General features: G+C 37.0%; 1 protein-coding gene across 1 annotated transcript; it reads left to right on the top strand.

The window, feature by feature from the left end:
- The first annotated feature begins 24401 nt into the window (after positions 1–24401).
- LOC306876226 (nucleoporin NUP35-like) lies at positions 24402–27883 on the top strand. Its single transcript, XM_079427236.1, has 9 exons — positions 24402–24561; positions 24831–24980; positions 25068–25195; positions 25638–25692; positions 25775–25910; positions 26013–26082; positions 26166–26294; positions 26380–26535; positions 27134–27883. The coding sequence occupies exons 1-9, from the start codon at positions 24549–24551 to the stop codon at positions 27209–27211; spliced, it is 915 nt and encodes a 304-aa protein (XP_079283362.1). The 5' UTR covers positions 24402–24548; the 3' UTR covers positions 27212–27883.
- Positions 27884–72089: the final 44206 nt, after the last annotated feature.

The following is a 72089-nucleotide window of genomic DNA, read 5'->3' as shown; positions in this document are numbered from 1 at the left end:
CATTTGACAGATGCTTTTATCCAGTGACTTACATTGCATTGAAGGAATACATTTGATCAGTTTATGCAGAATTAAACCCATGCCCTACACATAAGTAAATGGGTTAATATTACACCATAACATCAGTGTTTCACATAGACTCTACATCTTCTTTTGTGTTATGCAGAAGAATGAGAGTAATACAGGTTTGGAATGACAGGGTTTGTAAATGATGACAGAATGTTCATTTTTACATCATTTTTACATCATCTTTACATTAGAACTACTGAAAGTAAATTCAGTCACAAAGTTACATTTCACTCGCTGTTCGCTCTGCCTGCTGCTACTTCTGAAACAACTTGAACATTTTTTGAATTTTTGTTGCCTTGCATCAGTTTTTTGACAAAATAACAATAATGAAAAGGAAGTAGTAGTTCACTTGTTTCTTTCCAAAACGAGGGGAGCGTTTTTATTCTTTGGTCACATTTGGGCAAGGGCAGGGTGTGTGATGACAGGCAATTACTGCTGTTTTTCATCTAATAGGACGTCAAGGGCAGCGGGTAATGTGGCTTGAGGCAGATCTGCTCTGAATAAGAGGAAAGGAGGAAAAAGATAGGCAGCACAGAGAGACCCCGTAAAACCCTGCCCTGCTGTGACTGAATGCTTTACTCTCATATCAATCAGTCAAGCATGGCACCATGTTGTGTCCCCATAATGACTTTTCAGCAGTAACCATGGCAAATGCACAACAGTGACAGCGAAGTTCTTACAGGTCTGAAACAGGTGTAATAAAACAGTTAAAAGCACTCATTCATCTTTGTTTGTCACCTGCTGAATGGCGATGGAACTTGTAGCTCTGTTGGTTTTTTGTTCAGTTGTATCTCTGCAGTGTGCAGCCCATGCCTTATGCCAGTTATTTGACTAAATGCCATAAAATGATCTATTAATGCAATTTATACATACAGTTAATCAAACACTCCTTTTTTTGATGAGCATGGTTTTAAATTCAGAAATAAAATAGGTAGCATAAAGAAAATTTGAATAGGTAGCATAAAGAAAAAAAAATGTCAAGGTGGCAGAACTGTCCTGATATGTGACCCTGGACCACAAAACCAGTCTTAAGTCGCTGGGGTACACTCTGAAAAAAATGGTGCTATGCACTAAAAGTGGTTCTTTGGTTCGTAATTACCACTTTTGGTGCTGTATATGTAACCGGTTCTACTTCGCCTCGCTCCGAGCGGGATTCGAACCGCGGTCTCCACCGTGGGAGGCGGGCGCTCTAACAAAGAGGCTAAAGGCCACGGCCTCTAGCATCAGTCGCTAGAGCGCCACTTGAGGTCGGGGAGTGAGGTTTAACCTGCACAGCACTTACCCGCTGGCCTCTGCTACATATAGCACCAACTCTTGGTTCTTCACCGGTTCTTTGGCATGACTGAGGTGCTATATAGCACCGCTACCATACACAGAACCTGTTAAGCTCCTGTATGGTTCTTCAGTGGTTCTTTGGGGTGATTAAGGTGCTATATAGCACCACTGCCGTAAGAACCTTTTAAGCCCCTTTAAAGGTTCTTTACGAGCCAAAGAACCACTGTTGGTGCTGTTTAGCACCATTTTTTTTTTGAAGAAATACAATGCAATATGGCACCTCTTATGGTTCTACATAGCACCATTTGACAAAGGTGCTATATAGCAACAAAAGTGGTTCCCCAATGATTACGAGCCAAGAACCACTTTTAGTGCTATATAGCACCATTTTTTTTAGAGTGATATATTTGTAGCAATAGCGAAAAATACACTGTATGGGTCAAAATTATAGATTTTTCTTTTAAGCCAAAAATCTTTAGGACATTAAGTAAAGATTATGTTCCATGAAGATATTTAGTCAATTTCCTAGCATAAATATATCAAAACTTAATTTTTGATTTGTAATATGCATTGCTAAGAACTTCATTTGGACAACGATTTTCTCAATATTTAATTTTTTTGCACCCTCAGATTCGAGATTTTCAAACAGTTGTATCTCAGACAAATATTTGTCCTATCATAACAAACCATACATCAATGGAAAGCGTATTTATCCAGCTTTCAGATGATATATAAATCTCAATTTCTAAAAATGGACCCTTATGACTGATTTTGTGGTCCAGGGTCACATATCATAATGAAAAAATAGTTGGCTACTTTAATATCATAGGGGTCACCAGACACGGTCCTAGAGGGCCAGTGTCCTGCAGAGTTTAGCATCAACCCTAATCAAACACACCTGAAGCAGCAAATCAATGTCTTACTAGGTATACTTGAAACTTCCAGGGAGGTGTGTTGAGGCAGGACACCGGCCCTCCAGGATCAAGTTTGGTGACCCCTGTCATACACCAAACTGTCTGCACAGCACTGCTTCAAGTCGGACACACCTATTCACAAATCCTCTCCTGTGGCCTCATGGGATAGTAAAGTTTCAGATGTGCACTTCAGAATCTTGCAGGAAGTAGTAGGTCATTTGTGCCGTTTTGCCTGTTGTTTTTCAAATACTGAATTCAAATAATGAATTCGGACATAGTACTCTTTTTAAACATAGTTTTTTTTTCACCTACTATATAATGTGGAAGTATAAGCGTTTGTATCAAGGTGTACGGAAAACGTGTTATTCCTCTTTTACTTTGCGGTTACACCATATGACAGTGGTCATTAATTTAAAACTTTTCTTACATTTACATTTAGTCATTTAGTAGACGCTTTTATCCAAAGCGGCTTGCAATACATTTTTTTCCCCCCCAAGACCATATGAAGCTAACATGAATACAGAACTTCTAAGAATCATAAACACTCTTCTTTGTCATTGAACCTTAACATCTGAGTCCATGAGTGGCAGGGCTTATGTAAACATAGGGGTTAGTGATGTCACAGACCCGGGAAGAAGCTTGTTGTAGTCCTTACTGAAATCATAATCAACCACCCTTTTAATAGAGTTCCATCCCTGGTCTTAGCTGGTTTAAGCTGGTCACCTCTAAAGCCAGCCTGCAAACCTGCTATGACCAGGCTGGAAGACCAGCTTTATTTTGGCAAATCTAGCAGTAGTTTCTTCTTAGAAAGTACTTTACAGTGATTTCCTGAAATGTGCATCACATACAAAAAAAATCTAGATTTCAGAAGTGCGTGCTCATGTTCTCTTCATTCACAGATATGATAATTTCAGTTATCTTTTATTCTGCATGAAGGGCCAGGCAGAGCTAAATGCTTTTTGACCTACAGCGCTGATGGTTGCAGAGAGCGGAAGGGTCATTTGAGCCACTAAAAGCTTCTCGAGTCCCAGTTGAAAGGCGAAGAAAACTGCAGTTGCCACAGCGGACAGCTGAAGACAGGGAACAAGCAGTCTCTGAACTGTATATTTAGAGTCTTGCGTAATATGCTTTTAACAACAACAAAAAAAACAAAAACAGACTGGATGAATTTTTAATGCCGATAGGCAAGGGAAAAAATGAATAGAGTTAAGTATTTAATCTTCAGCGCTGCTTCTGGATGCTGTTTTGTGTATCGGAGACACGCACAATTACCATGAGCTTCAATGTATGGCAATAAAAACAGGGGCTAGAAATAGAGAAATTAAATTGCAAATGCTTTTTTTTAGGGTTATGGTACAATGCTCACAAGGAAAGGAAGAGGAGTTGTTGGGATATTGTGAAGGAAAGTGAAAGGGAAAGCAAAACCGACAGAAACTTCACCCATGTTATCAAATTCCACATAGTCCATTTTGTTCTTAATGTTATTGACATTGTAAATGAATCACATCTGTTTTAAATTAATCTGATGGCATGCTATAATTGTGAGCCAAACTGATGTTGACTTCAAAGTCAAATGTCTCTTGAGCTGACAGCAGTGCAAGGAGCTTATAAGCGTCCCTGCTTGGGTACATAACAGAAATATACTTATGCAAAACTGACTACGGATTTGCTTGGGCTTATCAGCGAGATACTGTTAAATGTCCTGGGAGATGAGGGCCATGTGGAGAAAATTAAATGATGCTTTTAGAGGCAGTTTTAGTGCTGATGCACATGATTAGCCTTGGCCGTCACCCTGGCAACGTTTTATTTTAGTTATTTTTTTATGTGGGAAACATTACAGCGACAGACAACAAAATCAGAGACTTTTTCCCCTTTTCACTTGCATATATATTCCTTTAGGACTTTTTGGATAGTAAAAGCTTAATTGAAATGATTAACAAGTGTGTTTTTGTTCAGGTATGCAGATGCCTTTGAATTCAAATCTTTTTAAAGCATGATGTCTGAATGAAGCAACCTTGCTTTGTTTGTGTTGCCAAGCTTGGCACAGCAATATATAATGTTGCAAGAATTGCATTAATCAAGTACTAATAATTAAAGTCACGCACCAGGCAGGGTTATTATAGTTAACTAAAAGCATAATAAAATATGTCCGTTACCTTGAATAAGATAAACATTAACTGAAATAATAATGGAAAATACTAAGATAATATTATATTATTATAATTCATCCAACAATATGCAACATACAAGTCCAACAATATTCAAACTTATTACCACAGGGTGAATAGAAGACAAAGTTTTTTAATGCCTAAACTACAGCACATGTGATAAGTCAACTTAACGTCAGCAAACAAACTAAGGTAAGCATTTTCTTTGTCAACTGTTAATACAACTTTTAAATATGTATTAAAATATGTTATTATTTGCATTTAGCATTGTTCTTTCCCTTACAGTCAGAATAGAACAAACCCCTTCAACCAAGGGTCTGTGTTTCACCTCTACAGACACGTTTTGATGATGAGCCTCAGGTCTTATTTGGTCATGAGGAGAATCCAGCTGGTACGAATGTACATTTTGTGAATAACATTTACTGTGTGAATGCTCATGATCTTTGGCTGTGGAAGTTCCAGTCAAGGTTGTCTGGGTCATGCTGTGCATCTGCTTGTAGCCGTTATGTTAAGTGATTGTATTGCTGGTGGAGGCATGCTGAACCTGTTAGCTCTCTGCTTGGTTTCCTTCACTTTGAGTACAGTCTGTAGTGATTTGTGAATAACGGCAGGATGTAATATGTCAAGTTAGAATGGCTCCTGATGAGACATAGAGATGTCTATAACTAACCAACTGTCTTAAAACTGCAAGGAGTAAAGATAACATTGGCTGTCATAAATGTTGTTTGCTTATGTAATTTCAAAAGAAGGACATTGGTTTACTCAAGTGTTTTGTCTCAGGGATACTGATGTTGTAACAAGAAGATCGACCCTCACAGAAAAATATTGATTGCAAATGTTAATTTTATTACTTATTTAACATGAAAATTAATGTGCACTTTAAAGTGGGGAACAAATTATTTTCCCTCAATTATTCAAACAGTAAGAGCTGACAGACTATTGAGAAACAACACACTATATAAAAAAAGCAAAGTTAAATGTAACATTTATTATAATGGATTTGTGAATATTGTGTCACATTGTTCATAATATAACACTATAATTATAAATAATTAAATGCCTGGCTTTTATCCAGATTTTATCTGTAGAAATCTAAAAAAAAGAGAGATAGAGAGAGAGACATCATCATCAGTATTGGTATCTGTGATATTGGTCTTCATTCATTATACTTAGAAAAAAAGATGCCATTAAAGAAGTGCTTAAAAAAATTAATATGAACAGAAAAGAGAGTTTCTATATATAAAAATAAAGTGATTAGAAATATAATGATTACAAAATGTAATGTTGGGTGCAAAGTCATTTACAGAAATCTGTATGATTTTTTGATTGATTGACAGCCCTAATATATTATAAGTGTACTTATATTTTCATATTTTGAAGAAAGAAATGTGTAAATACTACCATAGTTCAATGCAAGTAGCAAGTGCTCATTTCACCTCTCTTAAACTGTATAGGATTGTATTACTGAATAATCTCAATGGATGTAGAAATTCTAGAGCCATTCATCATGCAGTGACAAGGAAATAACCTTGCACTGACTAACTTGATCTATTGTTGAGATCAGAGGTTATTAAAAATACTGAAAAAGAACCTTCTCACGTCCCGGTTTTGAATACAAATCCTGCATCAGAACCTTGTGAAAGCACAGCACTCAGTATGAGTGAAGATTCAAATTTCATCCATATGGCTGTAAGTTTTTTCTTTTCTTTTAGTTTTTAAAAGAAGTTTCTCAGTGTTCTCATTTCATTGCATATTTGCAATTACATCCATTGAGGAATATGTGAAATCTACACCCAGACACCTGCATCTGTATGTTTTCCATCTGCTCTCCACTCTTCATCACACCAGGACCAAACTGCTAATGGCATCTTTGACAGCAGGCGACGTGAAACGTTTTTGTGAAAGTATCAGGAATGCAGCTGTTTCAAGCACATCAAATCGAACTGAACTGGAATAATGATGATGAATTAATAACCACAGGGCCTGATCATCACGCTGATGTTGTGTTTTGGTTTGTTTTCAGCTTAGCCCTGCGCCATCAGTCTCTTGGACCCATGCAGTGCTGTAAATGCGGTGGGTACTAAGATCAGAGTGGTTGTCATGTCAATGCGCACCATCCCATTGAGAGTCATCATCCCATCCTTCAGGCATCTTTGAAGTGGTTTAGATCACTGGCTCAAAATCCCACATTAACCTGCTCAGACCACTGCTATCTTGATACGTCCACACTGCTTATGTTTTACAGACACAGTGGGAGGCATTTCAACAATTTAGACACTGAATATGACATTAGCATAACTGCTTTGCTTCATCTGTTGGTTACATAATTTAGGTAGTGCTGATTTCCAAATGCAGGGGGAAAAACAGTTTGAGTTAAAAAATCATTGGACAAAAGAGGTGCTAAGGTTAAAGCTTGAAAATGTGTTTTACTATTTCATATTCTCATTAGAGAAGAAGGAATAGAATCAGTTGCAGTCATTTCTGTCAATGGAAATAACAGATCCATATGTTTTGATTGTCTTTGTTATCTCAGAATGATATAATCAAGGACTTTGTTTCCTTGGTGATGGATAATGCCTGGGAGTGAATAAGTGTGTGTGTAATCATTGATTGCTGTCATTAGCCCACTCACAGCAGCCTGTTGGGATTCCCTGGCAAACATGGAGATCATTCAAACAGTCTTTAGTTCAGAAATCATCAAATTCAGGGATGTCCTCTAACACTTTGGTTTTGTTTTAGGACACAGAATTTACATTTGTCCTCAGTGGTGACCCAACAAATGTAAATTTATTGATTAAAATGCTGTGCACAATAGAAAATATAATGAAGAATGTTGGTAACCAAAAACAGTTGACGGTAACCATAGAATGGGGGAAAAAAAATGCTTTTGGTTACCAATATGTTTCAAAGTATCTTCTTTTGTGCTCAACAGAAGAAAGAAACTCATATAGGTTCGGAATAAACAGCACAAAAGTGGTTCATTGGCTTGTAATCATATGGGAACCACTTTAAGTGCTATATAGCTCCTATCGTTAAAGGTGCTATATAGCACCTTTGTCAAATTTTGCTATGTAGATCCAGAGGAACACCATTCTCCTCCTTAGATTGCTATGAATGGGAATTTATTACAATGGCAAAAGCTGTTCTGAATCACATTTATGCTTTTTTGAGGTCAAAAGGTCTTGTGTAGGGGGTCCTTGTGTGGACCAAAATCCAATGTTAAGTCAATGTCAAATTGGCGTCAAATACTCATATCAACCCAATTTTCATTCTCAACCAAAATGCTACGCCTATCTGATGTCATGTCCAACGTCATGCTGTCATTTTGATGTCCTGTCCCTGCTGGGTTTTGTGTGTCTTGAGGGTGAGTAAATGCTTACAGAACTGTCATTTCTGGGTGAACTGTCTTTAATTCAAAAACATTTTTTTCAGGGACATTTTTAAAATAACTTACTTTTGAAATCCACTTTTTACAAGAGCTTCTCACAAAAAGCACTCTGAGATGCAGATTTTGTCTTTTCATTAACAGCGGCTTTATTAACAGCTTGAAAGATGCTGGCTGCATTGTTTCAGTTTGTTGAAAAAAAGTTTTGCACAGAGATCACACTGAACTGGAGAGTTGGCTTAAGTGCAATTACTCAACTGAGAAGTTTTTAGCCACTCTTGTACTGAAGAGGATAATGAGCAAAGATGGTAGCAGAGGCTCACTGAGTAATGAGAGCTATGGGTTGGGATGCAGTCACTGGGTTAGAGAGCACCAATCAGGGTCACAAAGTTTACCTCTCCTATTAGCAAGCTCCATTATCACTACATAGGCACAAGTGCCAAATGATAATGACTGATCTGCAAAGCTCAGAAAACCGAAGTGCTTTCAGAGAGGTGAGGCGATCTGGTTATGTTGCACAGTACTTCAGAGTAAGGTCTTTATAAGAAATGCTATCAAACTAGTCTTGCTGTCTTCATTTTTATGTTACACGTGAACAAAAATGAATTATAAGATTAACTAGCTGTTATTTGCCCTTTCATTTTGAATGAGTTCAGTATTCCCCACTGAGAGGGACTACATTGTGTTCTTATCTGTCAAGTGCACCTCCACACCAGCTCTAATCCGGCTTGAAGATTCTGTGCATTAAGAGCAGCTTTTACCCACATCATGCCCTGGGACAAGATTTTGTTTGTTTAATCTGCTTCTAGTGCCTTAGAATTTCAGGTCAGTGAATAATAATGGTTTGTGGACAAAGTAAATAACTGTATACTGAAATGGAAAAAAATCTTTGATTTGTTGTAAAATAACAGTATGCTGTTGATATATAACGTGTGTCATCACATAGACTGCTGTGTGTGTGTGTGGGGGGGGGGGGGGATGAAAGCTTTCACTCTTAAATAGGGTGCAAAATGTATAATTATTATGATTAGTAGTAGTAGAATTAGCAGTAGTGGTATTTCCTGCATTTTAGCCTTTAAAACTCATATTTGATAATCAAATTGACATTTTTTTCACGTGAAAATAATTTCTTAATGACTTAAAATGGCTTGAATATAACTCAAGTGTTCTTCATGAGTGAGTAACTGAATCATTCACTCAGCCATTTCTTTCAAGAACAGTGATACAGTCAGGAATGAAAACCAATGCTGTTTTGTTCAGAGATGCAGTGGCTAATTATTTGTTGGCTTTGTTTGGCAGAGCACAAAATAAGAACTGGCAATATTGTGTCTACATATACTGTAAGTAATGCAATTTTTACTTCCAGTTGTATAAAACCTTGTGAAAATATGTTTATTTTAGAAGGTTGTTTAGATCTGGTAGTTTTAGCAGAGCAGTGGCTCTCATGAGGGGGCTGATTAGTGGTCCAGTGAATCCTCTGGGAGGATCTGCTGCCAGAGAAGCACTTCAGTTCCTTCCACCTCTTACACCAGAGAGTTCAGTGCACTCTCCATGTAGCTTTTACAACTGTATGATTTCTAAGTGTTTTTTTTTTTTAAATGTATGTCAACCATAAGTTATTTCAAATGAGAGCTTGACACCAGATGTCATGATGAGCTTGCCTTACAGATAACAATGAGGTTTATCAGTTCTATAGCATATTGTGCAATCTCTTGACCCACAGCTACCATAAGTGTGAACTGAAAACATGAGAGCGTGTGGCCTTTTAAACAAATCCCTCTGTAGTCCTCGAGGTTGAAATTGGAGCCACAGTGGTTTGATATCACTGGACTGTGAAATAGGATACGGGAGAGCAGCAAACTGTAGCAAAGAGGGTGATTAGACCTTTTTTTGAGTTTTAGTCCATAGGCACAGCACACCTGGAGCACAGGTTCAGAAGCTGTTCCTAGAAGCATATTTCATAGGATGAGGACAGAGGACTTATGGTGAGAAGCGAACAGCTCTCAGTCATGTCCATTCAGATATGTGCCCTTAATATCCGTATTATAGTCAATCTAGCAGTTCTTTGCTTTAGAGAGGCTGTAGGGAGGCTAGACATTGCTCTCTAGTGAACTGGACATTTTTTAGTTTGGTCTATGCGATGTGTTAAACGTGCTGGTAAAAGGACTTGATTTTAGGAAAGAAGTAAGCCTACCCGATGGTAAAACCATTAACAAGAACAAAAGGCTAAAATAAGTTTCCAAATATATGATACAGATGAGAGTGAAAGTATTAGTGGATGTTAAATCTGCATGTCAAATGAGCACAGTGTAAAACACTGGGGATGTGATATATATGTTTACTAATGAATAATGTTCGTAGGCATCTTAGTAACAGCAACAGATGCAATGCATTTAATGTGAACTTTAACTACAGAGCTCAAAATGTATTTATGAGTATCACATGAATTACATGACTAATCAGCTCTGTTCTAAAAGCAAAATGACATTCAGCAAGATGCAGTCATGACTCACTTTACAGCAATTTTAGAATATGACCGGTTCAGAAATTGATTTTCACAGAAAAAAAGATACATTTGATAGATTTAAACCTTCTTGATAGGGAATCTACGGTGGCTGAAGATATTGTGAAAATCAATGAGATTTGAGAATTTAATGGAATGTTGTCTGGAACTCAAAATTGTATTACTTTCAGCACAAGATGTTTCTTGTATATGTTTAGTATATTGCTCAGTCTGTTATATCAAACTGCTTCACATTATCCCATAAAACCTTGGCATAGAGACATCCCGTTATATCTTTTACTCGTGAAGATAAATATTCCATGAAACATCTAAAAAACGTCCATGAAATATTCCACAATACTCAAAATATTATTTTTAAACAATTATTTATTATATTAACACATAATATTAAACAAAAACAGTAATGAAATTACTATTACAAAAATAGAAGATGAAATTCACATACAGCCTGGACGTTTTTTTAACTGAAGATTCTGAAGTTGTTTGTTCAGGATCTTTTAAATCTCTGTAGGACGTGGGAGAGCAGCTGGGATCATGCTTTGGCAGTGTCCAGAATCTGTAACCTTTGGAAGAAAAAAAAAAGGACATAATGCAAAAGTTGTTGCAAAGACTCAGTAAAGTAAGCACTGCAGATGGAGACGTCAGAGAGGATATTTCAGTCTTCAGTTCCATAATTAATCTGTTCTTGGATGCCGTCATGTCCAGTCTGCCAGCAGCTGAGAAAACTCTAACACACCGGTACAAAGATAAACAGCAATTCAATTCAAGCAGTCAGAAATATTTTTTTGCTCAAGATCCTCAAGATCTCAGTTGACAAAACATTTTCAAGCTTACAAACAACACTGCTTCTCAAAGGTGCTAGCAACAGCTGTACTCCTACTGTTACTCTGTTGTCCCTACAAGTCATAAATATGTATTAAATGATGTTTGTTTAATTTATGTATTTGGGCAGTACTGTAAATACATTGCATGAATTCATTGTGTTTAATAAGAAATCGGGTACTCCCTCAATATCTGGTCTCAATATATCAGTTAAGCAATACTATAAGTACACCTAAACTACATTTATTTAAATTATGTATATAATTGTTTACAATAGTGCATAATTTTTTTATTACTTTATTAAAACACATAAATGCATTGGGTAGGCCCTTCTGGAAATGAACATTAGGCTAGAGTGTTAACCCATTTGCCGTAAATCTTAGTAATTGAATTATTATTAGCAGTAGGATTACTAACAGAAGGATTTCTCAGAATAATTGATGTCCAAAATATTAACCCTTTGTGTAGATGGTTGAAGGATATACCAAATAATATTGCAATGTAATATGTAAGACTTCTCAAAAAATAGCAGATTATAAGGGAAAATATATCCTGTTTAGATGCAATCCTTATTAAATGAATCCGGAAAAAAATATATGGATTTATGTTCTGATAACATATATTGATTGTTTCAAATTATAGGAGAAAAACTATGTTTCCTCAAGAGCTTGAAAGTTTAAAAGCTTAATAGGGAACCTCGTGCACTTAAAGATGATTAAATTAATAAAATATGATTAATAATTAATAATGATAATTAAAAGCATAATAATTAAAAATAGATTCAAATGACTTGTCTGCTGTTGTTCAATTCAGTCTCTACCAGGGAGATGTTTGGAAATGTTAACGGATAGCTTTCTCCAGAAATCTCTTTAGCACCATTGGGCTTGACAGCTTCCAAAGCTTTGCTTTCTTCAGTAAATTTAACTTTAGTAGCTATGTGGGCAGAGAGGTGACTTTGCCCTGAAGTGTTTAGACAGGGACTGATCACCGGGCAGTCATGTGAGTGAATGCCATCTGCTGTTAATGGGCCATACACATAAAAATTTACCTTAGTTCATTCAAGAATAGAGTGTTATTAACACAGAAAGTGATTCTAGGCAATGGCAATTTTTCCAATATTACCTTCGACTCTCAGTGAATGCCTTTTTCTGATTTTACAAATATGGAAGTGCATTATTTTCTGTTTTACCCTTTCATTGTTAGCGCTTTAAAATTAATCTGAATGAAAGCTAGAAATGGATGACTCTAGATTGAAACCCTATGGCCTGCCATTTACTGCTTAAACTAATATTAGCTTCAATCAGCAGATGAAACAAAGGGTCATCTGAACCACTGATTGCATAAAATGGCTAAGGATGGACATGAATGAATGATTGTATCTGTACTTGTGCTTCTAATGTTGGTCAACTGTAGGTTAAATAAAACCATCTGACAGCCTCTAGCACCTAAAGCAAAATGTTGTCATAAAACTCCAATAAGTCCTATATCTTAAAGAAATAGACAGTTTTCTCAGTGGGAATACTGGCATATCACTATTGAATAGAGTGCTGAAGGAATGACGTGTTTTTGTCGGAATTTCAGCCCGTTTGTTCATACTTTCACAGCCTCATTATGTTTATAATCACAATCTTACAAACTATTCAAGGAAAATATTTTACTTTCAGGGAAAATGTTTTAAAATAAATACTAAATGAGTTGTCTGAAGCTTAATTCTGGTGACATTGAAGTTATGCGATGCACTGTATGTATAGCCTTTTACCTCTGGTGATTGATTGTAGTTAGGCTTCAAGATTCATAAAAGTTATATTTATTTGTGAAGATTAGCATGATGAACGAAATGTTAAAGAATCATAAACTTTTGTTGGTCACTGATCTTATTTTCTGCAATAATCCAAAATCAAAAATCCTACTGGGGGGACCAGTGTGATGCTAACTTCTGGGCTGCCCTACAAAAATATATCATATACAGCACTCTGTATCGGCAATTGTAGAGCATGGTTCAGTCACTCTGGGTTTAGATGCTGAATCCTGTATTATTCTATTCTAGTGCCAGAGCTACTGGCCCTTTAGAGCTTCACGGGTGTCAGTTCTGTCTTCCATGCAGAATGAAGGTAGGGGAATATAATGGGGTCACATTGTCTGATTTGTCGTAGTTGGTGGTATAATGTGAGCTCAGTGCACATGGGGATTTGGATGTCTGCTTTTACACTGCTGCAGGAGCCTCTGTTGGTGCACACTGAGAAGCCTTTCATGGAGTGTTTTTGGTCTTTGAGCGTTTGAGGGTGATGTTTGTGTTGTGAAATGTTTCATGAAAGGAAATTCAGAAAACTCCTCTGCTGCAGCTCTCAAATCTTTAAGTTAACATCTTGTTAAACATCTTGAGGAGTGGTCAAATGGGGTTAAAACAACAACAAAGAACTGTTGCCCTCAATGCCTACTATTACAAGTGAAGTGAGGTATTAAAAGCTTGCCAAATTGATGAATTCATTGCATGCCATCAGGCTGTTTGCCAGTAAAAGATTCAAACAGCTTCATATTACATAAATAAAGGCATAATGACAGACATCTTATCTTGGCAGCGTAACATCGCTGGGAATCTGTATTCCCATCACTAGAGTGGTCACCACAGGAGCCAGTCTGAAAATCAGCCCACTCACCCAGCATGCCAATTCTAGTCTCGTTAACAGACATATTACAGGAGGAGGTCTCATTATCGCACCTCTGACTGTGCAGCTGAGCTGATCTTTGAAATCTGGGCTTGCAGCCGAAGGAAACCCCTGTGGCATTTCCAGCATCTACACATTACTCATAACTTAATCAGCGTAAAGACACCTGTATGAGGTCTCTAGAGAAATGACAAAGAAAAACATTCCTCTGTCAAAATCACTGACCTCTATAAATAATGAATAGATGGTAAATCCAAGATTAGAAAGGTGTTTACCTCCTAAGGGAAAATAGTCACATATTCTATTTGCTCTGCTATGACGAGTCGGTAAGTCAGGAAACATTTTGATGTTAAGTAACTTGAGTTATGCTTTTATAGTCAGCCTAAATCCAGTGTATGAATGTGGTAATATTTCAAAACGAAGGGGAGACTGCATGTGTATCATGAATAAACCAAAAGTTTCTTTTTATTTATATCCAAGAATAGTGTCTCATTCAGGGCAGTTAAAACCTTAGCAGTAACAGTGAGGTAAATATTTTTGGATTATTTGTCTAAAAGTCTAGATGGAATTACATTTCCCATAAGCATGCTTTTACAGCAACGCAGGTTTGGAACAACATGAAGGTGAGTAAATTATTACTTTTCATTTTTCAACTTTCCCTTTAAGGTTAGATTTTAACATCTTATTTTAATTTATGTATGTTAATTTTAAAAGTAACCATCAATTATGCAACACCGACTGTAGTTCTGGTCTCTGTGTTTCCAACATTGCCTTTAAAAGAATGGAATTTGTGAGAGAGGAAGTGCATTATAATGTTGTGTTTCATATCAGAGAAAGCCATCATGGGATGCACAATACATATTGCAAAAAAAAGCAATTGCATGATGCAACATAATCTACCAGAACAAATAAACAAATTCAGGGACAGTGACCCATCTGAGCTATTGATATTAAATTAATAACTGAGCCAGACAATGTTTATGATGTATGAAATTACCTAACAGAATTCAGAATATGCAGAGCTGCATATTGATTCTGCTCTGGTGGAATGTTCTGGAATATAGTATGTTAAGGATAAGACAATACAATTGGCATCATCTGTCATCAGGTCAGACGAAAAACAATAATCTAATATAATCATGATATTAGATTTAGATTTAGTTTCTAATAAAACACATGAATATTCACTAGACTAATGAAATTGGAGCATATTTGAGCTGAGCTGTAAAAGCTCAGGTTCAATTATATCAAAAAACCAGGGTCTATCACATATTTTCCACTCACTGATGCAAGGTAGTTAAGTCCCTCTAGACAGGTTCTTTATGCAAGTTTTATTATTATTATAAACAATGATATGATAAATTTGATTTCAATGCACTGATCTGTGCTAAATCAAACCATAATGAAGCTATATAGCACCATTGCTAGTGTGATTATACAACAATTAAAATAGAATACATTTCTGAACACACTATTTCCAATTACCTTGTCTGTATTTGATAGGCAGACGAAAATAGTTCCAAATAAGATCAAGGCAGAATGAACCTTTAAGTGATTAAGTGCAAACACAGATAATAGGTACTTTGTTCCTGAAGGTTGTAGGCTCATTTGACAAGTGACAAATACCTCATCTTGAAAGAAGACAACGATAGGCAGTTAAACAAATGCAGGCAAATTGAAAAATAGTGTAGTGTAGGGTTTCCTAAAAAAAAAAATATTCCCATGTAGGCATACCTCTTTCTCAAATGCCTGATGTTACATCAGAAATCAAGAACTGGCATTTCAAAGATTACCCTTGTATGAAATGTCATAGCATTGACCTTCTTTGGTGAAGTACACTCATCTCTAGGGCCGGTCTGCCCTTCTTCATAATCTGGAACATTTGAGAAAGAAGCTCCACTGATTTGGTTTCTTTTGAGTGGAGCCTCTTGACTCCTCAAGCTCATCAATGCATTAAAGTGCAGAATTAAATCCCCACAATTACCATGAAATATTTGACTATATAGGTTGTTTTTGAGAAACAGTGGCTAATGAAAGATGATTGCTGCACTTGAACCAGATGGGCCCTTTTGTCCGGGGTCCAGGAAGGTGGGGGTGAAGTGTAACCAGGAAAGCAGGAGAGAGCACCTCTAGAGTGACAGAATGCTCTTCTGTCCACTTACAAAATGCCAGAGCTAAAGACAATCAAAAATGTCTGGTTTGCTGCCTTCATATTTGTTTTTAGTGCAACTTGTGATTGGGGCAAGTGGTTGCTATTCAGTGCTTGCAGCTCGGTTGATATGATTAAGTCATGTTCTTATGTTCTTTTAGTTTCATTGTCATAGACTTTTAGTTTGTTTCTCATCGATTTCCTGTTTCCTTTGTTCTAGTTTTCCCACCAGCCATCAGTTACCATGGACATTCATTAATCAGCACACCTGTTCTCCCTTTAGTTCATCATCACTGTGTAAGTTTATCTTTGTTCACCTTTCATTTGTCCGGTATTGTTTGTGTATAGCACATTTGGATTACTAATATCTTTGTTGTTAGGCCTAAACTACTAGGAACAGTACTTTACTAGGGACAGTCATGGCCTAACGGTTAGAGAGTCGGATTTGTAACCCAAAGGGTTCAAGTCTTGGTATCAGCAGGGATTGTAGGTGGGGGGAGTGAATGACCAGCGCTCTCTTCCACCCTCAAAACCACGACTGAGGTGAGGTCCTCGAGCAAGGCACCAGACCCCCAACTGTACCCCGGGTGCCGCAGCAAAAAATGGCTGCCCACTGCTTCGGGTGTGTGTTCACAGTGTGTGTGTGTGTGTTTGTTCACTACTTTGCTTTGTGTGTGCACTTGGATGGTGAAATGCAGAGCACACATTCCGAGTATGGGTCTCCATACTTGGCCACATGTCACGTCCTTTCCTTTTCCTTTCCTTTGTTGTTGGAATTTAATCTGCAAGTCTGTTGGGATGAGTATAGGTTGAAGATACATTTTTGGAGCGGGTCTGATGATGAACTGCTGCAAATAATGTTGGTGAGGAATGACAACTGCTCATTATTTGAAAACATTGAGTACGCTCTATGTCTGGCGGGTTCCCCACTGATTGTGGAGGAGGAAGGCCACTCTGAACCAGATGCACTCGTATCAACCCTGCCTGTCAGAAAGTCCTCCATTGGACCACATGGAGCAGTCCCCAGAGCCAGGCCCAGTGCCCACACCAATCACGGATGGGGAGCCTGAGCCCACTGCAGACCAGGAGTCCCAGCTTCTGCCCACCAGGGTCTTTATGCTAGAGCCCATGCCTGCATTGGAGCCAGTGTCCATCCTTAGAGTCTTCGTTGCCACCAGTCCTGTCCATCACTGATTATTCTTTGTCATCACCTGTCCTGTCTTTCACCACGTCAAGTGAAATCATTTTCACCAAGTCAAGAACAAGTCTTCCTCACCTGCACCTTCTGTTAAAAATAACAGTGGTTTGTGAATGCTGATGCTTAGCCTAAATAACAAATATTTTATCGGGAGCGTTTATGCTGGGATTTTGTGGAGTTTAGGAGATGTTACAAAACCATTTCATGTAAATTTATTCTATGTACTGAAAAAAAATTATATAGATGCGAGCTTTTGCGGGCAAGAGCAGGACAAAACATGAATGTCGCTGACGGCAGCAGGACCAGATAAGCTATATTTCTGCAGGAGCGGGTATGTGGTATTTTCACATGCTTTCAGATATAGCAGGATTTACTACACAGAGCCATAGTTCACTGAGAAGCTACACAAACAGCTGTCATTATCGCAAACAATTTCTTTGATTTCATAATCGCACAATAATATCGTCTGGTGATTGTTTGTGTAACGTGTCAGTAAACTACAACCCTGTGTAGTTAATACTGCTCCATCTGAAAGCATGTGATGGAGATTTACTGCTGATTACAGAACCTGCTTTACTGACAAAATACGCATGATAATCGCATTCGATTAATCGTGCAGCCCTACTCCTGAAACCTGTCGATGACGGAACGGGGCGTCCAGAAGGAAGACCCTGTTATCCTTAATATTGGACAGGGTCAACCATAAATGAGTCTCTGGTGCCACCAAACGTGCTTTTAAGCTTCCTGGTCTCTATGTCACATCTGTGACGTCTTGCCCCTCCATTGGACTGATTACACACGTAATGCATTCCCATTGCGTTTTGACGCAGCTCGAGTTCCTGAAGGGGAACTACTAGTTATATACTGTACTTCTAGCTGACATTTTAGTTTATGGAAGAAAGCATATTTTCTCTTTTAATTTTTTTTTTTGCCGTTTTTGCATTTTCCTTGACAGGACAGTAGAGATATGACAGGAAGTGAGTGGGAGAGAGAGAGATGGGGTGTGGGAACGGGAAAGGATTTGATCTCGGGACACCCGAAGTGCATCTGCGCCATATGTCGGCGCGTTGCCCACAAGGCTATCGAAGTATACACGTGAGGTTTCTTTAAAGGGGACCTATTATGCCCTTTTTTACAAGCATTGTTAAAATTGCCACTTTTAGAGAATGAGCCAAAACGCTCTGATTTTGAGTATGTTGCTTTAATGCAAATGAGCTGTTGCTCCCGGAGAAGAGGGCGGAGCTTCAAGAGCTCAAGCTCCAGCATTAGCAGTGCTAACCTTTGCAAATAAACATTCCCCTATTAGTACAAGCCTCTTATCTGTACAGAAAACATACTCTGTTTCAAAGTCAGTTATCTGATTATACTATGCATAATAAATTCACGTTTATGAATAACACAGACGGGGAGCACGCGGGATAAAAAGAACAACATGAACAGTCCCATGAATCAGAACAGTCCCACTTCTGATTATGAGCTCCACAACTTCAAGCGATCGACTCACATTGCTTTCATTTGCAACTTTTAACTACCACATTCCTATTCACGATCATTCTGATAGCATGTGAAGGCAGCATCAGTGAAAACAGGCAGAGACAATGATAGCTTTAGCAATTAGCCTTACTGCAGCTTCTCACTCAGGGCTGTGTTTAAGCTAATAGGGCAGAGAGCGTCACAAATGGGCGGAACGTGAACAGAGGGAGAATCTGAAACGGCTCGTTTGGAGAGACTGTTCATGATTTATTGGTTTTATTGAAAAAAATGAGTGGGTGGATTTTTAACATCATAAGCTGGTTGCTTTCACACACTGCAGCCACAACTGACCAAGTATACCTAAGAATAATTTTGTTTAAAATGTAGATTGAAAGTATTCTTATTTTTAAATTAAAATAAGTATACTAATGCCACACTTGAATAAACATCTTTTTTTATAAGGGTAGATGTGGTAAATGTAAGTCTCAGAGATTGCATCATCCACCAGGTGAAAATCATATTTAATATTTATTTTGTCTGGCTGTTTTTAAACAGTTAAACCATTCATCGAACACATATGATATTAGAAACTATAATGTTTTCGAAGAAATTTTAAAACTTACTCCAATACCCTGGCAGCTAAAATCTCAGCTTCTTCTTGAAGCTCCCTCTTAAATACTTAATTTCAAAGAACTGAAAAAGCTTGTCAGTGGAAATAACTTCATATCTCCATCACGGTCCAGTGCACTGTTTCAGACTTCACATAAGAAATGCAAACAGTCATTATATTCTTACTGCATCAGACACCAGCTATTATTGACCATGCAGAATATATTTATATATTTAACCTGCATGTATTGAGCAGCAATCAATATATGTCTCCTCTCAATGTTAAATGCATTTTTTCCTGCAGTATATAAGGGGGTTGTGAAAGGTAAAGCAGTGCAGCTCAGCTCTGACAGGGTCCTGGAAATGTTCTGTGCCAGGCTGCTGAATAATACATGTTTAAATGCTTCATGCAGAAGGATGACCCTGGGTGTCCCTTCATCACAAGTCTCCTACAACCATATAATTACAAAGTGCCTATCACAACAGCTGGGTCCAGCATAATGAAAAAGTCTTTCCTGAGGAAAAAGGAGAAGAGTTTGATTTTGCTTACTGTTTTCAATAACGAAAACCAGGCAGTATGTGGTGTGACCACCATTTTCCTCACGCAGTGCAACACATCTCCTTCGCATAGAGTTGATCAGGTTGTTGATTGTGGCCTGTGGAATGTTGGTCCACTCCTCTTCAATGGCTGTGCGAAGTTGCTGGATATTGGCAGGAACCGGAACACGCTGTCGTATACGCTGATCCAGAGCATCCCAAACATGCTCAATGGGTGACATATCCGGTGAGTATGCTGGCCATGCAAGAACTGGGATGTTTTCAGCTTCCAGGAATTGTGTACAGATCCTGGCAACATAGGGCCGTGCATTATCATGCTGCAACATGAGGTGATGGTCGTGGATGAATGGCACAACAATGGGCCTCGGGATCTCGTCACGGTATCATTAAAAATGCCATCGATAAAATGCACCTGTGTTCGTTGTCCATAACATATGCCTGCCCATACCATAACCCCACCGCCACCATGACCATAACCGATCCACAACGTTGACATCAGCAAACCACTCACCCACACAACGCCATACACGCTGTCTGCCATCTGCCCTGTACAGGGAAAACCGGGATTCATCCATGAAGAGAACACCTCTCTAGAGTGCCAGATGTCATCGAATGTGAGCATTTGCCCACTCAAGTAGGTTACGACAACGAACTGCAGTTAGGTCGAGACCCCGATGAGGACGACGAGCATGCAGGTGAGCTTCCCTGAGACGGTTTCTGACGGTTTGTGCAGAAATTCTTTGGTTATGCGAACCGATTGTTGCAGCAGCTGTCCGGGTGGCTGGTCTCAGACGATCTTGGAGGTGAAGATGCTGGATGTGGAGGTCCTGGGGTGGTGTGGTTACACGTGGTCTGCGGTTGTGAGGCCGGTTGGATGTACTAACAAATTCTCTGAAACGCCTTTGGAGACAGCTTATGGTAGAGAATTTCATTCAACATTCAGTTCAGGGGCAACAGCTCTGGTGGACATTCCTGCAGTCAGCATGCCAATTGCACGCTCCCTCAAAACTTGCCACACCTGTGAGGTGGATGGATTATCTCAGCAAAGGAGAAGTGCTCACTAACACCGATTTAGACAGATTTGTGAACAAAATTTGAGAGAAATAGGCCTTTTGTGTACATAGAAAAAGTCTTAGATCTTTGAGTTCAGCTCATGAAAAATGGGGGAAAAAACAAAAGTGTTGCGTTTATAATTTTGTTCAGTGTATATAGTTGACAGATCACTAAAAGTCCCACAGTAAAAACTCTCATTTATACTGAGAAAACAGTTTGCCTTGAATTTAACAATACAGGGAATATCGTCTGTATTTGCTGATAGTTATAGTCGTCTAAAGCAGCTCATAATATTCCACAAGCATAACCTTCATTTTATTAGTCATTTTGAGTTCTTCACTCTTTTTCATCTCTGCGAAGGTGTAGCACACAGTAAGCAGCCAGTTTCACCGAGGTCAAAAAGTGCTCATTATTGTGTGACAGTCCAAGAGCGTGACATGGGATATGGCAGAGTAATAAAGGCAAGGCTGCCATGGGCTGGTACAAGTCACAGAGAGCAAGCTGTTTGCATTCTTATTATCAGACAGCTTCATCTACACCTCAGCTTTATCTCACTCCTTGATAATAAACTCTTTCACAGAGAAGAATCAGTGTGGCATGCAATTCAGAACTACTGAAGATGATATACCTTGTGAAAATAAATGAAAGTCACTGAACAGATGTGAAGTAAATGATTTGAGCAAAATGAAGTTCCACAGCAACATACATGTTTTATTACACGAGTTAACCTTTAAATGGGCTTCAGAAAATGCATGTGCTCGACTCTACAAATATAATGCTATTCTAAAACATCACCCAACATCTTATAAAAGAAAGGAGCCCTCTGGGTGTCAATTTGTTTAAATAAATCAAAATAAAGAGACAAATGCATCTTTCAAATATGTCAATTTGCTTAATGGGTTTAGACGGAGCTGGCATTTCTCTCTTTATTTGGATGCAGATGACTGGCATCATATATTCAGTGTTGCTCCAGGGGATATGAGCTCAGTCATTTTACAGAAAACTATTGCTCCCTCTGTCTCTCTGTTCTGGAGAGACATAGTTACTGTTGATATAAATCACTGAGCACTAATGAATACTTAGCATTGCTCTCAAAACCTTTTTATTTTGTACCACGCACCCTTCCTTGGGCAGGATATAGTCCAGTCATGTGCACTGATCAGAATCCAGCCGCTCTGTCTTTGGTGAAAAACAGGATCAAGATTATTAACAAAAATAATCGAAAGCAAACTAATCATCTACAGCATATTCAATTTAATTTACTTTGTGATGCAACTAATAAGCTGCAGGCGAAGTCAGAAATGAACTGACTCCCAGATTTTCTTAAGCATTTTTTTATTATTATTATTATTTAGCCTACCCTTTATGAGGATATAATTTTCATGCAAAATGACTGTTATGTCAGAAACTTGAAGTTGCATAACATTAATTTGCTAACATATAGGCTACTATCATGAATTTATTAGGCCTCAGAAAAATTATCAACATAAAAAAATCTATTGAAATATTATAATAAATAATATGCATGTATATAGCCCTAAAATGCATATTAACGTAGGACAAATAATGGTATAAAAACATAAATTTAACGTTTCTTAATTTTTGGAGACGAATGGAGGACGATTCCAGTGTCCCTTTACTCTGGGAGGTCCTGGACGTGAATGAAGCCACCTTGTGAAACAACAGTGCCACCTTCAGGCCAGTTAGTGTAAGAACAGTTAACCTGCAAACTGTGAATACAGCAATACAGCATTTCACAGGTCTGTTACAAGTTACAACACAGCATATGCAAGCATAAAAAATAAGAGAATATTAGTGAAAAAATGTATACAGTTACTAAATATAGAGTTTTAATGTATTAACATGTCTTCAGGTTGCTTTTAACCTCTTAAGTTTTAGGAATTTCAATGTCTTTACATTGTTTGGAGCATTAAAAATAATGTAAAAAAAAAAAAAGATATTTCATTCATAAGTTATGCTATGTCCTCGGTAGAGGACATCGGGACTCAAATTCTTTAAAAAAATAAAAATACATGAATGAACATGCATAGGCAAATTTACAATAGATTTTTTTAAATCACCATTACATTTTTAGTTTTCAAGATTTTTTATTTTTTTTTACCAAACTTTGTATAAAGATGATTCTCAGCTATGCTGTAACAGAATGATTCGATATACCATTTTTCTTTCTGCAAAATATGTGTAAAATGGCCATAAGCGGGTTTTCTCATTATATACAATGTATCTATGACCTAAATCTAATTTGCATATTAATGTGTTTAAGGGGGCAACATGTAATGAAAAAAGAAGTGTAATAACAGGAATAATAATTGACAAGATTTTCATAATAATATATAATATTTCATAGAATATTGAAATATAATTTATTTCCCTATTCATTTGTTATGTCTCCCAAATGCATAATAAACATGCTTTTAGTCTCGTTGTCCTCTAATGAGGACATGTATGAAATCAACTTCCTATTTTCGTAACAGAAAGTCAAATTTAGATTTGAAACCCCATAGCATTTTCATGAGATGTTGATTTATGACACACAATTAAAAAATTAGACAGATGTAAACGATAATTACAAAATATATGACCCTGGAGCACATAAGCAGTCATAAGTCGCTGGGGTATATTTGTAGCAATAGCCAACAATACATTGTATGGGTCAAATTATTAAATTTTCTTTTATGCCAAAAATCATTAGGATATTAAGTAAAGATCATGTTCCATTAAGATATTTTGTAAATCTCCTACCGTAAATATATAAAAACTTCATTTTTGATTAGTAATATGCATTGCTAAGAACTTCATTTGAACAACTTTAAAGGAGATTTTCTCAATATTTAGATTTTTTTGCACCCTCAGATTCCAGATTTTCAAATAGATGCATCTCAGCCAAATATTGTCCTATCCTAACAAACCATACATAAATGGAAATATTATTTCTTCAGCTCTCAGATGATGTATAAATCTCAATTTCTAAAATTCGACCCTTATGACTGGTTTTGTGGTCCAGGGTCACATAATATCATATTTCCATAAGAGTGTCACTAAATTAATTTCAGACATTTCTGAAGACCAAGGAGAGGGAGTGTTCACGGTGAAACATGCACTCATTTGTCATCTCTGAAAAGCCCTGGATGTGTATAAGACTTCCAGACATAACTCTGTGGCATGCATCGTCTCAGAGAAATGCACTAAATAATATAATGTCCTCATATGAGGCCGCATGGTCTTAAGAGGTTAAAGGCCAATTCAGAACTTATTTGGCAGTATTCTGAAATGTATGGTGTTCTGTCATTCGGTGCTTGAAAACAGCTTTAATTAATCCTGTACTAAATGAACACAGTGTGTCTCCTCCTGGATCTAAAACAATCAGCATTTCACACCTCTAGAAGTTTATCAATACGCGTCTTACTAAAAACAGTATAAAGGCGATTACAAAAACCGAGGTGAGAGAAAAGCATGAATTTGGTTACAATACTAAAAATCAGTTTCATGTGTTTTCCTGCAGGGGCGCTACACAGGCGAGGCGCGAGCTGGACTCGTGAAAGCGGAAGTGTCTTTAGAGCACGCGCAACTTCCACCCGGTTCAACATTTTTTTGCAGTGTTTTTTTTTGATTTGGTGAATTAGGGCTGATCTTCTCTCAGTGGCTGCTGTGATAGTGACCCAGTATGGACATCCAGAGTAAGTCGTGTTTTACACCAGTCCTGTGTTTGTATATTCATATGCTGGATGATTGTGAAAGACATGCGTTTAATCGGCTTCATAACAACTTATACATTATCAGTATATGCGGCTGTTTTATATTTAGGGTAAAATAAAAAAACTTTATTATTTGTATATATGTTGCTAGCTGTCCGTGTATACGTTAGCTGTTAAAAGCAAGTATAGGTTTTAGACTGTAATGAGCAAGAAGTATTAAATATATAACCCTTGTTGATGTGTAATAACAGACATTGAACCAATGACCCTCGGCTCTCCAGCCTCCCCCAAGCCTGGGGCTCAGTTTCTACCTGGGTTTCTGATGGGAGACCTGCCTGCTCCTGTCACACCTCAGCCCAGGTGTTTTGGGTTGACAGAAACAAGGTCTCCTCTTCAGTCTGGTAAATGCGTTTTAATGCGTTTTTCTTACTGCATGTTGGCTTTTATACACAGCACAGAAGTTAACATTTGATGCTTTCCTCCTTCAGGTGGGTCTCCTCCACAGCCGGTGGTCCCAACGCCTAAAGACAAGAGCGGAGCCCCTCCGGTCAGAAGCATCTATGATGATCTCAACGGCTCCGGTGTGGGAATGTCTCCTCTTGCTGCTCGCAAACAAGTGAGAAAGTTAAAGACCTTCATTTGAGTTTGAAGCACGTCCTGACTGCTGTGTTCACATGAGATGCATTAAACCAATCACGTGTTTAAGCTTTGTTTCTATAACACTCATCTATTTATTTATTTAATATACAAAATTAAATTACTTGACTTGCAAAGTTAATATGCATTAACTTTAACCGCTTTATTGGATTCAAGTTACACCATGTCAGTACAACCAATGATGTTTTTAACCTTGTCCTAATTTGAAGTATTTTATATGAGTAACCGCATAAGTTTTAGTACAAAATCTATCAGTGAATCATGATTTGTTTGTCAAAATGTTTCATTTGTGTGCAAGGCCGGTTAGTGAAGTACACAGCTGTTATAACTAATGTAAGAAAATCATTTAAAAATATTTTTAATGAGATTTTGTCCTCCGCTTATGAATTTATTTTTCACAGCAATTTGCTGGAGTACACACACCATTGTCTGGTCTACCAGGGACGCCAGGAACAGGTATAAATTACTTTTTTAATTGCTTGTTAAATGAGGTGTTCTACCAAAACATAGATGCTTAGTTTCTGTTTTTGTCCTATAGTGTCTAATTTGTTTAGCCCCGCGGGACAACAGAGGAAAACACTACTTTCCCCAGCTCAAGTAGATCCGTTCTTCACACAAGGAGATGCTCTGTCCTCAGAAGACCAGCTAGATGACACCTGGGTCACAGTTTTTGGGTGTGTTTAGATCATTCAGTCATTTATTTGTTCCATGACGTGTCAGGCTTTATGGTGTCGACGTCTACATATGACATGGGTTTTATATTTGTTTGCACACAGATTCCCTCCAGCATCTGCGTCGTACATCCTCTTACAGTTTGCACAGTATGGAAACATATTAAAACACGTGGTAAGTACAGGCAAAGTTTCAGCACTGCAGACTGTTTTATATATGATTTGTATTCTATAAAAGTTTGTTTCTTTCATTTACAGATGTCTAATTCGGGCAACTGGATGCACGTTCAGTATCAGTCTAAACTGCAGGCACGAAAAGCTCTCAGTAAAGATGGAAAGATATTTGGAGAAGCCATAATGATTGGCGTCAAACCTTGTATCGATAAGGTAAGAAGCACAAAAGCGATAATTCTATTGGTCGTAATTGTAACAGTGGGAATGTTACATTGTCAGCATTTATTTATTTTTGCAGAGTGTAATGGAGAGTTCAGACAAGAGCAGCACTTCCAGTTCTGTGTTCACGCCCCCGGTGAAGGCTCCCGGCACCCCCAGTCACGCTCTATCAACTCCCCGATCTGTCATGAGACCCCTCAGTGCTGCTTGCAAAGCATCCAGCAGTGACTACCAGGTATAGTTGACCTTTCCACTCACTCACCCACTGCTCTTAAAACCACACGAATAGCACTGAACACATTAATTGAAATAAAACTGACAAAGGCAGCTTTAAAAATAAATAAAATAAACGAATGTATTTGATAATGCTGAGGCTTTGTGGAAAGAGTAGCATATGGTAAAACTACACATGGAGACTTTAATTTGTGCATAAGTATTAATAAAACTGATAATTCATTATTATTATTATTACATCAAAAATTTACAAAATAAGTTTAAATAACTTTTTTGACAGCAGAACCTAGCCAAAACCATTTTTTAACTGGTTTGTAGTTTTCCCAAACCTGACTGAACATGAGCTGAAATATTTGAGATTTTTTTATTTTTCCCTCCTCCTTGTCATTTTGATATCCAGGCAGTAGCAAAAGTTTCATATTTCAAATTGCAATATTTGTAATTTTTTTTCTGTATTTTGAAAAAAGGAGAATATTACCAATAAACATAATAGAATCTAGATAAATGTTTACAAATGTTATTTATAATGCTGTAAGGAACAACCATTTAAAAGCATAATTTTTTGAAGTGCTTGCTTTCTGTTTTGTTCTGATTCATAGGTTGTATCAGATCAACAGACACCAAAAAAGGATGACAGTTTTGTATCAAAAGCAATGGAGTATATGTTTGGATGGTAATCTTTGACTCAAAGGGTCCTGATGAAAACGCTCGGAGACCATCAACAGCCTCTGATGTGTTGACGTTGCTCTAAAAACTGACATTGGGTTTTCTGAGCACAAGCACTGAGTGAATACAAAAGCACTTTCTCTACGTTTGCGGACTAATTAACTTTGCGTGCTGTTTTATGGAAGATGGACTCTTGAGTGTTTCACACGGACTGATTTCAGCTGCTGGGTTTGGAGTTATTCCCTCCTGTCTGTCCTTAAAATCATTCAGATTTAACAACTTAATCGTAAGCATTAAGTGTTTCAGGTCTTAACAAACATGCCAAAAGAAAGTTCTGATGGAAATTTAAGAATCCAAATCATGACACGCTCCCTCGTGGCACCCTTTTGTACAAAATCTGAAATGCTTGCTTGACATAATTCATGGTTATGATCAGCTTTCTGGGTTTATGTTTAAGAATGGATCTCATTGGAATATCATTGACACCTACAGCTTTTTGAGATCAAGGCCTTAATATAGGATTGAACTTCTTTGCGTTTGGGTTATATACTGTGTTTTTAGGCTTTTGTGGGTTTTCACGAACTTTATCAGTTATTTTAATAGGACAGAATCCATTTTTTTAGTAATGTCTGAATTTGAAAATGCCTTTTCTCTTTAATAAACGCTGTCTGATGAGAAACTGTAGTTTGTTTACTGTAGTTATGTATTGAGTACTAAGTTATTAACTGGGCATGATGAGGCTGTGACAAAAATTACACAAAACATCCACATTTTTGCCTTTAGAAGGATACAGTTATTGTGAACATTTTATTTGTTAAATTCACAGTAGGTAATTTTGTCATCTAAAAAAAAAAAAATTGTGCAATTTGATTTTATGACCATAATGTGGAAATCTGGAAGAAACGTCATCCTTCATTTTAAAACAAATGGGCAAATTTCTGGCTGAAGATTTGGACTTGGTTGTATTTGATGAGTAAGAGGTCGATTGTTGCATGTCATCATAAATTAATGAGCATCTGCTGATTGGGTTTTTTCCCCTCAAATGCAGCTTGTTTCCAGAACTGTCATACAAATATTATGAATAAGTGTTTGATCAGTTTATTCTTATCTTTGACACAATTTTGAGGACTTGAGACTCCACTTCGAAAGACTTGACTTTGACCTTCACACAGTCTTCATGTGGGTGGATTCAGTGGGTTTGGAACGAAGCCTTTAAAGTGAAGATGTTTTGTATTCAGGTTGTTACATCTATCCTTACTGAATTGCAGGGTGGGCAAAATTACAAGTTTGCTCCATGTCATATTATAATTTGATCTGGCTTGCGTTTCCCACCAATGGTGCAATCAATCAACTTAACTCACAATGCAGCACTGAATTGCAATTCACAGAATTTTCAACGGGTGATGCATATATATGTGTATATATATATATATATTAGTGTTGTCAATCGATTAAAGTTCATTTTAATTTAATTGTGATTAATCCCACCTAACATTAAGGTTTTTAAATATACTTTTACATTGCAATAATTTCACACTCAATCTTAAAATTAATGTAGAAACAACATAAAGACAGTATATTTTTAATTTTTGCTTAGTGGTGTCTTTTTTTATTTTTTTTTTGACTGAAGGACTGTATCACTGATACAAATACCACTGATGTCTCTTGAAATTTTTTTTATTTTTCCCCACTAATATTTAATCATCGACTATAGCCATACAACAGTACAGTATAATTGAGAGAAATAAATGAACATTTATGAGACTTTAAAAGTGTCTTTAAAATAAGTGAACTTAAACAATCTTCTCATAAACCCTTTATAAGCTATGTCGTATTTACCTGTCTTTCAGCAAGTAGGAAATTGAATAAAGTTATCAAGCACTAAATTAAATATAGATGAATACTTAAAGCTACACATTTATTGATCTCTTCTGATTTTTCAAACTGCAATATAAAAACAAAAAAAACATGTATATGGTATACATCAGTTAAAGAAAAACATGTTGCTGTTAAATAGATCTCTGGACAAAATCTCTCTGGCAATGTGAGAGCAAGACTTTCAACAAGCCTTCTAAAAGATAGTATAAAGCTATTTGTGTGTTGTGCACATGTAGAAGGCTTGTAAGTTTGGTAACGACACTCTTGCTTGGGGCTTTTGGGGCCTTAGGGCTTGTCCAAAAAAACCTATAAAGCTGCAGCATTTACTTCAACAAAAGAAATTGAAATTAATTGAATATGGGGTGAGATGTGCAAATGAGAACAAATTGGCGTGCATTGCTTTCACAACCCTTTCACAGCTCAGCATATTGAATTATTGATTTTGTGTGTACTTACCTTATTTGTACTAGATTCTGTTTTCAAATGTGTCACGTATAATATAATCCAATATGTAATGTTTGGTTGCAAGTAATTTGTAACTTGACCCTGGCTTCATGTAAACTTTAGTCTTTGTTTCTTGAGCTTTGATTTGAGACTCAAAGGTTAAGACTTGTAGACGGAGTATTTTTCTGCGCCGGACTCTTTCTTTGACCTTCCAAATGACCCTGAGACTTGTTTCAGGTGTCTGAACCTCGCTCTGATCAGGCAGGGTAGCCAGCTGGATCCCAGATCAGACACGAGGCCGAGTGCTTGCTGAAGGTGACACTGAGCGGGTCTCTGGAGGTGAGGCTGACCCTTGCTGTCAGAGGCTGCCAGTGCACAGCTCAGGTGATATACTCAGAGATGCACGCTACCCCTGGGCCTGCTTCAGATATAATCCATCCTGATTACTGCTGTTTTTCCACCGGAGGCATGATTTCACTAACCTTGAAACAGGTTTATTTTTGTGGCATGTTTGTGGCTTGTTTTTATTTTTCATGCATAAATGAAAGTGTAGTGAAGCTGTTAGGGTTTCATTGCCCTCGCAGGACATCAGAGGCCACTCGGAACACAATATTAAACTTCACTTTTTCATTGTAAATGCTTCGTGAATGAAGAACACATAAAAATGCTGCAATTGGATAGTCTCTTTTACAAATATGTGTATGTGTGGGTCCCATCAAACTTTAATGTTCACCTAAAATTCACATTTTAGCAACAAATGAACACATTGTTTTCCTGAAAAACATTTGCGCTTGTTTTGGATGTGCTGCAATGCAAGAAAGCAGCCACACTTTCATACATTTTCCAGCTGAAACCTATAGTGAGTTCAGCTAGGACGGGATGCTGGTCACTAGATGGCAGCGTGTTCATTTACTACTATTGTATTGATTTGTTTTAAAAAGTTGCAAGTTGAAGTAGCACCTTTTTTGGGTTTGATTTTGATCCTTATGGGACGCATTTATCTTTCTGATAACTTCTGATAATAAAGTGTTTTATTATGTTATGTGAATAAAGATAAGCAAACATACCAGTGTTGCTGCAATTAGTTATAACAACTTAAAATTGGTTGAGATAAACATCCAACTTAACTAAACTAAAGTTACCAGAACTTCAGTCAAGCACAAACATTACTTTTTTTTTTTTTTTAAGCTGAAACAATGCATTACTCATTTAAATGTTGAATAACTAATCACAGCACTTGTTTTTACAGTGTATAATTAGGCTATTAAATACAGTGGCCGAGAGAGCTGAACGCGCTGCAAATAGAAAAAACACCTGCAAATTAAGAAAACGTTTTTCAACACGTGCTGCAAATGCTCATGCTATATCATCATATATATATATATATATAAGAAAAGTTGGAATGTTTTGTGAAATGCCATAATGCCAACTGTCCCAACTTTTGTGTTGCAGCCATCAAAATTTTAAATGATTTATATTTACAAATACATTTAAGTTGGTCAAACATTGGAAATCTTTTAACTGTACCTGTGCAGATTCCTGCATTTTACAAACGACCCAACTTTTCTGGAATTTTGTTTTTATAAGAATTTGATTACCAGCGGATCTGAAGACTCTTTTTAACAATTTATTCTTTATCCATTTTATATGGGATTGTTAAATGTCTGGAGATTTTGTTAAAGAGTTGAGCAATTTTTTGATGAAAATATGAAAGTGCTTGTGCATTGCTAAGATTTTTTTATGTACAGCTGACATTATTAATTGAGTACCTAGTGCAATAGTGCCATTTTAAAGCTCATCGGTTGACTGGCTTCCTGGCCCTGATGCAGCATCAGACGTAAACATCCCGCTTTGATAGGTACATGCAGCCTAATTCAAAACACATCAGGATGCAGGCCTCTTAGTCACTGTGTAATCTTATATTAAAGAGATCAGGAAGGAATTAAAGGAAACCTTGGCTGTGCAATAGGATTTATGCAGGTCCTATTAGACTTACTAATTTATCATTTTAATTAAATTCTGGAAATGCAGCACTGCAGAAAAGTAACCTGTTATTGGATAATCTGGGTGTGTAGACTCGCAGGGCAGGGTGCATATCAATAGCGCCTCCAGTGAAAAGGCCACAGCAGTATGGACTGTTTAATGAGAGGATGTGAATTAACTCGGAGTGGGATAGGGGAAGAGGAGAGCCACCGTGCAATGAAATGCTTCTTTATTTGGCACACAATGGAATAAAGGCTGGAAAAATCAATGATGATATCTCCCGATTACAATCATCAAGGTTTACTTCTCTTTTAAAATTTTTCTTATCAATTCCCTTAAGAGCAACAGCCTATGTGAAGGATCAATACCGCGCTGGTGCTGTGGTTTTACTTAATGCGTTCAGCTCTGAGCGTTTGGTGCGGATGTGTGAGTGAACGCAAGGCTTTCCTGCCGCATTAGAGTAGTACCGCTTTCATTTGACTCTAAGGAGATCAGAATAAGCACAGAGGTTCTTCATGTGAAGCGTTCTCGTTCCAGATCACATTCAGACATGATCTAATTATTCTTCAAGAGGTTCTCCGTGATTGTTGATGGCGGCGATGAGGACTCCTCAAGTCCCCAGTGTGGAGAGGGAATGAGGGATAAGAACACAAACCAATTTTTTAAAACACTCGTTTTCAAAAGTCTTTAAAGTATTATAATAATAATAATAATAATGCTATTACTACTACTAATAATAATGATTATTATTATTATTTAATGTTCCCAGTGTGGATGAGGGATAATAACTTTACTTGTTTTTAAAGGATGATTTCCATTGTGTTTCTGTTGTCTCAATAATAATAATAATAATGATGATATTTTTTTTTATTATTAATATAAATTAGTAGTAGTAGTAGTAGTAGCAGTTGTATTGATTGTTAATTAACTGTTATTTTGATTATTATTGTAACAACTATACAAATATCACTATTTTTAATGATAATTATGTTATAGTCATAGTTTATTATTATTATTAGATATATTTAATCATATTAAAAAAAAAAAAAAATATATATATATATATACCAATAATGATTATTATTTAGTATTGAGGTTTAAAATACATATGAATTATTGTGAATAGGGAACACTTATTCACTATTAACTATGACTTTTCCCTCAATAAATTCCTAATTTGCTGCTTATTAATAGTTAATAAGGTAGTTGTTAAGTTTAGGTGTTGGGTAGGATTAGGGATGTAGAGTAAGTGCTTAATTACTACTAATAACTGGCTAATATTCTAGTAATATGCATGCTAATAAGCAACTAGTTAAGAGACCCTAAAATAAAGTGTTACCGAGTTATGCTTAAAAAACATTTGTCAATGTGTAAGAAATGCATAAGGGGTTGTGGGGGTTTATGGGCTGACATGAACAGACAGAAGTGAGGTGGGCATCACACAGGAGGTGAGAGAGTTTGAATTACAGCTCAGAACCTCTGTGGCCCTGTCAGCCCTGCTCAGACTCCACTGAATGATACAGCATGATGCTTTTAAAAACATAGCCTGACCACCGCATGCAGGTTAAGCCATGCGCAAACATCAGCGGACTTTATCAGCGCACACATTGGCTGCTGACCGGCGCTCCTGAACCAGGCCCTGCACAGAGATTCCTCTCAGGTGCTTGCAGGGACCATGATATGATGGGACTGGAATGTGAATGAAGCGTCACGTAGAGTCTATGCTCTTGTCAAGCAGGATTACGCTCTGATGTTGACAGCCGCGGATACAGAGAGCATTGTTATTTTGAAAGGACTTGGCTGCAGGTTGTTGACTTGCTCTTGTTTGTTGACATAGTATTAAGAAAAGTAGAGACTTTGCACTTCAACTAAACTACAGTTAGCCTACGTTATTGCACAGATTTAGACTGAATGCTTGATTCCGTCGATTACGATTCTCAAATATGAGCAGTCGTTTTTCTTCAGAAAACGGAAAGATTCTTACATACAGTAGCTGTGCTTTTGTTCTGTCTCACTACAAGTAAATTAAAAATACATCAACAATTATACAGTGTTAAAATGTTTTTAGTTGTAAATAAAACACAAATTGAGTACATTTTACGTGAGGCATCATGCACCCATTTTTTTTGAAGGGGGGGGGGGGGGGGTGCTCTTCATGTCATGTGACACACAGCGGCCATATGCTGTGTATATAAGAATAACTGATATATGTTTATTTATTTTTCCTTTTTATTTGAATCATTTCCAAACATTTTAACTATATCATGAAATATCTCTATTCTCAAATATGTGCAAGTAAATGCATTTTGCACCTTTATAGATTATGTTAGTTGATCTATAGTGGGCGATGTGCAAAGTAGCCTAACAGTGTAATCTATAACTATACATACAAACCTGTATTTTTACTTAAGTACCAGATATGGGTGTCATGCCATACAATATTTCAATACAACTGACTTTGTATTTAATGTGAATTTAATAAAAACATTGTAATTTGCTAATTCTAACACTTTCATTGTACAGAAAGAAAGCAAAGAACATTCACATTATCAAATAACATTTTAAGCACTCTCAAAAACTCTCATTATAATCACTGAAGCTGTTAACACTGAAATTAATATCTTACATTCATACGCACATCTGCACTTGTTTCTGGTGAGAGAATTCATCAGAGAGCAGAATTCCTTCAGCGTGCAAATAAACAAAACAACCATGACTCATCTGAACGCCTCTGATAGGTCATTGCTTTCATAAGCTCAACAGAATCGTGTGTGATTGGTTACAATATGCAGCGCTGCAAAAATGCGTCTGGCTCAGTGCCAGCTAGCGAACACAGATTTGATGTTCTAATCACGCCGGTGTGATTGTATGAAATATAAAATTTTATTTTGTCTTGTGGAAGCTGCATTCAAAATCCACTTGGCTCAAAAATCTGATCGGGCACATGCACGTCATAATATTTTTGATTACATAATGTGTTGTTACATGTTATATGATGTGTTTTTATATTAATAATTACATATTTCATAGTATGACATGTTTGAGTTTTTATACATGTTGTTTGTAATATCATAGTATTACCAATGAATTATTTTTTTGTACTGACTATCTCCTATAGTTGAAAACTTTCTCGGCTCAACTGAGCGCCAAAGAGCAAAGCTGGTAAACTTCAAATCACATATTGTGCTTTTTAGGGGTCCTGCGCCGGCAGAGCAACTGGCATTGAATGGAAATGCAAGCAGATGGGTCTCTTCAGGTATTACAGACCTCCCTGGTGCCATTTATTTCTTTGGTGTAAAACTTCTCAAGTTGGAAAGAAATTACTGAGTGCACATTAAATGAAAGCTTTAAGCTTAATAAGATTTCCCCTGCTGATAAAAACACTTTTGTTTCATTCTAATTCTACTGAATGTTGTGTATCTATTTATTTTATAATTATGCTCTAGTTCAATGTTCTGTCTCTCTAATACGTTATTAGTTTAAATTGAAACATTTTGTGCTGGTGATGATGGAGCTCGAAGTTCTGAGTCATTTATACTCCACACATTAAAACTCCATATTCTCCGTCACATTAATGAGTGAAAGTACCAAACAAGTTGAGTCAGAAAAGCTGATCCCTTCTTAATGTCAAAAGCTTCAAATGTCAACGCTCACCCCTCCTGAGCTTCCCCATTTATCTCCATCTCAGCAGCCTCTCGTCTCTGTCACAGGAATGGCTGCAAGATACTGCTGAGTCCTGTCTTTATTCAGTGGAAAAAGTCGGCAAGGATAAAAGAATGAGAGAAAAAGTGAGCAAGAACAGAAATAAACAAGTGGAACAGAGAGAAATGGAGTTAGAAGGAAATACAGAGAAGGACAATAAAAAGAGATTATCGACAGGGAGAAAGAGATGAGCAGTGTCCATCTATTCAAGATTCCTGGGTCCCTCAGGCCTGTAACAATAAGTGGGACACCACCGAGTCCTGCACTTTCTAGGACTCTGTGTCTAAGAGTGTGAAAGAGAGAGAGAGAGAAAGAAGAAGAAAATGGGAGCCTATTTTCTTGGTCGTGAGACCTCATGCTGTCATTGTGCACAAATTCAACATGCTGAGAGAAAGAATTATACAAAAGAAAAGGAAAGCGATAACCACAGGTTGCATGAACAAAGAGCAAAAATATCAGTGGATCTGCAAAGGAAAGCAATAGGATGGTTTTCCAATTACATTCACTGCAGCATTCATCTCTATCTGAGTTTATGTAATTTCCGTTCATTGTTGGACACTGAACTGATAATGTGCATTGCGACCTCTGAGAATACAGACATATTTTGTCCACAGTTCCAAAATCTTTAAAGCAGCCTTATTCTAGAATTTCGTAACATTTACTCACTCACAATGTTATCAAGGTTTCTTGTGCAAAGGTGTGGGGTTTCTTGACGCGATTTAGTTGTACTTAGTATTAATAAACTTCAGCCACTTTTTTCTAATTTTTGTATATTTGGAAAGATAGTAATGAGTAGAAAATTATGTATATACATATACTACTGTTCAAAACGTTAGGGAGGTATGATTTTATCACAAATTAAAATACCTGTTTTCTGTAATATATTTTAAAATACCTTTCATGGCAAACCTATATTTTTAGCAGACATTACTCCAGTCGTCAGTGTTACTATTTATTTTAGGGGTATATGATATTTTTAGTAGTGAATAAAATAAAAATTTAATATATTTTACAAGAATGTACTATTTCAGTTTTTTTTTACTTATTTAAATTTCACCTTTTTTATGTTGTGTGCTGTTTCTTTGTAATTGTTTGTGAAATTCCCTAGCAATTTCTGAGAGAAAATTGTTTATATACGCAAAAAGAAAATTAGTATACGCAAAAGAAAATGGGCGTGATTTTTATTCTGCAGTATTGTTGTTGCCGCCTTCATGTGACGCTGTGCGTTTCATTGTTAAAGTGAAAGTGCTTTGTTTGGGCTTCCAAATGAGTACACAACTAGAAATCAGTGGTTAAGTTATATTTACAACACTGTTCCAGAACAGTACAACCCCAATATCCGAGTGTGTGCAGCGCATTTTATGGAGGACTGTTTCCTGAACCTGGGAGAGTAGCCTACAATGTGAACACTAATGGCTGTGAACACTAAGTGGGGCAATTCCAACGTCGCAAGGACAGTCTGGTGCTTCTGACTCACAGCCTGTAAGTATGTTTTCATATTTAAAGAATTTGCTACTGACTATTCAAACCCGAGCTTTGAGCAGTATGGAGTAGCGCTTGTTTGGCGTTTATACAAACACAAATGAAGATATGGTAATGTTTATGCGGCGCGATGCAACGCGTACAAATGCAACAAATGCCTCGTTCATAATGGGTTTTATTGTTTTAGCCTTATCGCGCCGGCACACGGCATCACAATACGGTAAGGGGCGTAACATTTCCGTCACACACTTGAGGTATTCGGCCAATTGATTTCTAACAAACCACTGATTTTCTTCGTGGCCTAATGGATAGAGAGTTGGATTTGTAACCCGAAGGTCGTGGGTTCGAGTCTCAGGTCCAGCAGGGATTGTAGGTGGGGGAGTGAATAACCAACACTCTCTATCCTCAATACCACGACTGAGGTGAGACCCTTGAGCAAGGCACCGAACCCCCAGCTGCTCCACGGGCGCTGCAGCATTGGCTGCCCACTGCTCCGGGTGTATGTTCACTACTGTGTGTACACTTGGATGGGTTAAATGCAGAGCACAAATTCCGAGTATGGGTCACCATACTTGGCCACACACCACTTCCCTTTCCCTTCCCCTTTCAATCACAACGCACTGGATTGCTGGCCAATCAGAGCACACCTTGCTTCTCAGAATGATGAGCTTTGTAAAAATGTATGTGTTTAGAAAGGCGGAGCATAGAAGAGCAACAATAATGTACAGTATGTGTAAAATAATGTGTTTTTTGAACCTCAAAACACATTGCATTACACCAAATACACAAAATAATGTTCTTTTTAGCGTCGCCACATGACCCCTTTAACATTTTCGAGCAAAGTTTGTCTTGATGAAGTTTCTTTACCTAAATGTTAAATTCCAATTCATATTACAATTCTGCATACAGTTTTTTTTTTTTTTACCTCAGGGCCAAGTTGCTGATAACTGAATATTATGTAAATGTGTTCAGTCATATGTTAATGTATTCATGGGTTGGTTTCCATACAGTATATGGTCTTGGTAGACTGAGGAGGGAACCTGTGATTGTTATAGTACGTAGTACATAAAATGGTTTGATTCCAAACTCCTATTTCCCATGATTTGAATTTAATAAACACATTTTTCACCATCGTCACTTAAATAGAAAATTGCACTATGCGGGACCCCGAGTCTCTGATTGACACATCTGACTGCACTGGATGCGGGCAGCTGTACCCTCTTACCAACCAGCTGCTGTCTCTAGTCCCTCCGCTGCTCATGGAGAAGGTCACAGTCCTCTATATTCCACATCTACAAGCAATCCGAGCCTGCATTAATATCCTTGGAGAAAGACCATTTGATGTCTCTGTGGTTTTTAAAGCCGTTTTCACTTACAAACCCTGAAAACATTTTCAAAATGCTTCTTTCATCTGATAATTGTTCAGGTTACAAGACCGCCAGTGCTGCAAGAAACCACTGTACTCAGACAGCAGACGCTAATGTTTATCAGATGAGCTGAGAGGAAGTCTAAAAGAGTTTGTGTGCTGATTTATGGGCTGACTTCAGATACAACATTATCTTTTCCCCTGTCTGATCACCTGAATGACAAGTGGCACTGACTCAGGGGAATGTGGACTCGTAGACTTCGCCCCAAAGTGTGCACACCTGCCAGAATCCTATCTGTAGCCAATCAGTCATATGTTCGTTCAGCCATAGTCGTCTTCACTAAGGGCCCAAGCTCCTTCACAGACACGTGCGAGAGGTGTTATGAAGAGCTTTAAAAACTGATAGTCAACAGATGAGAGGAGGAGAATTCATTCAGAAGCCAAAACCGCTGCCAGCTTTTACTCTCGATTGGATGTGTGGTAGATGTCCCGCTCCAAAATAAAATGTTTCTCTACATTGAGTATAATTAAATGGTTTTTGTTCTGCAGTGTTATCATTTGAGGATGAGATTTCATAAAGCTACTTGTGCGCTGGCTAGATGTATTGCTTCTATTTTTCATCTCTGTCTTCTAGTTCACAAATGCATGTACTTAGATAAGATCAAAGAAAAATGTGAGTTTGTACGACGTGGATGCATTAAAAAGTAAGGCAATATAAATATGAGAGGTGAACTAAAAGCAAGGGTGTCTTCAGTGACTCACTTCCACAATGGTCCATTGTTCACGCAGTATTTACCGGTCGCTCTGTGTCATCCATCTTGTGTACATTTCCCAGCTCTCAGCATGAGATGGCCTTCAGCCAGTGCTCAGGGCCTCTTGTTATAAATCTAACAGCATTGTTTGCTATGATGCTCAGCCTCCAGCAGTCTGTCATCACAAGGATGCACGCTTGGCTTGAGGAGAGATTTCCCCCTGACCACCTTGTCTCGCCCTGTTTCTTTTTCGATAATGTTGAGAAGAACAGATGGAAGTGGAAGTTTGCAGGCTCGAGAGCCTGCGGCAGCCATGTTGCTGTGTATGTGCTTTTAGAGGGAATGGTCTCACCGTCTTTGCTCCCAGTGCTTAGAGGTCATCGGTAATCACCGCTTTGTACAGGCGGGCCATCGAGATAACGGAGGTCACGTGGCTTTTGGAGCACAAGAACACCCCTGGGGTCTCGCTTGCTTCAGAGCTGGCCTAGAAAGTGGCAACTAGAGGACCAATCAATGTATATTTGCAGTTCCCTCTCTTTCACAATGTAATGGAGATGCATTTGGATGCTACTCACCGCTGAAACCCTCCAAGGAGCTTGTTAGCATTTTTAGCCTATTTTTCTTCTCGCTGTTTCCATGCAACAGATGCAAAGATGAGTGGCTCTGTACGACCTTAGTTAAGGTAGGTACATCCTACGAGACTCTCGGCATCTGTGAAGGTGTGTTGACGCTGAGTGATTGCTTTCCCACAGGGAGTGCTGGTAAGTGGGAGGTTTACCCTGAAGGTCCATGAGGGGCCACTGTGATCGAGAATAGATTTTCACCAATGGTAGATAATGGCAGTCAGCGGAAAATGATGCTGGGGAAACAAAAAAAGAGAAAGGAGCATATTATCAGGAGTCCGGAGCAGGGCCGTCTTTACCCGCACCGAAAGAGGCGTGGGTGAGGAGAGAGTAGCTGGGGAATTCTAATGGCATTTATTCACTACTAAACAGGATCACTATAATATGTCAGTAGTGTCTTGCGAATGAATCCATATTGGCTGGCTCCTTAGATATTCAAGGAGTTTTATTCCTCACAGGTCCTGTTAACACAGTATTTGTTCCTCAGCAATGTGGCACCCTATTTTTCCTCAGTAATTTGCTGCATACTTTGCAAACATACACTCAAGTCGATGTTTAAATTCATTCTCCGTAGCAAACAATGTATCTTATTAGCACTCTTGGGAATTGCTAGAGAAAATGAGCAAAAGCAGTAAAACACAATCCATTTGCTCTATGAAATCCTGCTCATTTCCTTTATGTAACTGGCGTAGCAGGGTTGTGCAAAAATCAGGATTGCAGAATTAGTTTGTTTTCTATTCATGACTTGTTTTCAATTAAGGTCTCAACACACAGGAAGGTCAGTATGTCTGTCGGTCAGTCGGATGGACAGATTGATACAGGAGATAGCTCATCTATCTATCTATCTATCTATCTATCTATCTATCTATCTATCTATCTATCTATCTATCTATCTATCTATCTGTCTGTCTGTCTGTCTATCTATCTATCTATCTATCTATCTATCTATCTATCTATCTATCTATCTATCTATCTATCTATCTATCTATCTATCTATCTATCTATCTATCTATCTATCTATCTGTCTGTCTGTCTGTCTGTCTGTCTGTCTGTCTGTCTGTCTGTCTGTCTGTCTGTCTGTCTGTCTGTCTGTCATTCTATCATTCAATCAGTCGATCGGCCATTCAAAAAACGATGAATTTCTTTAAATTTGAATTAATTCAATGTGTGCTTACAGTGCCATGAAAAGGTTTTTGCCCCCTTCCTATTTTATTTTTTTTGCATATTTGACACACTTGAATGATTCAGATCATCAAACTAATTTTAATATTTTTTGGCAAATGTGAGACGAGCCTTTGTGTTCTTTTTGGTCAGCAATGGCTTTTGCCTTGGAACTCTCCCATGGATGCTGTTTTTCCCCATGGATCTCTTTCTTTTTGTTGAATCATGAACACTGACCTTAATTGAGGCGAGTGAGGCCTGAAGTTCTTTAGATGTTGTTCTGGGTTCTTTCATGACCTCCTGGATGAGTCGTCGTTGTGCTCTTGGAGTAATTTTAGTAGGCCGGCCACTCCTGGGAAGGTTCACCACTGTTACAAGTTTTCTTAATTTGTGGATAAAGGCTCTGACCGTGGTTTGCTAGAGTCCCAAAGCCTTAGAAATGGCTTTATAACCCTTTCCAGACTGATACATTTCAACTATTTTGTTTCTCATCTGTTCTTGAATTTCTTTAGATCACGGCATGATGTTTTGCTCTTTAAGCTTCACTGTGCTTCACTTTGTCAGTCAGGTTCTATTTAAGTGATTTCTTGATTCGACAGGTCTGGCAGTAATCAGGCCTGGGTGTGTCTAGTGAAACTTAACTCAGGTTTCTAAAATAATGTGGTTAATCTCAATTCTTTTATGATTTAACATGAGGGGGCAATTACTTTTTCACATAGGGCCAGGTAGGTTTGGACAGCTTTTTTTCCCTTAATAAATGAAGTCAATGAAATCATAATTTAAAAACGACATTTTATATTTACTTGCATTATCTTTGTGTAATATTAAAATTAGTTTGATGATCTGAATCTTTTAAGTGTGACAAACAGGGCTTGACATTAACACCCGCCAACCCGCCAAATGCAGGTGGATTTCAGTTGTGGCGGGTATCACGTTCACTCCTACTAGCCACTCTGGCGGGTTGAATTTCATATACAGTAACAGAGCTCGACATTAATGCTTGTCCAGGACAAGTAGATTTTTTTTTTGAAGGGGCAAGTGAAAGAAAAGCATTTTACTTACCCGACACGACAACTAATCTGATTAAAACATCTAATTGGACCGAAATTTTTAGCGAGAATGGTTCTGATTTACATTCGGTGTATACCGCGATTGATAATGGATAATCAGACTCACGCAGCCTGTCTATGAGAGAGAATCTCATGGAGAAATCAAATAAATTGAACACAAATGCACACAGAAGAAACATAAAAATTTTACTTTGTTTTTATATTTATAACATACAGCCTAGTTAAGCAACATGACACGACCAAGAGAGGGAAGTTCCCTGAAAACCAGGATTGCAAATTTGAATTATACAAGAATTAAAACGAGTAGTTAATATTTTAGTTCAATATTTGAATTTAAGGATTTATTGTAAACGTTGACTGTTTTTGCTCCATTTGGTTAATGAAAATATTTCCAAACAAAGATCACAGCAGAACAGTCGTGCATGTCTAAGCAACACACAGCGGTGTTTTGTTAATGAATGATTCGTGTTTTTGAATTTTGAATCATTTGAGTCAATGATTCAGTGGTCCATTCACAAGGACAGGCACTTGCTTCATTCTTGAATGAATCAGCTGTCTGAACGAATCGTTTGAAGGCATGCTTCAATGACTCATTAATTAAGACCTACTGGTGGTTTACTTTCATAGTAGCCTATCTTTGCATTTTTTCCAACATTTCATATTTGCATATTAAAAAAATATATAGGCCTATATTTTAAAACAGAGCTCACAACATTATTTATGCTGTTATAATTTTGCATGCAGTGTAAATGCATTCATGCTATATTTCAGCTACATTGAACCTCTGTGTAAATCCATCTGAATGCCTCTCACTTCTGTTTCTTCTGCAGTGGAAAGATCAATTTTGTAGATACTGATTTCATATGATTGGGAACAGCCCTATATTAAGTGAAATTATTAATAAAATGTAAGAATTTGATATGAAAGATGATGCATGCATTTAATACGGTTATGGAAAAATACCCTTTAAATAGGTAAAAAATGACCTGGAAATCAATTTAAATAAATTTCATATAATGTCATATAAAACGTAATTTCCCAACAACAAAATAGTGGCTAGTGAAAATGCTGAGTGGCTAGTAGGGGTGACCCCGAATAGTTGACGATTCGATGCTTCGATATGAGGAGCCTGATTCGACTCCCAATCTCACAGTCGAATATTCGCCGGGTGTTAGGATCATGCCATTTTGGCTATATGGGGATGCTCAAATGTCTGATTTCACATGGAATTTCTCCCAATAAGTTAATATACAGCCTATTATGATAATGCTGTAAATAAGAATATGAAAAGAAAGAAGCTTGAAATAAATATTTTAACGTGCGTGAATAAATAGAAATCTGTCCTGCATGACATATCAGAGAAAAAAATAATAATTACTCCTAATAATAATAAAATAATTACTCCTTAGAAAACTGATTTTATTCCAGGGATGCTGCAGATTTCCCACGATCTAAGAAATTGCTGTTTCAAACACCTGTGGCCCACAAATACAGCACACTAATAAAAACCTTGTTTATCCCTGTTCTAGGAAAGCCTACGGCATCAGAGACCCTACCAGAATTTTTTTTTTTTATCACACTGTGCCAGTAATACCTGCTTTAGCGAGTACAGGATGCGTCCACAGGAGGGATTAGCCCTATTGATCCCAGCTGGCAGACAGAACTATTTGAAAGTCAGAACAATCACATTGGGAACAGACTCTGTGGGCACGTGGACCAGAGGAAATGGTAGATGTAAGATACAGTCACAGAAGTGTGTATAGAGCAACAGGGGAAAACGCTCAACAGATAACAGGCCACTGACACAACTATTGCCAACAACAGCTTCTGCCATTCACCTCACAACTCATTTCTCTCTTCTTCCCTGAAGTGTGTAATTTATGTTTTGCACTTCTCCTATCCCATTTATGTAAAATCATTTTAGCTTGGCTAATGAAACTTGCACATGCTCAGTTTTAGCATTCAATAAAAAATTTTAATCAAATATATATATGGGTCAAAATGATTGATTTTTCTTTTATGCCCAAAATCATTAGGATAGTAAGTAAAAATCATGTTCCATGAAGATATTTTGTAAATGTCCTACTGTAAATATATCAAAACTTAATTTTTGATTATATGCATTGCTAAGAACTTAATTTGAACAACTTTAAAGGTGATTTTTTTTGCACCCTCAGATTCCAGATTTTCAAATAGTTGTATCTCAGACAAATATTGTCCTAACAAACCACACATCAATGGAAATATTATTTATTCAGTTTCCAGATTATGTGTAAATCTCAATTTTGAAAAATTTTTATGACTGGTTTTGTGGTCCAGGGTCACATATTTAATGAAAAACATTAATGTACCTCCCATGACATCAGTAAGCTTGTCCAACAGCTGGGTTTCAATCCCTGACCTCCAGCATCCGTCACTCACATGATCCAATCAATTCCCAATGGACAAAATCATATCCTGCCTTACTTTTTTTAACCCCAATTGAGAAGCTTTTTCAATCTGAAATACATTGCAACAGAGAAGAAAAGATGATCACAACTTTTTCTTCATGCTGACTTTGAAAAGAGTGCTGGCTTGCTATGCTAAGTTTCACCTGTTTTTGTCTAGACTAACATGGTATGCTTTTGTCTGTCATAGTGGTTAAAGGTTATTGGTTCAAACCTGGTGTAACCTTTAAATTTGAAAGATTTACAAACTTAAGATTGAGAAAAAAATGCATCAGCATCTCTATTATTCAATTTATTTATTTTTCTCTATACAAGAGAAAAGATTTGATTACAGAGTAGAGCAAATTTATATATATATATATATATATATATATATATATATATATATATATATATATATATATATATATAAACAAAAGTATAAAAGAGAGAAGTGTTTTTATTTTCAGAGGAGATTGTGGAAAGAATGTTTTTTCTTCTGCTAATTAATGTATACTAATGGAGATATTGTAATTTCTATAAATCTTTTTTTTTTTTTTTTAAATAAAGTTAGTAAAGAGAACAATGTAATTGAGTAATATATAATTCTGCCATCATAGTGCTTGAATCATACATACATTATATGTTTGCCATTTTCTGTGGATATGTGTTCTCTCTTGCATTCTGCCGTGGCGTTTTAATGCACATTCACAGATATTAATTTGATCAGAAGATGGATTTGAGATCTCGTCTGAGATCTAGTACCTTTGATTTAATCAGATAATAACAATGTGAATGAGATCATGCGAGAAAGCACTTGTGCAGGGGATTTATTCGTGTGTGTATAACCTCTTCCATCAGATTGATGACGTTGGATGATCAAAAAAGCAATTCAGCAGATTCCCTTAATCTCAAAGCACGTCACCAGGGGAGCGCAGCTGTGCATCCAGAATGCAACACTGCACAAAATACATATAGAAATTCAAACACTCAACACACTGAAAAATTTCATGCAAGAAGCACGTTTACTCATTGACAGCCATATAAAACTTACACTGATCTATCTATCGTTCTATTTATTATTCTATAATTTTGTCATTCAATGTATTGTTCTGTCATTCTATTTTTCTGTCTACTGATCGTTCTCTCGGCCCATAAGCATAGAAACCTTCAAGGTTTTTAAACTTTCAAACAAAACTTTGTCAATTTCATATTTACAGGTAGCTTTGTAAATTTATATTAATGTACTGTAGATGTTTTACCAGTGCAAATTTTTCACAGCATGATATAGACTTATATTTCTCCCTGTCTTCTAGAATATAAAGAGTTCTATGGAGTAATCATTCTATATAAGTTGACAACATATACAAGCTACTCTGTTATTACTCATGCATAAAAATTACATGGTACAGGCATAATACTGAGCAACAACAGTTTAACATAAAGAGTTACCAAAAGTGAGTCATCCAAAACTTCAGGAGTGCATGTTGGATACGTTTTGTTGGTCTCACAATGTTCTGGAATGTTCCAGAAAACTCTAGAATGTTATAGAAGCAAAATATATTTTAAAACCATGCAAAATTTGTACAGAAATGCATTAAACCAACGTTTATAATTACAGAAGTTCTTCTTTCCTGACCTAAATATTTACCAAAATATTGATGCTATGGGAAGATCAATTGTACAGTAATAAGTTGCACTACAGAATTACAGAATAACCATATTTAAGTGAAATTTCTTTGGGTGATTTAACCTATTTAGATCACACCGTACTACATGTTACATCAGCAAGGACTGATTCTTGATCTATCACTATTGTGTTCCTATAAGGCATTGACACCAGGTTACTCCAGTGGGATTGTATCTGTGGTAAATGGATGACTGTCAGCCGACTGCTAGTTTAGATATCCTGGTGTGCTCTTCTGCTCTTCTTTACAGCATTATTGGGTGTTGCACATTGATTTAAATTCACACAATGCATGCAGTGAGTGCTCACACTTTAATTTCTGAACATAGTGATGTTTATGTAAAGGCATTAGAAATGTTCTGGCCATCGCTCTGGGCACTGAAAGAATCCCACAGCTCTCAGGGGTACTTCATTTGATATACCGAGGAAGGAATTTCTGCTCTCTTTGACATCCCACGATTCTGAATTGGTTTTATAAGATTGTAAAAACATAATGTTCCTCTCAAGGGATGAGAATTAATTAGCCTCACCATCTGGTAATTACGCTAAAAAACAGTAGGTGAGATTGCTGATAATCGTTGACATGCATAGTGTTTCAACTCACTCTCGTTTTATGTGGCTTGCATCAGAATATTGCCTGCTGCTCTGTTTACAGTGAATGGCATTATCTGTGTGAGTGCTCACTGTTACCACAGCAGAGCACTTCTTATCCACAGTCTAATAACTTACTTCTTCCCAACCGCAGGTAAGCAATATCTCTGTCTGAGTTCGCATTCTACCAAATTTTCCCTTTTTGCAGTTTCAGTGTGACTGGCTGCTGACACGTTCTTACAAAACAGAATGGACTTATATTCCAACAAGACATAGTTTGTCATATTTTGTACTGTCTTAAGCCTAAATAATGCTTCAGTATAATTGCATTTGTTTCAGCTGTGAAAACATGTCAATGTTAAAAATAACAGTTTAGGGTGAACAACTAATCGGATGTGAAGCACATACATTTCTTGTAAGTTGTGTGAGTGTCTGGTGTTACATTACATTACATTTTTTTGCAGGTTTGATTGTACTTTATCAAAACGTTTTTGGTAACTGGGGAAAGTTAAAGTCAATCAGTCCATTGACATTGACATGTAGCACACAATGCACAAATGTTTACGAATCCTTTTAAATTCACACTGAACATGGAATGAATTAGTGGATTTTATTTAATCAACCAGTTAATTAAATATGTTCAGTGTCTGACAATTTCAAACTGTATAGTAAAATGTAAGTTTATTTATAGTATAAATTTAATATAAAGAATTAGTAAAGATGTTTATCTTTCTAAAGCAAACATAAATTCTTTTAACATTCTGTCATTATGTACATATTCTTTTTTTCAATGTACATCCGATCATGACAAAATGAGAATCTGAGTACTGAAGTACAGTCATAGTTCTAGTGTTATTTGCACTAGGAAAGGTAGGAGCCAGACTGGCATGTATGTAATGATTTGTGACAGTTTGGTTTGACGTTTGTCAGTGAACCAACATCTAAGTGATTGCATCTCAAATGAATTTTAGCACCTAATTCAGTCAAGCATATTTTCATAGACACACATATACTGTAGACATTTCTTTTCTTCATTTCATTCATCGATTGTCTCTTGCCGCCAATGGTTGGCTTGAATCTCTTATGCCATATATGATATAAAGAAAGTGCTTATTTTTCTAAAAACAACCAACAGTGTTCCTTATTTTCTTCTGCTGAAGTTGGCAACCCTAATGTGACCCCTCGGAGAGAAGGACAGCTCTTATCCCCTCAGCGCTGTGGCAGTGGCTTTGCTATATATGGACCAGGTGCGTCACAAAACAAAATACCCCCTAGCAACGCCACCGTACCCCCCAGACAACCCTACAGTCAGCGGTGTGGTAAGAGTCACATCCCGTTCTGTCCTCTCCTGCGCCGATGCTTCTAAAAGCATCCCTCTGTGCACTTAAAAGATGTCACACACTGTCCTGAGTCAGCAATCACTGCACTTTAGCCATATCTGTGTTTGCTGATGTCAGGGGTCTTCGATTCCTCCACTTGCGCTCAAACACACTAACCTGCTCTTCAGCTGAAAGGGAGATGAAAAGAAGTTTCCTTTCAATCTTTGTCCCGTCCATCCATCAATCCATTTTCTTTCTTTCTTTTCCTCTCACCACTGCCACTCAGTAGCTGCAGAGAGGTTGTGAAGTGAATGGCCTGGTATGTGCTCAAACAGCCAGGAGCACGAGGCTCCTCAAGCGGACGTGTAGTCCTCTAACAATGGCCATTCAGGATGCATTTCCTGCCTTAAATCTCTCTGGAGCCTTTTCTTTTATTGTGAGAGATTGATTTATACCCGCTCACTCTGAATAAAAGACCTCTGCCAGCAATTAGGTGATGGTGCTTGTCTGTCAGCTGTCTGGTAGCCGGCCTTGTTCAAATTTATTGTTCTCTGATTGAAGAGAGAATCTCATTCGGTAAACTCCATCTCCTGCCAGCCCAACTAATAACGCATTTAACTTTTTTCTAAGACGCACCTATGGTTCTAAATGAGATGACGAGGGACCTCAGCAATTAGGTTTTTCAGCTGTCAGATGCATTTAAAACCAATGAAAGAGTCCTCTGATGCATTGCTCTGTCGTGGAGTTAGAGATAAGAACAATTTGGCTGGAATTTATTTTGCTTGCTCGCTCCATATTTTAAGCGTATTAACGGCGTCTTGTATTTCACAACCGGCTGAATGATTGAAGAGCCGTCGTCAAGAGCAGACCGGAAGAAAAGGTGATGGAGACAATCACCCCAAATCATAATAAATGCATTAAACATTTGTCTAAGACTTTCAATCCAGATTGAAGCCCGTCAGCTCCACAAGAAACCTCCAGATGCAGTTTGGGCTCGTATCCATTTCATTGAGGTCGTCTGCACTCCCACGGCTTCATCTCATAAAAAAAGAAACCTCCTCCTCGAACATCACACACAAATTCAGGGTAAATTCCTTTTGAGGCTTGAGTATTTGTTTAGAGAACTGAAGCTTAAAGAGATTAAGATGACATTTCAATGTTCACAGTGTTTACGGTTCTGCTCCATTTGTGTCGTAATGTCTTGCATTTTAAACACGTTGGGCATTTCGTGCTAAAATGTGGATCATCTGCTCTCTCCTGGATACGGATTTAGAAATAATACAGCACAATCTCCAGCTCCTCAAGTGCTGGTGTATTTTGACAGTTTGAAGTTGAGCCGAGTTTCAAACAGAGGCGTCTACAGCAAGCTAGGGGAATCAAATTCAGGTCAAACTCTGTGATCCAAAGCAGATTGCTTTTATTTTGAACATCACAAACACAATTGCCTTTTGCAAACCTTGCCACGAAGTGAAAACTTTAGGCAAGATCTGTTTCAATAGAAGTCAGGCTCCTGGCCTCTGTAGAGCCCCCTGCCATAGGAAGTGACAGAATCAATGACCGCTTGCCTTAAGGCTTAGAATTAGACTATTGATGCTTGTGTGATTTTCTCAATGGCTTACTGGAAGACCAACCACTTAATTATCTCAAAATGGTTGAGAAATACTCAGCTAGATGATGTTATATTGAAACGCAGTGTGAAATTACAGAGAACGTATGCAGAATGTGTACAGCTGCTCAAGTTGAAGATAGAAAAACATAAGCATCCCTTGTGCAATGACTGTTATAATTGTCGTTGCCGCAGCAACCGAGCCTCCTCATCAAATAAGTACATGCCAAGTCGCACGCTTTGATTTTTAAACTCATTCCACAGAGGTTAGAAATGAATAGGTGATTGAAAAAATCTAATGCATTTGGTGACATGTCTTTTGTTTTTCATTTATGTTTAACAACAGAATCGATTTGTGGATGTTCCACTCCATCTGTGGCAAGTTGCGAGAGAATCATAAGCATTCATCATTCTCCTGACTAACTTCTTACATCTAGGAATTTCATTGCATCAGATAACAAAATATCAAGGCATGTTGCAATTACTTTTAAGCAATTTGATTTTTAGAGGATATCAGTTTCCCTAAAGTATCCTAGAGTCTCTACTGGCATGTTTGACAACCAGATAATGTCCAAGTATCTTGATTTTTGTTTCTTTTTCTATGATAAATGCCCTTTGAGAAAATATCTTTGATATTTTATATTTTTAAATGTGACCAAGATGTCCAAATATGTTTTGGACTTTAAATAGAGGATAAAACCACAGTTAAAATTGTGCCATCAGAATGTGCAGCTTCTTGTCTGTCATTTGAGAGAGATTTGAAAAGAGAATAAAAGTGTATTTTAGTGCATTGTTAACCATCATTTGTCCTGCTCCAGAAAAGATGTCTCAGAAGAACTGCGCAGCCCTCAATATGACCTACTCGGCCATTGTCTCTCTTTCTGTTCATCCTTCTTGCTTTCTTTACATTTCTTACCTACCTGAGCTGCTGGAATGTTTATGTGGATAAGCACCAGTGAACTGCAAAAGCGAAATGGAAACCTATTTGCCGACATGTGAAGTTGGGCTGTTATCAGCAGACTCCCCATACACCTCTGTGTTCTGTCAGGCCTCGGCAGGTAGAGATTGAGAGAGAGAAAGAGACTTCTGCTTTCTCCTTCCTGATAAGTGAATGACATCTCCACAGGCCAGGTCACTGCGTGTGAGGCACGACAAGATACTTCTGATTGGAGGAGCGCATTTAGCTCTTATCGGCCCCTGCTGAGCCTGTGCGAGTACAACGGTAGAAAATGGTCGAAACGGAACAAAATACAATCATTCAAAAGACCCAAATGATGTACGGCAAACAGCATTTTCCCAGAGCTCACAGAGCCATGATAATTCTCGGAAATGGTAGAAGTGCCCTTGTTGTGTAGCTACGTAATGACTCACGTTTAATGCTTATCGTCGTGAACCGCTCTGTACTCCTTCATACATTGCACCGTGTTTTGTAGGTGAAACTACTGCAAGGAAGGAGCTCAAATCCCATCTGGACACTTTCTATCAAAAGGTTTGCTGTTAAATATGTTAGCTCTGAACTTTTTGTGAACATCCTGCCCTTGTGCTAAATCTGCTGAGAGGCATCAGCGAAGCTTTTAAAGAAATAAAAAGAGAAATAACAATGAAAATGTGGTGATTTTATTGGTTTCTCTTTATAGCTCTGTAAGTCGTGAGACTATGAGGTAGATGTTGCCATGGAGAATTAAGAATTTCTAAATTCAAACTGCGTGCTGAATGTTTGTGGTCTTCAGGTATAATCGATATAGATGAGCACTGATAACTTTCCCATTACTGACCTCTGAAACGACCAATTAGAAAGACTATTAGACATACAGTCTTAAAATAGATCTGTATTATACCTTAACAGAATTATCTACATTATATTATAGTCAAAATGAATTACAAACCCATTGACAGTAATCCTATAAACCAAAAAGTATAAAAACTAAAAGTATGCTGCAGTTGCATATATAATTAAGGACATTATACAATTATAGAATGCCATAAAAGAATACAGATATCTACATTTTTATATTTAGAGTATAATATTATACCATTGTGGAGTATTATAAACATTACTGCTGCTCATTTCTCATCATGTTCAGCTTTACTGTGCCCTCTTTAAAAGCGCAATTACACAGTTAACACATTTAGATTTGTTAGAATTTGAAAAAATATTAAAGTTCGTTAGAATGTTTTGTGTGTGTTACAATAATGAGTTACTCCCTCAAAAAGTAAAAAATTGCATTACTTGCTTTTTATGGAAAGTAATGTGTTACATTACATATGCGTTTCATTTTCTCATCTGGGCAGGGCTTGCTTGTATATTTTTAATATAATATATTTTTGGCATAAGTAAAAGCCCTTTGACACCAAAAGTGAAATGAATAAGTCTTGGGCTGAAGGAAATGCAAATTAAATTTTGGATAAAAGCGTCTGCTAAATGCATAAATGTAATTATTGCAGGTTTGCATCATATTCTGAATTTGCATCTCAGTTTTTAATCTGTTTTTGTGCAAGTGAGATGAGCATACTTGTTCATATTTAGTCTAGAACTACAGTAGCCATCGTATTTATACATTGCATCCCTCTGCACTTACTGCAGATTTTTCTCAACATGGGAACAGGAGAGCTGTTAGTCAATAAATGGAAAAACATTTGAAAAAGTAACTCATATATTATGTTGTAAATTAAAAGTAATGCATTACTTTAGTTACTTGAAAACAGTAATCTGATTACATAACTCAAGTTACTGTTTTACCCCCTACATACAGTATATATATATATATATATATATATACATACAGTTTGGTCCATATATATTTGGACACTGACACAATTTTCATAATTTTGGCTCTGTATTCCACCAGAATAGAATTAAAATGAAACCATCATTTCATTGAAGTGCAGACTTTAAGCTTTAATTCAAGGGGTTGAACAAAAATATAACATAAAATGCTTAAGAATTACAATCATTTTATACACAGTCCCCCCATTTTCAGGGGCTCAAATGTAATTGGACAAACACATATAATCATAAATAAAATTTTTATTTTTAATATTTTGTTGAGAATCCTTTGCAGACAATGGCTGCCTTAAGTCTGGAACTCATGGACATCAGCAGAGACTGGGTTTCCTCCTTTGTGATGCTTTGCCAGGCCTTTACTGCAGCTGACTTCAGTTGTTGTTTGTTGTGGGTCTTTCTGCCTTCAGTTTCATCTTCAGCAAGTGAAAAGCTGCTCAGTCAGGTTGAGATCAAGAGATTGACGCTTGCATTGACCCATTGCAGACTATTCCACTTTTTTACCTTCAAAAATTCCTCTGTTGCTTTTGCTGTATGTTTTGGGTCATCGTCCATTTGTACTATGAATCACCGGCCAATCAACTTTCCTCCATTTGGCTGAATCTGGGCAGAGAGTATATCCCTATATCCGACTGCTTCTGTCTTCAGTCTCAACATCACTAAGCACCAGTAACCCAGTGCCACTGGAAGCCATGCTCATGCCATTACACTGCTCCACCATGTTTCACAGATGATGTTTTAAGCTTTGGATCATGAGCTGTTCCAAGACTTCTCCATACTTTTTTCTTCCCATCAGTCTGGTACAAGTTGATCTTAATTTCAGCCATCCAAAGAATGCTTTTCCAGAAGTGGTCTGGCTTTCTTAGTTTTTGGCAAAGTCTAATCTGGCCTTGTTTGCACCTTGTGGTGAAGCCTCTGTATTTTCTCTGGTGAAGTCTTCTCTTGATTATAGACTTTGACAGAGACATGTCTACCTCCTGGAAAGTATCCTTCTCTTGGCAATATGTTGTGAAAGGGTTTCTCGATCATCCACCACTGTTGTCCTCCGTGGACGTCCAGTCCTTTTTATGTTGCTGAGCTCACCAGTCCATTCTTCTTTTCATAGAATCTACCAAACTATTGATTTGGCCACACCTAATGTTCATGCTATCTCTCCGATGGATTTGTCTTGGATTTGTTTCACCTGGATGGAGATGTTTCACCTGGACCCTTTACCTGCTTAATTGATGTAAAAATAACGAAAGAATAACTCACATCTGTCCATGAAATGGCTTTTAAGCAATTGTCCAATTACTTATGGTCCCTTGAAAAAGGGGGGAGGTACATATTAAAGAGCTGTAATTCCTTAGCCATTCCTCCAATTTTGATGTGAATACCCTCAATTAAGGATCAGTGTTTTTTTTGGATTAATTTAATTTTTTTATTATTTTGTTTAGTTATACTTCCAAACCCAACACCCAGTCACACACACACACACACACACACACACACACACACTCTCATACTCACAAAAACCATGTTGGCTGTCATGTATGTTTTGTTGACCCTGGTTACTCTGTATCTGATTTGTCACCTGTAAATAGCATGTTTGTTTGCATAATAAAAAAAAAAAAAAAGATCAGTGTGCACTTTAAACTCATATTCATATTATAACTGTAACTTTAATATGTTTTGGTCAACAGCTAAAATAACAGAAATCGTGCCTTTGTCCAAATATATACGGACCTAACTCTGTGTGTGTGTGTGTGTGTATGAGTAATGGCTGATACAAATTCAGCTTTGCATCATATTTTAAGTTATATTAAAATAGAAAACTGTTATTTAAAATTGCAATGATTGATTTTTTTTCTGCATTTTTGGTCAAATAAATGCAGCTTTGATGTACATAAGACATTTCTTTAAAAAACTATTAAATGCAGCATTGGTGCAGTAACACGCATTACAATAACAGTATACCTAAATTAAATATTAATTTAATATGAACTAATGATGAATTAAAACATGTGCTAAACAAGACCTAACTTTAACTACGAAATGAGTCACATGAATTAATGTGACTCACAGTTCATATTAAAGTAATATTTAATTTAGGTTATTCATCATGTGCTATTATTATAAAGTGTTACTGAGAATTCTTTCAAAAACATGAAAAAAATCTTACAGACCCCAATTCTTCGGTTAGTGCTTTTTTTTTTTTTTTTCTCTAGAGTAATTTCTGTCACAACTTGTACCAAGAAGGACATACTATACCAAAAGCAATTAATGTGTCAAAAGCAGCTCATCTGGAGCTTTTGTGCTGATTTGTATTGCCACCCATCTAGTCTTCAGCTGAATGCGAGGAGGCAAGGCAGTACTTTCATTTCTAGTTCACCATTGTATAGGTTAACACCCCTTTTCTCACACGCTCTCAGTCACTCTCTCTCTCACATTATGTGTGTGAGTGTGTGCAAGCATGCATACACAAAGAAGTGCCTAGAAATGTCTATGTTATTTTGGTTGTTTGCTTGTTTTTTTCCCCTCAGTATGCAGTGTGCAGCTCAGAGCCTTGGGGTAAACGTAGGTTAAGGCTTCCTGTGGCATTTCGACTTTGCATAATTTGTTTGCCGAGATCCTCCAGCGATGGCTGTTCTACTTTAACCGGCTACACAAACTCAAGAAGTGTTTCAAAATCGCGTGTAGCTAATGACGGCCGGCCGCATAATTTATTTTCATGTCAATGTGCACAGCGAAAGTATAAGCCAGCAACATAAAGGTTATTTTGCTTGTCCTTTAAGTGGATGCATTACTGTGAGAAGTCCTTTTTTCGTCACCTTTAATTAAGATATATTCAGTATGTAGTGTGTCTGTAAGGTCAAAGCGTCTGGCTGAAGTGTCTGAGTAGCGCTGCTTTTCAAGCATGTCATTTTGTACTGTGGCTCATGGAGAAGTGGGCTTTCATCGCAAGGTCAATGACCACACTTTCAGAGTACAATCGCCTGTATATCGCTCAGAGAACATACACCTCTGGTTTCATTGTCAGGTATACACTGAGTTCACTGAGGTTTTCTTCTAAAAAGCCATTTCGAAGTTTTTGTCTCTATAGCAACAGAGGGAAACAGAACAGAAAGTTTGAGAGTGTTAAAAATGTCCCTGTAGTTAAGATACCCACATGACAAGTCAAGACAGATTAGAGACGCTCTCGCTCTCTCTCTGCATCAAATAACTCCATGTTCGTTGCATAATATAGTTCTCAGCAATGCATTTCTCCTCTCTCTGCAGATAATTCCCCACCACTCATCATTAGATTAATTCCAATGGCGCTTTCACGTCTCTGAAAGTTAAGTCAATTAGGGATTCCCCAACCTAACTGGAGTCATCCTTCACAAACACAGAAACGGATGGAGAGAATTTCACATATACTGAGAGATTAATTAAATACAAAGACATTTCCATATGTGAGGGTTTCTTCAACTCCAGGCACTTTTGGCCTTGTAAACTTTCAATAAAACTTAATTTAATCAATCATTCACTTAATTCATTTAATTTATCACTTCATTTAATTTGTGTAATTTCACGCTTTTAATTTGTCTGCTAAAAAGGATGCTTATGCATATAGAAGGCGAAAAATGTGAAAAAAGAACATTTTCACCGCACCCCAAAAACTGGATTGTGTATAATAACACTTTATATTAGAAGTGATGGTGATGCAAATGGAATTTAAAATATTTTTGGAATAAAATGGCCAACTCCTCTGTCCCCATATTGTCCCCAAATATAAGTTCATAATGTATATGAAGTTAATTAATGCTGAAATTTGTTTCTTACTTAAAATGTATTATATGTAGCAAAAATACATATTTTATTTATATAAGCAACTTTATTAAAACAACATATATACAAAAAATCAGTATGTATATATATGTTTTCATAATAAATGTTTTAAATACATGTCTAATCCTTTATATTTACTTCTATAATATCAATATTCATTGACAGGTTTTAGACATATGTGTCTGAAAATGAATTATACATACATAAACATGCATATTTGTATGGGATAGATATAATTTCATATATAGAATTGTTCCATAAAGTAATTAATATATGGAAATTTAAAATATGGATTACATTTACCAATGGGTCTCACTAAGGCTATAGTTTTTATTAATCTTAAAAACACAATTAATACACTTTTTTTTTGCATAATTTGACTTAATTGGAAATAATGCACAATAAAATTATATTCAAAAGTATTCTTTGTCATCTTCACACATCACAAGTACGCTCTTCACTGACACGGTAGTTTATAAAATAATTCTTTGGTGTTATATTTTGAAAAATCATTTTCTCACAATAAATATTAAAATAGTTTTTGCTTATTTCACAATTTGTTTAGATTATCATCGTTTTAAACAAGCAGTAATTCATATTTTAAGATTGAATGCCTTTGTCTGGAACTTGAAAAGTTGTGCAGTTTTAATGTGATCCTCTTATAATAATGTTAATTTGATTAAAAAGCATCCTCTGGGGCAGAAAAGTTGAAGAAACACCCATATACGATAAACAAAGCGGCCTGTGTGTGAAAAATGGATAATGTCATGAATAATGTCACCACAACCATCCACACACATACAGTGCACTGACTGATGTAAAATGCGAATGCCTTTTACAGTTAGCACTTATTGATTAACTTACAGCAGATCAGTGATTTATATGTGAGTTCTTTGTTGGGACTAAGAGTTGGGTTGTATGTGTTAACCCTTTAATCATCATTAATCCTTCAAGCCTACAGATTAACAGCAGACTCATCCATCAGAAATTGTATCAGAACTGTGCATTTGCTAGAAGGTGAGTGAGTCTTATAGATTCTCAATCCTGTTTACCTGCACACATCTGCTAATTAGTTTTCCTCATAATTGCCACTTCTGTTATGGGTTGTGCTTTAGTGGTTCTAATCGCTTTGTCCTTAAAATTCAAACTGTCAAACGGGGGATGTAAATCACACATTTGTATGCTGGTCTGAAGTGTATGCACTCATGCATCTAGATTTATGTGTGTGTGTGTGTGTGTGTGTGTGTTGGTAAGCCTCTTAAACTCTCTAGCAGTTCTTTGGCACCCTGGGTCTTGAGAGGGTGGGGGAACTGACCAAGTTTATGATGAGCTTTCTTCAACAGACCACTGACTTCTCAGTTTTTTCCACTTAAGCTCCTTACGCAGTACTGCTCATCTGTTTGTCAGCGTCCGGTAAATAGACTGTGCTCGGAATCTCTTATTTTGCCCATAAAATGACTTTTCTGCAAGGTGAAAAACTCCCATTTGAGCGGCGTAACTCCCATCAACCTAACACCGGTGCTTTACGCTTGAAACACAGGAACGTTTTTGTTCCCCACTTATGAGTGATTTATGATGTAATTCAAAGGATGGCAGCTGAAGTGAGAGTGCTGTTTAGCCCATACGGTGAGCTCATCATCTTTGCAGTAGCTGTGAATGAACTACCCAGGAAACAGCTCTGCGTGTTTGGAACCATGGGGACAAAGTCACTTAGCTATTCCCGCTAGATTACAGCACACCTTTACAAGCTCTGTGTCATTATTCATAAGGAGGAACATTTGTTTAGGTGTTCTTTTGCCCATATGCTTACCATAACATTAACATGTGTAATATGGTCATTTTTAGAATGGAAAAATAATAAATGGCTTTGTTCTTGAATTGTTAAACAGCTGCTTGCTGAAACGTCATGCCAAATGTGTTTCTTCCTGCATGGGTGGAAAACTTCAAAACGCTTTGTGTTTTATGCATGGCCTGTGCAAGGATTAAGACACCCAGCTTTCTGAAAAGAAAACTGAGGACATTTATAGTGTAGCGCTCCATAAATCATTGACATTACCATGTGAAATTGTTTATGAATAATAATAATAAAAAAGATTGATGGGCTATTCCTGAAATTTGGTGCCTTTTGGACATCATAAAATGTAGAAAGTTTTTAAAATAACTTTTTGAATAACAGTGAGATTCAAAACATTTGAAAAATGATATCGATCAAGCCCAGGGAAAGAAATGTAACCATTTACCAAATAAAATATAGGAAATAGAAGACTAAACATGTCCACCCAGTTAAACAACAACTTAAAAGAGTTGGCCATTGTGTGTGTGTGTGTGTGAGTGTGTGTGAGTGTGAGTGAGTGTGTGTGCGTGCGTGCGTGCGTGCGTGTGTGTGAGTGAGTGTGTGTGTGTGTGTGTGTGTGTGTGTGAGTGAGTGTGTGTGTGTGTGTGTGTGTGTGAGTGTGTGTGTGTGTGAGTGAGTGTGTGTGTGAGTGAGTGTGTGTGAGTGAGTGTGTGTGTGTTTTGTTTAAAGTAATGCATTATTCATATTCCAGTAAATTGTCATTGACACCGAATTACTAATATTTTTCTGATGTGATTATCATAAAAATCCTAAAAAAAAAATAAATGCTACAAAATGACTTTGGTCTGAATTTGGTTTTGATGGGAAATAATATGTAAAATGTTAAGAAGTTTAAATACATTTCTTCAGCTAACATTAAATAGCATTGAGCAATACATTTAATAATGTTTAACATTAGTTAATAAAAATACAGATATTCATTGTTAGTTCATGTTAGCTTCTGCTTATTAAATCATTTTAACTGATAAACTTTTGATTTCAGTAATGTAGTGCTAATTGTTGAAAGTAACATTTACTAAGTCTAATAAATGCTTTCAAAGTATTTTTCATTGTGAGTTCATGTTGACTACTGTACAGTGGATGTAAAGTTTTACCAAAAGGTTTTGTGGATTTTTACTAATTATGGTATACCATATTCTGTAATACTACTCTAAATTTAATTTAGACAACCACAAACTTTATGATTTATGTTTACTTCAAACGTGCTTTAAAGGGATTTTGACCGGCTGTTAATCTTTTCATCATTGATCAGCAATACAACAAATGACTCAATGAATGACAGAAATGACATTGTTCTGGGATTTGTTTTTTGTGTGGATGAAATCACATCAAATTTTAGTCTGAATCCATCCATGAATCAGGAATTTCACATAAATATGAAGATTTACATGCATGCTTTTAAGGTGACTTTTGGATGAGCTGTGCTTTATACATTACTACACTGCTGACATTAGACAATGGGCTTTTGGCCCACAAAACTTTCACTTTAAGAATTTGTGCTGGAATGATATTTAAAACTTGGTTATAGTTATTGTTTTTAGTGTGAACGGGCCTTAATTGATGGTTCTTTCTTTCACCCTCAAACTAAAAACGCAAAAGCTGATCCCACAAGCATTCACTCACAGCACTGTCCTCTCTAGGATCATTCATCTGTCTGGCTATTTTCTCACTGTCAAATAAATGCATTAAACAGGAGGTTGTACGCTGTTATTCTCTCTTTCAGCCCTCTTCTGTTATCTGATGTCCTCCAAACCGGCTAGTTCATCACAGGCTGAGCGTCTGATGCCAGAGACACAGGGCCAGGACCCCGGCCCTCCTCTGTCCATGTCGCAGGCCGTAATAGAGTCATAAACCTTGGGGATCTGCTTGATTGAGTTGCATCAAACACAAAGAGGATGCTAATCTCTTTATACAGCTCTGCTACATCAACCCTGTCCCAGACACCTTCATTTTATGGGCTTACATACGCTTTACGGGACATCATTTAACAATTACGGAGCCTATCTGTTTGATCCTAAAGGTTCACTACATTTTGAGCTCTATCAACTGTATTTATTTTACAGTAATGTTGATTGCAACAGAAAATTATTTTGATGTGTCCCTTGGTTCTGAAAAGAATCACAGATACATATAAGGTGCTTACGATGGAAATTAACTCTAAAATACATTCGAACACACCACTCATACAGTATCTGAATTAACATTAGAGTAGTGTGATGGAATTGGTTACCGACCCTGTGTAAAGTTATATGCAGTCTTTCTACTCTGTTGTCATGACAACATTGGCCAGTAACGTTTTCACATGATGCCAGAAAGGGATGTTTTGTAATTATCTGTTTACTAGAGGAACTGTTAAATGTCATTTGTAAATAGCAAAATTTGAATATAATTTCCAAGATTAAAGTATTGTATATTTCTTGATTCTCATCAAAAAAGGTCACATGACTTTGCACTTAAGAAGTGATGTGGCTAAATAATTTAGATCATTGTTGTTATTGTTCTACGGATTGATTTCAGCCATTGAATTAAAGCTGAAAGAAAATATAAATATTAGATGAAAAACTTTACAAAAACTAGATGAAATAACTAGAAGTACTAAAATGCCTAAACTGAAATAAAAAATAACTAAGGCTATATGAAATAAATACATTAAAATGTAAAGGATAATTCAAAATATTAATGAATTATTTGATAGTATATACGTTTAGCTATAAAAAGCTGGTTTAGATAATTGGCTACTATTAGAATAAAATGACATTCCATTTATATTTTGCGCCAATTCCTCCACAACACAAATACTTTTTGTGATATTCAGTGCATTACTGTTAAAATAAAAATATATTTTTTAATAAAGGGACTGAGCATGTGGTAATCAACATTATACCACAAATGTTGCTGATAGAGCTTAACCTAACAAACCCAGAACGTTCCTTTAGATTCCATTAGAAAAGCTTGGTTGTGGGTTTATTGACTGAAGAAGAGTTGTGGGTATTTAGCAGTACCTGGCTATGATGATGATGCATGTGTCTAGAAGGTATTATATCTTGCATTTTAGCATGGTCTCATTTCCTATAGCATATTTCTAAATGATGGCCAATTCGTCAGATATTTGTAGTACACGTTTTATTTGAGTCAACACAAATCAATGAGCTGCCCTCCTTGTGATAACCACAGACCAAGCGGCTTCTTTTGAGATCAATAATAGTGATTTATTGAGTTGGTTACCCTAACTGGATATCTCAAGTTGCACTAAACATTTCCACCGAGCTGTGTGTCATACAAAGAAACACATACTGGTAAATGTGAAATTTACATAACATGGAAATATTCCATCACTGAAATATTCTCATCTATCTCTCTTAACCACTTCAGTGTTGACCTTTCACTTTGTGCCGTGGCAATCACAAGTTGCCAGCGTTCGAGAATTGCATTCACAGAGGAAATGAAAAGATGATAATCTTCCACAGTGATAAAATGAATCCCAGCACAACAAGGGCGTTTTGGGATGCCGCTAGTCTGGGTTCATGTTGGGTGGGGGGTGCAGGGTGTTGAGAATTCACCCTTCTCTTCCTTGTAGTGTAAAATCCCTTTACTTCTCATGAATGTGAGAAAACACCTCAGCGCAAACGTTTCTCAGCTCAGCAAACACAGAGCTCTCCAGAGACCTGATAAACCAGCTCCCTTTGAAAATGCACTTAACATTTTCAGAAATGCTAAATTTTCAAAACATGCTTTTTTTTTTTTATCCAGTGAAGCTCAATATAGAGCTTATGGATAGTTTTCGGTGTCTGTTTCACTGGAGTAGTTAGTTAGGCCATAATGACCTAGTTCAGTCAGCTTTTAATTTTTGAGGTACATAACACCAGATGCGTATATAGATTAATTTACACTACATGGCTGAAAGTATGTGGAAATGAACAGGCAAAAAGGGATAGTTCACCCAAAAATGAAAATTCTGTCATTAATTTCCTTCGTTCATCTTCGGAACACACATTATGATATTTTTGAAGAAATCTGAGAACTTTCTGACCCTGCATATAGAGCAACGCAACTACCATTTTCAAGCCCCAGAAACAGAGTAATGACATTGTTGTAAATTTATGAAGCTACGAGAGTACTTCTTGTTTGTGCAAAGAAAACAAAAATAACCACTTTATTCAACAAATTCTTCTTTCTTTTGGGTGAAATCCCTGTAAGCTCCACCTATAACTGTCAGATACATCTAGCATACAGTAATGTAATCTCCTCAATGTACTTTTAAGCCCCATCCACAGAACTAGATGGGCCTTAAAATGGTATTGTTTTATTTTTCAGATGTAACTCTATACACTGAAAAAAATTTTTTTAAGGTAAGTGGTTGCAAACTATTTATTTTAGCTACATTTAAATAATAATACTTTTTTTTTGAAAACTAAATTAGCTTATTTAAATGTAGCTAAAATAAATTGATTGCAACCACTTACCTGTGTTCCGTTTATAGTTCCCATCAAATATGCCTTGTATAATTTGTAACGTTATTTATTCTTTTTTTATTCCAATCTTTATGCAAAATAAAGAGAAAATCGTTTTTTCTTGAAATGGAAATTCAATAATCTGTGTGTTTTTCTCTGCAGGTTACTGTGTTCTCTTTGTTTTAGAAACACATCACCCTTGTTGGTCAAAGTTGTCCCTCACTTAACTCATACACAGTGCTGTTTGAGGAATAAGTCAGACCGAAACATGTTACCTCGCTTAGTCACCTCTCTAATCTAGGCTTCACAGACTCACCACTGCATTTTATTTTAAGATATATTCATTAAGAATATATTGCTTTATCCTCACGATTGTTGGATAATCAGTATAATGAATACTTTTATATATATTCCATATAAAAACCCATATGGATGGTTTACTGAGGATGGTATGGAAGAACTTCGCTGGCCTACACAAACTCAGACCTGAACCCCACTGAACACCTTTGAAAAATCATTCTCAATATCCTCGCCTGACCGCACTGAAGCTTCTGATTCTGAATGAAGCAAACTCCTGCATGTTCCAACATCCAGTTCAAACCCTTCCCAGATAAATGAAAAGGACTAACTCCATGATGCCCACAGTTTTGAAATTTAGGTGTTATTCAAGTAAGTTGCTTTAGCCAAGTACTGTATTACAGTGGTTCTTAATCTTTTTTAGTTCAAATCCCTTCATTGCCCACAACAATATTGAAAGGTCAGACAGTCCTAGTTTCTGTAAATGAAATGACAAGATTCCAGAGGTTTTAGGAGCTGAATGTTCATTTACAGTATCTCACAGAAGTGAGTACACCCCTCACATTTTTGTAAATATTTTATTATATCTTTTCATGTGACAACACTGAAGAAATGACACTTTGCTACAATGTAAAGTAGTGAGTGTACAGCTTGTATAACAGTGTAAATTTGCTGTCCCCTCAAAATAACTCAACACACAGCCATTAATGCCTAAACCGCTGGCCACAAAAGTGAAAATGTCCAAATTGGGCCCAATGTGTCAATATTTTGTGTGGCCACCATTATTTTCCAGCACTGCCTTAACCCTCTTGGGCATGGAGTTCACCAGAGCTTCACAGGTTGCCACTGGAGTCCTCTTCCACTCCTCCATGACGACATCACGGAGCTGGAGGATGTTAGATACCCGACAGATGATCAATAGGGTTTAGGTCTGGAGACATGCTTGGCCAGTCCATCACCTTTGCCCTCAGCTTCTTTAGCAAGGCAGTGGTTGTCTTGGAGGTGTGTTTGGGGTCGTTATCATGTTGGAATACTGCCCTGCAGCCCAGTCTCCGAAGGGAGGGGATCATGCTCTGCTTCAGTATGTCACAGTAAATGTTGGCATTCATGGTTCCCTCAATGAACTGTAGCTCCCAAGTGCCGGCAGCACTCATGCAGCCCCAGACTATGACACTCCCACCACCATGCTTGACTGTAGGCAAGACACACTTGTCTTTGTACTCCTCACCTGGTCGCCGCCACACACGCTTGACACCATCGGAACCAAATAATCTCATCAGACCACAGGACATGGTTCCAGTAACCCATGTCCTTAGTCTGCTTGTCTTCAGCAAACTGTTTGCGGGCTTTCTTGTGCATCATCTTTAGAAGAAGCTTCCTTCTGGGACGACAGCCATGCAGACCAATTTGATGCAGTGTGTGGCATATGGTCTGAGCACTGACAGGCTGACCCCCTACCCCTTCAACCTCTGCACTCAGCACCCATATGTCTATTTCCCAAACACAACCTCTGGATATGACGCTGAGAACGTGGACTCAACTTCTTTGGTCGACCATGGGGAGGCCTGTTCTAAATGGAACCTGTCCTGTTAAACCCCTGTATGGTCTTGGCCACCGTGCTGCAGCTCAGTTTCAGGGTCTTGGCAATCTTCTTATAGCCTACATCATCTTTATGTAGAGCAACAATTATTTTTTTCAGATCCTCCGAGAGTTCTTTGCCATGAGGTGCCATGTTGAACTTCCAGTGACCAGTATGAGAGAGTGAGAGCGATAACACCAAATCTAACATACCTGCTCCCCATTCACACCTGAGACCTTGTAACACTAAAGAGTCACATGACACTGGGGAGAGAAAATGGCTAATTGGGCCCAATTTGGACATTTTCACTTAGGGGTGTACTAACTTTTGTGGCCAGCGGTTTAGATGGATGATGACTTTTTAATTCTACTCACAATTTCTACCCAATAAAATATTTTAGAACTTGTCATAGCTATACAAATGTATATTAATTATAAAAATGGCCATGAATTTATTAAATGTTATTAATTTGCATCCTCATATATTCAGGTCCTACAAGACAGTGGAAACAGTTGTTGAGGGGTTGAATTAACATAAGAACAATTTTTATTTTTAATGCTTGTTTTGTCTTATTTTAAAGAATCTTGGAAGTTTGCTGAGGCTCGGAGGCTTCAGTTCTTTGGTTGAGAACCACTACTGTACTGTACCTCACAAGAGAAATGGGTTCAACTGTCTTTCCATTACTTTAGCTTGTAAACCTCTCAAACGAAGTGAAGCTGAGATATGTAAAGACAGTCGAACCTAAAGATCAGAGTGAGCACTTTCCTCAAATAAGCCTGCTTGGTAATGCCAACTGAAAGAAGTGATGAAACCCCAGGAACAGACAGTCCAATAAATCAAGACATTGTCAGACAATACAGCACAGTCCTAACAAGACATGGAGAGGGAATGAGAGTCTGTTGGGATACCTGTGCTGCTGAACCACACACAGAGCTCATCATGTCCAAGCTGAAGGCTCAGCAACCGAAACAAGGTGAAGGGGAAAGGAGCAGCAAGGAAACAAATCAAGAAAACAAGCCTTGGCACTGGCTTTCTCACAGAAAAGTGAGTGAGATGTTTGGCAGAGCAGAATCCAATAAGTGTGTTGGTGAGCTGAGCATTTCAATTACCCAGTGGTGAAGCAAGCAGACATGGGGAGGTATCAGATGGAGGTTTGACATGCTGTTGGTGGACAGGTCTCAGCAGCTGCTCGCTCCTCCAGACCTCAGGGCAGCTATCACTATAAACATACTGCCATAACAATGGACATCACAAAAGTTATTTGCAGCCCGATCTGCCTGTGCTCCCTACACACCCACACTTGCTAGCTCAAACTGAGTGACGTCGTCATTTTTAGTATTTCGATGGGAGTTTTTCTAGGACAATATCACTTCTTGGCGTCCACGTGTAACATATGAGTGCTTTTCATACGCTAACACATTAAGCCGATGTTTCACATTATTGTCAGGGGAATGAAGGCAAGTCTGTTCAACATTAATACTTAATGTACCCCATAGCACCTAATGCAAAAACACACAATCAATTTGATTATGCTGTGTTTTCTTTAAAATAAGAAGCTGAGAATTTCTGTGGATGACTAGCATAAGCCACCTGCACTGCTAAAGATCACGGACGGGAATTGGCTCCACACTCTGACAATAAGATGATGAGCAATGGTGATGACAAGAGTTTTTTTTTTTTTTTTGCACTCTTTTCTCCATTTTCGAATAACCAGATTGTGTGCTGCAAAATGCAGTTTGACCAAGGCCAGACAAAGGGTACGAACCAGATTGTTAAATGCTAACCCCACACTGATACGATTTTTCATTATTTTGCTTTTTTCTTGCAGTAGGTCAAAGGAACCTTTGTAATGGAGGTCTATCTAGTGACTGGAAGTCTTCACAGGCCAGACAAGGGTTCTTTTGCACCTTAGCAGTGGTGCATTAAAAGATTGAAAAACATGTACAAAAAACATTCTGAGTCTGACTCATTTAGTAAAAGTAGCAAGACTCAAAGTCTTTTTTATCTATGATTGGATATTTGTTTCAAATTAATATAGAGGTATATATGACCGAAATCTTATATATGATTTTACACAATATTATAAGACCTCATATATGTACAAATGATAAAACAACAGTAAATCTTACATTATATATGTGACCCTGGAGCACAAAACCATGCAGTCTTAAGTCACTGGGGTATGTTTGTAGCAGTAGCCAAAAATATTGGGTCAAAATTATAGATTTTTCTTTTATGCCAAAAATCATTTGGCCAAGTAAAGATCATGTTCCATGAATATATTTTATAAATTTCCTACTGTAAATATATCAAAACATAATTTTGGATTAGTAATATGCATTGCTAGGAACTTAATTTGGACAACTTTAAAGGCAATTTTCTCAATATTTAGATTTTTTTGCACCCTCAGATTCCAGATTTTCAAATAGTTGTATCTCAGCCAAATATTGTTCTATCATAACATTTATTCAGCTTTCAGATGATGTATAAATCTCAAATTGACACTTGTGACTGGTTTTGTGGTCCAGGGTCACGTATATTATGAGTCAAAAACAAAAGACTAACATTATAAATGGATAGGTTCCAATTCCAGGTTCCAAAAAGTTTCCAAATGGTTCCAACTCCAAATTTTGATTGGATGAGTCAATTATATAAACACCTACACACATTACATTTTATATTAATGATGCAGGCTGGGATGTTACTTGGGAACCAAGAAGAACCAAATCAACTGATCTACATGTTGCACTGTGGGGGTAAAAAAAACACCTTCATAACAAAGTTCTTCCTCACCTTGACTTGTTTTGGACATGTGGTTTAAACCGAATTTCAATTGCTTCTTCATGAGGCAGACTCTCAATATTGGCATCAGATTGCAAGTGCTGCCTGAAAGAGACTGCGTCGCCGCTCACAGTTCAAGGTGACGGATTGAACTCAGTATAGCAGTAATGTGAATGTCCCTTTTCAGGGATGTCTGGGGTGATGTTTTATCTCCATATAAATGTGCTCTCTGAGTGCTTTTGAGAGGCTTGCCTTGCCTCCTCTTCTCAATAATTATGGTTTTGATGATGCATTCTCCACTGCAAAATAATTGTGACTACAGGCTGTTACCATCTGAAACCACATCTTTATAATCACAAATTGGACATAATGTACAAACAGTGTATTTTAAGAAATGTTTTGCGTGTCTGTGATTAGTCAAGAGTCTTCTTAACACTTGATGGTGTGTTGATGATGATGAAGGGGGAGGAAATGCCTGGACAGCGAACAGATGTAGATGATCTGGCTGCTTTTGGGTCAATGGTGGAATTACATTTTTGCTAAGATCATCTGAGGCTAAAATTCATTAAGGTTCAGGAGATTTTCTGTGAAGTCATGCATGTATTTACCATCTGCTGTGTAGCAAGGGCATCCTTCACAGGAGGTACTGCTTAGAATGTCTTGATTAAGTTCACCTTAAAATGCCTCAGTTGGTTAGTAAGTAATTATGATATAATCAGACATGGCTAAATGTTGTCTTGTTGAATCATCTTATAATCAGGTCCATGGATTTATGGGAGGCATGCTAATGTTTTCATTAAAGGGTACCTTTTTTTGTTGTTTTTTTCTAAGAATTATGTGTGCACAGAATACAAACTTTGGACTTAAAATTAAACACTTTTGATACTCTAAAAATTTTGCCACAAAATCTAATTTCACAAATAGCCTTTTATATGTTCTTAAAACACACCGTTCAATAATATAACACATTTAATAATATTATTTTACTATCATTTAACATATTGTGATATTCCGTCAATAATATTCAGCCTTATTGGTGTTCCTGTCGTCATGTGACACACATAAACATTAGTTTATACATTATTTGAATTGATAATCATTTAAATCCTCATTATATAGGCGAATGCATCACTACAGAAAACTTGGATTAATTGTATTTATGTACTTTTTTATTTTAAAGTCTAACATTACTGATAATCATTGCATGGACAAAACAGCTAACTAATGTGTTTCATCAAAGTAAGAAAGTAATACGCTTTTGGAACGACCTGAGGGTGATAATAACAGAATTTTCTTTGTGGGGTGAACTATTACTTTAAAACAGGTACAACTTTATCAACATCTTTATCATCACTGTGCATTTGACATGCCTAATTTGCATTTTTGATGCCCTGCTTAGATATTATAGCACCTTTATTTTACCCCTGCGTCAGAAATAAAATACATTTATGCAATGTTACACAAACGTTTTTAACAAATGTATGAACTGATCTTTTAAATGTAGTTTTAATCTTAAACTCTTGATTTTTATTTAAGTGTGAGGAAGAGATGAGTCACTCAATCCCTGAAAGATTGGTCCGTGTGTCAGTAACTGTATAAATGTGCCAATAAGTGTGTAGAATTAAAATTCATGCCGGTCAAAACATTTACATTTAGTCCCTGGTGGAGAACAGCACATTGTTACTGGTCTCCCTCCAGGTCTGTATTTTCTTCCATGTAAGAAATAAAATCATGCTTGGTAAATAATCAAGACATTAAAATTCTTAATGAGATGCTAAGTGATAATTATGAGATAAAAGTTCGAAATTATGAGATGCTAATTATGAGATACATTTTTTTATGTGAAAAAATTCTAATTTCTTAATCTCATAATTTCGATTTATGTTGTAATTGTAATTTATATAACCATTTATATAACTCTTGTATAAAACCATTTGTTCTCAGTGCTTACCTGCTTAAGAAGATGATTGCTTTTGACTGGAATCCCGATGCTTGCATTAGTGATGTCTCTAATTGGGTTTTGAACCCATTACAGTGTGGGATAATGTTAATGACATTCTTTTTTGAGAGCTCTCAAATCAAGATTGTGCACAAATGGCTCAATCTTAATGAATTGACCTTTTGTTGACCTTTTGTATTGTGTGATTGCTAATGAATGTCTGAATGGTTTTTGTCGCTTTCAGTCACTTTAACATACAGTATATAAAAGTATTCTAACTATTAAAAGCTTTAACATGATTATGTTTTGATATATAAGTGTTAACGCATGCTTTTCAGTGACATATGACAGATGCAGATTTTGATGTCATGTAAGTTTAATTAATGTGAGTGTCTCTAGAGAACAATTCTGCAGCTTAATTGGTAACCTCCTCCTCTCTCTGATTTGGTTCATTACCAGGATGAGCTGTGTTAGGTGTGTGTCCCCAGATGCGTTTTTGTGTGTTATTTTGCATGCAAGAAGACATTACTGTGAGCCTGAATCAGAATTTCATATGTCATTCATTTTGTCACCTTTTACTTGTTTTGAGAAATGTGCTAGGAGAGATTATTCATCTACAAACCCCTGGCAAGTTTTAATTTCATTTATGGAACAATTTTATGTGCAAAAATGTCTTGATTCAGCCAGTTGCGAGATATTATTGCTGCCATTTTGGGTGGTTATCTGGAAAAAGCCAGCTGCTGGGGAAATCACAAAGGATATTAATGCCATGAATGAAATAATAATAATGTCATACATATAAATACTTCATAATGAGTCTCTCCCTGGATTTTTTTGCTGACACAGCAATAATGGGAAGAGGTTTATTGCTCTCAGTTAAGAGATGAGGGCTATTGATATTGCATATCTCATGCTCGAAATGTCCCTGAAGGATTTCAGGAATGAGTATTCTCTCAGCCTCGAGAAAGAATAGAGAAAATCCACTTTCTCAACCCAGTTTATGTTTCCTACTGCTTATCATTTATTGAGAGAACCATCTGATTGGTTTTCACCTACTGTTCATTTATTTGGGTAGCTGCAACAGGACTATATACTTTCCATACATTACAAAACCTAGTGAACTTCTTACAGGAGCAGCAACATAGTGCATCAAAGTTGTTCCAAAAAATAACTTAACTATATGCTGCCTTTTTTCTTTCTTTCCAAATTCTAAGGAAATATCACATGGATCTTAAAGAAGGTAGTTCCAGGATACTTTGCAACTAGCTCAGTGAAAAAAATAAAATCAAGATTGCAGAAAAGTCAAGAGAAATATCAATTGCAACTCTGAAAAACAAAAAAGTTTAAAATACTTTCTCAAAAAGCCTCTCTCAAATGTTTTCTACAAAGTCCCTCCTTCCGACAAGTGCAGTCTGCTCTGATTGGCCAGTTGACACAGTGCATTGTGATTGGCCGAACACCACAAGCTGCATCGAAAATGTAAGGCTGATTTCTATAATCGCCAGCTTCAGCTTTCAAAATTATATTAAAGAGGGTAAATAATGTCCTTAGTTTTACCATCAGTTCAAGCCGAGAGGGAAACAGAGTCACGTGACAGACACAGTGATGAAGCTCATGTGTGTTTTCACACAAGCACGCAAACACACACACACACACACACACACAAACGACGCTGCGCTGTGACTCTCTCTCTCTCTCTCACACACACACACACACACACACACACACATTTACACACACACTCACAATGCGCAAAACTCTGCATTTAAACAGTCAACAGCAAATACTTAAACTAATAACAAAACACAGTCGCTGATTCAGAAGCGCCAGATTGTCCGAGCAAAGTCAGAATTACCTCCTCTCCTAGGTTCACGAAACGGCCATCCATAAAATACGTTTCTGTTCTGTTGTAAGTAATCTTAATGATTCCTAAATGCATCTGCTTTCGGAAGGCCAAATAAAGTGCTTTTGCTTTCTCCTAGAAACACACAGTGTCTCCCTGACATGGCTGCATCAACACTACTGCGGTTACTGAAACCATGCCTTCTTTCTTTGCGTGAACATTTGGGCTGCATTATGCAAATATTTCCACATATTGACGTCAAGATGTGGGGGCGTGTTTGAACGAGCTGTTTTAGGGGGGCGTGGCAGAGTCTTAACTTTGATAAAGAATATTTCTTTGGTTTTGAGACTTTAGTCTTTGCAACTTCAGGGATCTTATCTATGCACAGCTTGTAACACCCCAAAGAGAAAGGGAAACTTGAAATCGCATCATATGACCCCTTTAAAATTTTTATTTCAAATACATTTTTGCATTTATTTGATAAAAATAGAGTAAAAACAGTAATATTGTGAAATATTATTACAATGTAAAAATGCCTGTTTTCTATTTAAATTTATATTATAAAATGTCATTTATTCCTAGCATTTGTGACCCTGGAGCACAAAACCAGTCTTAAGTCGCTGGGGTTTATTTGTAGCAATAGCCAAAAATACATTGTATGAGTCAGAATTATCCTTTTTTTAATGCCAAAAATCATTAGGACATTAAGTAAAGATCATGTTCCATGAAGATATTTTGTAAATTTCCTACTGTAAATATATCAAAACTTAATTTTTGATTAGTAATATGCACTGCTAAGGACTTCATTAGTTGTATCTAAGTTACATCTCAGCCAAATATTGTCCTATCCTAATAAACCAGACATCAATGGAAAGCTAATGTACTCATCTTTCTGATGTTTTATAGATCTCAGTTTCGAAAAATTGACCCTTATGACTGGTTTTGTGGTCCTGGGTCACATTTATTGATGACATAGCAGAATGTTCAGCAGCTTCTGATATGCTGATTTGGTGCTCAAGAAACTTTTATTATTATTATCAGTGTTGAAAACGGTCATCATATTTTCAAATTTCTTGAATGAATAGCAAGTTTAAAAGAATTCATTCATTTGAAATAGAAATAAGTTGTAATTTTGTCACATAGATGCCTTTAATCGATTTAATAAAAATAAACATTTTACTTTCTTAAAAAAGTATTAACCTCAAACTCCAGAATGATATTGTTCCTTGACCAAAGAAGGTAGTGAGGCAGCTCACTAGGCTTTGGAACAGAACTTCAGACTCACATTTATAACCATAAAGTGTGCCTTTCTGTTTATGTAAATGCTGTATTGAAAGTTTTATGACAATATGGTATATTGTATTCCTCTTGGTCAGAATCCCAAAAATCACTTGTGCTACTCACGCTAGAATAGTTTCACTCTTGGAAGTTATTACAGTAAGTGGCTGGATCTGTTGTGTTG

This window comes from Barbus barbus (assembly GCF_936440315.1).
Source record: "Barbus barbus genome assembly, chromosome: 10".
Classification (NCBI taxonomy): domain Eukaryota; kingdom Metazoa; phylum Chordata; class Actinopteri; order Cypriniformes; family Cyprinidae; genus Barbus; species Barbus barbus.
The sequence above is the reverse complement of the archived record's forward strand: the minus strand, read 5'-3'. Positions and strand labels throughout refer to the sequence as shown.

Coding starts and splice junctions, on each gene's coding strand:
- LOC306876226 (XM_079427236.1), top strand. Junction 24,981..25,067: donor AAGGTCTCCTCTTCAGTCTG/GTAAATGCGTTT, acceptor TTCCTCCTTCAG/GTGGGTCTCCTCCACAGCCG. Junction 26,536..27,133: donor CATCCAGCAGTGACTACCAG/GTATAGTTGACC, acceptor TCTGATTCATAG/GTTGTATCAGATCAACAGAC.